General features: G+C 43.6%; 5 protein-coding genes, 1 long non-coding RNA gene, 12 other non-coding genes and 1 pseudogene across 19 annotated transcripts; 3 read left to right on the plus strand and 16 right to left on the minus strand.

Annotated features, from left to right (window-relative positions):
• Window positions 1-13,943: 13,943 nt before the first annotated feature.
• Window positions 13,944-14,026, minus strand: LOC127304976 (small nucleolar RNA SNORD96 family; annotated as a pseudogene).
• A 101-nt stretch (window positions 14,027-14,127) lies between these two features.
• Window positions 14,128-14,220, minus strand: LOC127304975 (small nucleolar RNA SNORD96 family). The gene has a single exon (XR_007853639.1). It is a non-coding gene; the product is annotated as a small nucleolar RNA SNORD96 family (small nucleolar RNA).
• Window positions 14,221-14,286: 66 nt separating this feature from the next.
• On the minus strand, window positions 14,287-14,381 carry LOC127304974 (small nucleolar RNA SNORD96 family). Its single transcript, XR_007853638.1, has one exon. It is a non-coding gene; the product is annotated as a small nucleolar RNA SNORD96 family (small nucleolar RNA).
• Window positions 14,382-14,489: 108 nt separating this feature from the next.
• LOC127304972 (small nucleolar RNA SNORD96 family) lies at window positions 14,490-14,584 on the minus strand. The gene has a single exon (XR_007853635.1). It is a non-coding gene; the product is annotated as a small nucleolar RNA SNORD96 family (small nucleolar RNA).
• A 115-nt stretch (window positions 14,585-14,699) lies between these two features.
• LOC127304973 (small nucleolar RNA SNORD96 family) lies at window positions 14,700-14,794 on the minus strand. The gene has a single exon (XR_007853637.1). It is a non-coding gene; the product is annotated as a small nucleolar RNA SNORD96 family (small nucleolar RNA).
• Window positions 14,795-15,131: 337 nt separating this feature from the next.
• On the minus strand, window positions 15,132-15,223 carry LOC127304971 (small nucleolar RNA SNORD96 family). Its single transcript, XR_007853634.1, has one exon. It is a non-coding gene; the product is annotated as a small nucleolar RNA SNORD96 family (small nucleolar RNA).
• Window positions 15,224-15,322: 99 nt separating this feature from the next.
• LOC127304959 (small nucleolar RNA SNORD14) lies at window positions 15,323-15,443 on the minus strand. Its single transcript, XR_007853621.1, has one exon. It is a non-coding gene; the product is annotated as a small nucleolar RNA SNORD14 (small nucleolar RNA).
• A 117-nt stretch (window positions 15,444-15,560) lies between these two features.
• On the minus strand, window positions 15,561-15,682 carry LOC127304964 (small nucleolar RNA SNORD14). Its single transcript, XR_007853626.1, has one exon. It is a non-coding gene; the product is annotated as a small nucleolar RNA SNORD14 (small nucleolar RNA).
• A 51-nt stretch (window positions 15,683-15,733) lies between these two features.
• LOC127304956 (small nucleolar RNA snoR2/U65) lies at window positions 15,734-15,871 on the minus strand. The gene has a single exon (XR_007853617.1). It is a non-coding gene; the product is annotated as a small nucleolar RNA snoR2/U65 (small nucleolar RNA).
• A 187-nt stretch (window positions 15,872-16,058) lies between these two features.
• LOC127304950 (small nucleolar RNA snoR77Y) lies at window positions 16,059-16,141 on the minus strand. Its single transcript, XR_007853611.1, has one exon. It is a non-coding gene; the product is annotated as a small nucleolar RNA snoR77Y (small nucleolar RNA).
• Window positions 16,142-16,252: 111 nt separating this feature from the next.
• Window positions 16,253-16,348, minus strand: LOC127304941 (small nucleolar RNA snoR31/Z110/Z27). Its single transcript, XR_007853603.1, has one exon. It is a non-coding gene; the product is annotated as a small nucleolar RNA snoR31/Z110/Z27 (small nucleolar RNA).
• A 152-nt stretch (window positions 16,349-16,500) lies between these two features.
• On the minus strand, window positions 16,501-16,598 carry LOC127304970 (small nucleolar RNA R30/Z108). The gene has a single exon (XR_007853633.1). It is a non-coding gene; the product is annotated as a small nucleolar RNA R30/Z108 (small nucleolar RNA).
• An 85-nt stretch (window positions 16,599-16,683) lies between these two features.
• On the minus strand, window positions 16,684-16,789 carry LOC127304948 (small nucleolar RNA Z107/R87). Its single transcript, XR_007853609.1, has one exon. It is a non-coding gene; the product is annotated as a small nucleolar RNA Z107/R87 (small nucleolar RNA).
• Window positions 16,790-16,949: 160 nt separating this feature from the next.
• On the minus strand, window positions 16,950-17,466 carry LOC127300186 (small ribosomal subunit protein eS30z/eS30y/eS30x). The gene is made up of 2 exons (XM_051330273.1): window positions 17,336-17,466; window positions 16,950-17,264 (listed from the first exon to the last, which is right to left on the minus strand). The coding sequence occupies exons 1-2, from the start codon at window positions 17,337-17,339 to the stop codon at window positions 17,080-17,082; spliced, it is 189 nt and encodes a 62-aa protein (XP_051186233.1). The 5' UTR covers window positions 17,340-17,466; the 3' UTR covers window positions 16,950-17,079.
• On the plus strand, window positions 17,451-20,456 carry LOC127300185 (18S rRNA (guanine-N(7))-methyltransferase RID2). Of its 2 annotated transcripts, none has more exons than XM_051330272.1 (8): window positions 17,451-17,763; window positions 17,859-17,942; window positions 18,048-18,103; window positions 18,181-18,237; window positions 18,339-18,388; window positions 18,469-18,621; window positions 18,712-18,865; window positions 20,048-20,456. In XM_051330272.1, exons 1-8 carry the CDS (start codon window positions 17,466-17,468, stop codon window positions 20,216-20,218), a joined length of 1,023 nt encoding a protein of 340 aa, XP_051186232.1. In that variant the 5' UTR covers window positions 17,451-17,465; the 3' UTR covers window positions 20,219-20,456. The 2 variants fall into 2 exon arrangements, with proteins under 2 accessions (XP_051186232.1, XP_071676130.1); XM_071820029.1 differs by lacking the exon at window positions 20,048-20,456 and adding an exon at window positions 19,203-20,001.
• Window positions 20,457-36,877: 16,421 nt separating this feature from the next.
• LOC139831624 (uncharacterized) lies at window positions 36,878-38,313 on the minus strand. The gene is made up of 2 exons (XM_071820929.1): window positions 36,985-38,313; window positions 36,878-36,892 (listed from the first exon to the last, which is right to left on the minus strand). The coding sequence occupies exons 1-2, from the start codon at window positions 38,311-38,313 to the stop codon at window positions 36,878-36,880; spliced, it is 1,344 nt and encodes a 447-aa protein (XP_071677030.1).
• A 1,940-nt stretch (window positions 38,314-40,253) lies between these two features.
• On the plus strand, window positions 40,254-43,887 carry LOC127300184 (uncharacterized). Its single transcript, XM_051330270.2, has 4 exons — window positions 40,254-43,065; window positions 43,228-43,305; window positions 43,715-43,744; window positions 43,846-43,887. Exon 1 carries the CDS (start codon window positions 40,560-40,562, stop codon window positions 42,993-42,995), a length of 2,436 nt encoding a protein of 811 aa, XP_051186230.1. The 5' UTR covers window positions 40,254-40,559; the 3' UTR covers window positions 42,996-43,065; window positions 43,228-43,305; window positions 43,715-43,744; window positions 43,846-43,887.
• Window positions 43,846-45,969, plus strand: LOC127303645 (18S rRNA (guanine-N(7))-methyltransferase RID2-like). Its single transcript, XM_051334353.2, has 4 exons — window positions 43,846-43,895; window positions 43,976-44,128; window positions 44,219-44,378; window positions 45,561-45,969. The coding sequence occupies exons 2-4, from the start codon at window positions 44,064-44,066 to the stop codon at window positions 45,729-45,731; spliced, it is 396 nt and encodes a 131-aa protein (XP_051190313.1). The 5' UTR covers window positions 43,846-43,895; window positions 43,976-44,063; the 3' UTR covers window positions 45,732-45,969.
• Window positions 45,970-51,962: 5,993 nt separating this feature from the next.
• LOC127300187 (uncharacterized) lies at window positions 51,963-55,520 on the minus strand. The gene is made up of 3 exons (XR_007850971.2): window positions 53,583-55,520; window positions 53,357-53,488; window positions 51,963-53,272 (listed from the first exon to the last, which is right to left on the minus strand). It is a non-coding gene; the product is annotated as an uncharacterized lncRNA (long non-coding RNA).
• Window positions 55,521-69,560: the final 14,040 nt, after the last annotated feature.

A 69,560-nucleotide genomic window follows, 5' to 3' on the forward strand; every position in this document is an offset into this window, starting at 1 on the left:
GTTGTAAATAAAACCAATCGCAATTTGACTTAGTCCTTGTTTATTTCGGCTCTGTTGCCAATTCGAACAATATTTTGAATGTAGTATATATGCCCGGCGCTCCCGATGGGAGTTTTATGTTAACGTTGTTCTGAACTGAAGACTGTACTGCAGATTCCTTCATCTTCTTCCCGTGCCGAGATTTTTCCAAATCCTTCGAGTAATGACGAATCAGACCTTGTTCGCTGCTTACGTGACCAAGTGTCTTCTTTAAATAAAGACATCACTGCTCTTCGTGCAATGGCAGCCTTGGTGAAGAAAAAGGGGGAAATAGCGACTGCTATCGAGCAATACGCTCTCGATGGTCTTCATGTTGCTACTGAAAGTTTGGGCTGTAAGTATTAACCCATCTTCTGATTCCTGACGTAGCTTGGATATTCTTTTAACTGATATTCGTTCCATTTCAGTTGTATCTTCAGATAAGTCTGAGGAGGACAAGAAGATCCAAGGTCGAGGCGATGACTGACGTTGCTCACCCGAAGCATGATTTATGGCTGCATCGTCCGAAGGCTGTTATCATGGCGAAGTTTGAGCACCGGGTGGAGAAGGCGCATTACTACTTTGATAAGTTCCACGCTCATCTCAAGATGGTTTGGAAGACTTTGTTTCCTCTGGACCAAGCACCCAAAACTTTATTTGCCCTGTTCACCCGATTCAAGTCTCCCGAAAGGATTCGCCAGTTGGTGCAGAAAGAACTTCTGGCTGGTGATGAGCTTGCCTTTGCTTCGGTTTTGGCATGCCATCCATCTTTAGACTTGAGAGTCGTAGCAAACACTGAGAGGAGTTTAGGCCAATATTATGATATTGCTAGAGGTCCTGCATATACTATTATTTCTCGAATGGAGTCATGCCTTGAGAGGGACCTGAGGACCCAAGGGAACCAGGGAGCCCAGTCATGAATGTAATAACCTTGTATCTGCATAAGATTGTTTTGTGTGAATTTACTGCGTGCTTTGCACGCTATGTTAGTTTGATTGGTATTTTATTGTCGAGGACGGCTGAGTGATCAGTTCAACCTGTTCTCTCGACGACTTCGTTGAATTTTTGCAATGTTATTGCGAAGTCGATATGTAAATTTTGTAAGAGCGAGACCCACCGACTTGGTCGAGGGAATTAAATGCTTGGCTTCATCACGCGGTGCACCGGTTTGAGCCTTATTTTGTGATAATGTAACCATCGACTGCAGCACCCGCGTATTTTCTCGAGGCTTGGATTGGTTGTTTTTGTGTGTCATTAATCTTAGCTCTCGTTGAGAGTATTTAATTAATGACACTGTGTGAGCGCATTTTTAGGCCAGCGCTCCTGACGGGAGTAAGAGCCAATGCTAGGGGCCCCAAACGGTATGTTCGGGTGATAAGGCCTGGAGCAAGGAAAAAGGTAGAAAACCTGATTAGAACTTTATTCATAGTGCAAAAGCAACCTTAAGGGTTGTCGAGTAATTAAAAACAATCGTATCCTATGTATAGAACCGTCGCAATTGTGCGATGTTCCATGGATTCCCGACATCTTTTCCTGAAGCCGGGTTTTTGAGTCGGTATGCTCCTCCTGGTATCACTTCAGTGACGATGTATGGTCCTTCCCATGGAGATTCAAGTTTCAAGGGTCTTTCTTGCTTCAGCTGAAGTACCATATCCCCAACATTAAAGCTTCGGCTGCGTATTCGTCGGCTGTGATAATTTCTCAACGCCTGTTGGTAATCCGTCGTTCTTGCCAAAGCGATATCTCGCGCCTCGTCAAGGAGGTCGACAACATCTTGCAGCGCGATGTTGGAAGAGGACTCCGTGTATGCTATCACCCGAGGAGCTTCAAACCGAACGTCGGCTGGTAGGACTGCTTCGGCTCCATGCACTAAGAAGAAGGGGGTGTATTGAGTCGACCTGTTGGGTGTAGTACGCAAACTCCAGAGTACAGATGGTAACTCCTCGACCCAGGCTCCAGCTGCTCTTGTAAGGCGTTTCTTAAGGCCATCTCCTATTAGACCATTGATCCTTTCCACCTAGCCGTTGGTCTGCGGGTGGGACACTGATGCAAATTTCAATTTGATTCCTCCGTCATCACAAAATTTTCTGAACTCCTTGGAATCAAAGTTAGAGCCGTTGTCTGTGACGATGCTGTGGGGCATAGCAAATCGGCAAGTTGTTCCTCTGAAAAACCGAACTGCTGTTTCGGCTTTCTGGTTTCGAACGGGTACTGCCTCGATCCACTTGGTGAATTTTTCGACTGCGACCAGTAAGTACGTGTGCCCTCCAGGCGACGACCTTGGCAGTGGTCCGACTTGGTCGAGCCCCCACTGAGCAAAGGGCCATGCCAGTGGTATTGTCATCAGATCTGTCGCAGGGGCGTGAGGTTTTGGAGAAAAGCGCTGACAAGGGTCACATATCATAACTAGATCTCGAGCATCTGACGCTGTCGTTGGCCAGTAAAATCCTGCCCTGAAGGCCATTGCCACAAGGGCCCTGCTTCCTGCATGGTGTCCGCAGGTTCCCTCGTGTATCTCGCGCAACATTGCTTTTCCATCGTCAATGGCGATGCACCTTTGGAAGATACCCGAGATGCTACGCTTGTAAAGCTCGCCATTTACCACAGTGAAGGCTTTTGACCGCCTGACAATTCGCCTTGCTTCCACAGAATCCTCCGGCAGCTCTTGCTTCGTCAGATACGCTAGGAATGGTTTGGTCCATAATGGCTCAAGGAGGAGGACTTGCTCTGCCGATGGAGATGAGGGTTTTCAACAGTTTGTTGCTGGCTTGCCTCTGATTCATCAGTCGACATTTTCAAAGGTGCCGAAGCTTTCTCTTTTATTGACCGCTGAGTAATGACTTTGTAGAACACTCCGTCTGGGATGGGGGAGCACATGGACCCGATATTCGCCAGAGTGTCAGCTTCTTCGTTGCTAGCTCTACCGATATGTTTGAGTTCACATCCTTCAAATTTGGCTTCCATATTTTGGTACAACGGTCGATAGGCGATCATATCGTCACTGACCGCGTCGCATAAGTTCATCGACTGCTGCACCACCAAGTTTGAGTCGCCATAGATTTCTAGGCGAGTTGCCCCGCACGCCTTCGCCATCTTCATTCCATGCAGCAGTGCTTCGTATTCTGCTTCATTGTTCGTCGGCAGGCCTGCATGCAACGTTGATAAGTTGCTCCTGCATTTTTCAACCCGAAGGTCATGACGTTGTAACAGAAAACGCCGTGTGGGGTGATGAACGCGGTTAGCTCCTGGTCTTCTTTCTTCAGTTTGATCTGATTATACCCGGAGTATGCATCATGGAAAGAGAGGCGATCACATCCGGCTGTGGAGTCGACTATCTGATCAATACGAGGCAGCGGGAAGTGGTCTTTTGGGCAGTGTTTATTAAGGCTGGTGTAGTCGATACACATGCGCAGAGCGGTGGTGTCCTTTTTGGGCACCATGACAGGGTTGCCACCCACTCAGCTTTCTTGAGCTCCCGAATGAATCCTGCTTTACGGAGTCAATTGATTTCTTCGCCAATTTCTCTCCTCTTTGGTTCGGAAAATTGGCGCATTGACTGCTGCACTGGTTTGGCTGTTGGGTCAACATTAAGGGCGTGCTCAGCGAGTTCCCTGGGGATACCTGGCATGTCGGATGGTTCCCATGCAAATATCTCCCAGCGCTCACGGAGGAACTCGATGAGCGCGCCTTCCTATGCGCCAGTAAGGTCAGCTGACGTATTGACCGTTTTCTTCGGGTCAGTGGGGTGCACCTGCAGCTTCTTGGCTTCCTTTGCAGCGTCAAACTCGTCGGATCTTGCGTTTCGATTGTTGGCTGGCGGTTGCGTGTGATCTGTAACGGTGTCGATCGCGTTGAGTTCTTCCTTGGCTCCAAACTTCGAGGTGATCTTCTGGAACTCCCTGTCGCAGTTGTCCGATCGAGCAAAGCTTCCATGAACGGTTATTGGGGTCCCGTTGTTGCCTGGCATCTTCAGTTTCAGGTACGCATAATGAGGTACGGCCATGAATTTGGCAAATGCGGGCCTGCCGAGGATGGCGTGGTACTGAGACTCCCAGTCGACTACTTCGAACTCGATTTTTTCTTTCCTGAAATTGTTGGGCGTGCCGAAGACTACGTCCAATGATGTTTTACCAAGACAATAAGCGGGTCGAGTCGGTATAATGCCGTGGAACCCTGTGTCAGACTCTCTTAGCATATCGTCTGTTAGACCCATTGCTCTCATTGTGCTGGCGAATAGTAGGTTCAAGCCAACTTCCTCCATCCATGAATACTTTGCTCATATTGTACCCTCCAATCTGTGCTTCAAGGACAAGGGCCGCGTGGTCGGGCCTTGGAACAGCTTTCGGATGATCCGCCTTGCTGAAGGAGATACTCTGATCTGACCAGTCGATGAAATCGGGTGTATCAACCATGGCGACTTCCACATATTTTACTTCTCGGGAGAACTTCTTGATTTCTCTTTTTGAAAAGCTGGTTTTATGGATCATGTTGACCTGCCCACATGGTTCCGGAAACACCTCGGTTGGTGCATGCTCGTCTCCTTCTGCTGGTACGTACGGTTCTGGCACATATGGTTCTGGTGGATAACTGTAGGACCCCGCTCTTCTCTCCATTGCGTGAACTCTTGACATGGCCTCGGCCCTGAGGTCATCGCAGAACTGCCGAATTTCCAGAAAGTGTCGACAGTTCCTTAACAGGTGACTGGATTTCTCCCGACTGTCCTTCGGATCAATGTAAGAGTGAAGGTAGCATGGTGCCTCGAGCTGCTCCGTAGCCGATAGATACGGTGAACGGATGCGACCCCTGATCGATGACGTGTCGCGGCATCCTTGTTCGAACTGACGAAGATGAGCTGCTGTTTGCCCTTCCTCCTCGCGGTGCGAGCCCCTTCGTCTTTTTCTCTGTCCTGCCATGACATCGAGACTTCCTCGGTTGCTCTCTTGTATGCTCCTACGTGGAACTTTTAGGGTTGCTGTTGGAGGAACACCTTCCGAAGCCGCGGCCTTCAGGTCGGATCCGCCGGCCCTAGGGAGGCGAAGAAAACCTCCGGAGTCGATGATGAAGTGGACACCACCGAAAGTAGCATCCATGTCGCGAGATGATCCCACGGGGATCGGGTGAAGTGCTTCGCGATGCGGCACGAACTCGAAGGACCCACAGCGGATTGAATCCCTTGGTTCTGCTGGCATCGGTGATTCGAGTAAGAACGCCGCGGACGTGACTGGTACTGCCGATGACCGATCTTGTGCCGACAGGGTCCCCACAGACAGCGCCAATTGTCGAGGGTACTCCTCGGCAATGCCCTCCGTTTGGGGCTTAGGGTTGACGGAATCCTGCAAGCTGACACGAGACATCGGTTCACAGACAAGCGGGGAGAGCGATTTACCCAGGTTCGGGGCCCTCGATGAGGTAAAACCCTTACGTCCTGCCTGTCTGTTCTTGATTATGAAGATATTGGGTTACAATGGGGTGCCGAATAGTTCGGCTGAGATCTCGTCGAGAGGCTAAGTGTTGCAGCGACCTAGCTCTGGACTTTTGGTGGCTAAAACTGCTAAGATTGATCGTGTCCCTCGGCAGCCCCTCTCCTGGCCTTTATATAGGAGGCCAGGTCTCAAGAGGTCTAACCGAGTACGACTAGGTTTACAGTAGTTTTAAATCTAATCTTTCCTTGTTCGGCTGCTTCTTTGTCTTGCCTGTCAAGGAATCTTCTGGTGCGCCATCCAAGTGGCCCGTCTTGCCTCCAAGCGCCTTCATGGGCCTCCAACTAGTTAATACAAGATAGGGCAATGTCAGTTACTCGAAGGGTAATGCCCACGTCAACTGACCTTGACGCCATGCTGGTGATGATAGAAATCATCTCTGTGCTTTGGAGATGGAGATCAAAAGCACAAGAAGAAAGGCCATATCATATCACACATTATGAATTGCATGTGATGTTAATCCTTTATGCATCTTATTCTGCTTAGATCACGACGGTAGCATTATAAGATGATCCCTCTCACTAAAAATCAAGATAATAAAGTGTTCATCCTTAGTATGCACCGTTGCTAAGACTTGTCGTTTTGAAGCATCACGTGATGACCGGGTGTGATAGATTCTACGTGTGCATATACAACGGGTGCAAGCCAGATTTGCACACGCGGATACTAAGGTTGCCTTGACGAGCCTAGCATGTACAGACCTGGTCTCGGAACACGGGATACTGAAAGGTAGAGCATGAGTCATATGAATGATATGATGAACATTTTGGTGTTCGCCTTTGAAGCTACATCTTTTCTCATGAAGATCGGACTTGGTGTAGTGGATTTGGTTCGTGTGACTAAGACAATGCGAGGGATGTTGTTTTGAGTGGGAGTTCACCTAGCTAATTTAAGAATTAAAATTGAACTCAATTTATCATAAACTTAGTCTAAACTCTTTGCAAATATGTTGTAGATCATGGTGGCCCCTTCCATCAGTTTTAACCAGTTCCTAGAGAAAGAAAAGCTTAAAAGCAATGGTAGCAATTTCACTGGTTCCGTCATGTGAGGATTTTCCTCACTGGTGGAAACCTGCAATATGTGCTCGATGCACCGCTAGGTCCCCCACCTGCACCTGCAGTATCCGAGGATGTAAAGAATGTTTACGAGACTCGGGTAATTCGGTACTCCCAAGTTCAGTGTGCCATCTTGTGCAGCCTAGAGGCGGAGCTCCAAAAGCGTTTTGAGCACCACGACCTTGATGAGCTGGTCAATGAGCTAAAAGCTATCTTTGAAACTCATGCGGCCGTGGAAAGCTATGAGGCCTCGAAACACTTCTTTGGTTGTATGATGGAAGAGGGTAGCTCCGTTAGTGAGCACGTGCTCGCTATGTTTGGGCATGTGAAGAAGCTCAGTGACTTGGGGATAGTGATTCCTAACCAGCTGGGTATTCATCGTGTACTCCAATCACTGCCACCTAGTTACAAGAACTTTGTGATGAACTACAACGTGCAGAACATGAACAAAGAGTTGCCTGAACTCTTCTCCATGATGAAATCTGCGGAGATGGAGATATGGAAAGAGCACCAAGTGTTGATGGTCAACAAGACCACCAATTTCAAGAAGCAGGGCAAGCCTAACAAGGGCAACTTCAAGAAGGGCGGCAAGAAAGCTGCCGCTCCTCCTGAGAAGCCTAAGGCTGGCCCTAAGCCTGATACTGTGTGCTATTAGTGCAAGGAGAAGGGGCACTGGAAGTGTAATTGCCCCAAATACTTGGCTGATCTAAAGAGCGGCCTCATCAAGAAGAAAGGTATATTTGATATAGATGTTATTGATGTCTATCTTACTGGTTCTCGTAGTAGTGCCTGGGTATTTGATACTGGTTCGGTTGCTCACATTTGTAACTCGAAATAGGAACTGCGGAATAAACGAAGTCTGGCGAGGGACGAGGTGACGATGCGCGTTGGAAATGGATCCAAGGTCGATGTGATCGCCGTCGGCACGCTCCCTCTACATCTACCTTCGGGATTAGTTTTAAACCTCAATAATTGTTATTTGGTGTCTGCATTGAGCATGAAAATTATATCTGGATCTTGTTTAATGCAAGACGGTTATTCGTTTAAGTCAGAGAATAATGTTTGTTCTATTTATATGAATAATATCTTTTATGGTCATGCGCCTGAGATGAATGGTTTATTCTTGTTAAATCTCGATAGTAGTGATACACATGTTCATAACATTGATGCTAAGCGAATTAAATTGAATGATAATTCTACTTATATGTGGCACTGTCGTCTTGGTCATATTGGAGTGAAACGCATGAAGAAACTCCATTCTGATGGACTTCTTGAGTCACTTGATAGATGTGAAGCATGTCTAATGGGAAAAATGACTAAGACTCCATTCTCTGGTACAATGGAGTGAGCTACAGACTTGTTGGAAATCATACATATGCGGACCAATGAGTGTAGCATCGCGCGGTGGTTATCGTTATGTTCTAACCTTCACGGATGATCTGAGTAGATATGGGTATATTTACTTTATGAAACATAAGTCTCAAACTTTTGAGAAGTTTAAGGAATTCCAAAGTGAAGTAGAAAATCAACGTAACAAGAAGATTAAGTTTCTGCGTTCTGATCGGGGAGGCGAATATCTGAGTTATTAGTTTGGCATGCATTTAAAGAAATACAGAATACTTTCACAGTTGACACCGCAGGGAACACCACAGCGCAATGGTGTGTCCGAACATCGTAATCGAACTCTCTTGGATATGGTTCGATCTATGATGTCTCTTACCGATTTGCCATTATCGTTTTGGGGTTATGCATTAGAGACAGCCGCATTCACTTTAAATAGGGCACCATCTAAATCCGTTGAAACGACACCGTATGAATTATGGTTTGGAAAGAAACCTAAGCTATCGTTCCTTAAAGTTTGGGGTTGCGAAGCTTATGTAAAGAAGTTACAACCTGACAAGCTAGAACCCAAAGCGGGTAAATGCGTCTTAATAGGATACCCTAAAGAAACAATTGGGTACACTTTCTATCACAGATCCGAAGGCAAAATCTTTGTTGCCAAGAACGGATCCTTTCTTGAGAAGGAGTTTCTCACTAAAGAAGTGACTGGAAGGAAAGTAGAACTTGACGAGGTTAATGAACCTTCTCTCGTAGATCAGAGTAGCGCAGTGCCGGAAGATGTTCCTGTGCAGCCAGCACCGATAGGAGAGGAAGAAAATGATGATGATCATGAAACTTCGAACGAGGAAGCTACTGAACCTCGCAGATCGACGAGGGAGTGTACCACTCCTGATTGGTATGATCCCTGTCTAAATATCATGATTGTGGACAACAATGATGAAGACCCTGCGACGTATGAAGAAGAAATGATGAGCCCAGATTCCAACAAATGGCAAGAAGCCATGAAATCCGAAATGGGATCCATGTATGATAACCAAGTATGGACTTTGGTAGACTTACCTGATAGCCGCAAGGCTGTCGAGAATAAATGGATCTTCAAAAGAAAAATAGATGCTGATGGTAATATTACTGTCTATAAAGCTCGACTTGTCGCAAAGGGTTTCCGATAAATTCAAGGAGTTGACTACGATGAGACTTTCTCACCTGTAGCGAAGCTAAAGTCTGTGAGGATTTTGTTAGCAATTGCTGCATTTTTCGATTATGAGATTTGGCAGATGGATGTCAAAACGGCGTTCCTTAATGGTGATATTGAGGAAGAGTTGTATATGGTACAACCCAAAGGTTTTGTCAATCCTAAAAATGCTGACAAGGTATGCAAACTTCAGCGCTCCATTTATGGACTGAAGCAAGCATCCCGGAGTTGGAACCGACGCTTTGATAGGGTGATCAAAGACTTCGGGTTTATACAGACTCATGGTGAGGCCTGTATTTACAAGAAAGTGAGTGGGAGCTCTGTAGCATTCCTGATATTATATGTAGATGACATATTATTGATTGGGAATGATATAGAACTACTAAGCAGTATTAAAGGTTATTTGAATAAGTGTTTTTCAATGAAAGACCTTGGTGAAGCAGCGTACATTTTAGGCATCAAGATTTATAGAGATAAATCAAGACGCCTAATAGGGCTTTCACAGAGTACATACTTGTACAAGATTCTAAAGAAGTTTAGAATGGATGAAAGTAAGAAAGGGTTCTTGCCTATGTTGCCAGGTAAGGTCTTGAGTAAAACTCAAGGTCCGGCTACGGCAGAAGAAAGAGAGAGGATGAACAAGATCCCCTATGCCTCGGCAGTATGCTATGTTATGTACTAGACCGGATATCGCACATGCTATTAGTTTGACCAGCAGATATCAGAGTGATCCAGGAATGGAACACTGGGCAGCGGTCTAGAATATCCTGAAGTACTTGAAAAGGACTAAGGATTTGTTTCTTTGTTATGGAGGTGACCAAGAGCTCGTTGTAACCAGTTACACCGATGCAAGTTGGAACATTGATCCTGATGACTCTAAGTCTCGGTCTGGGTACGTATTTATACTGAATGGTGCTGCAGTAAGCTGGATGAGTTCCAAACAGTGCACGGTGGTGAAGTCTTCAACTGAATCTGAATACATAGTGGCTTCGGAGGCTTCATCGGAAGAGGTATGGATGAAGAGGTTCATTGTTGAGCTTGGTGTGGTTCCTAGTGCATTGGACCCATTAGTCATCTATTGTGACAACATGGGTGCCATCGCCAATGCACAAGAACCAAGGTCACACAAGAAACTAAAGCATATAAAGCTGCGTTTTCATTCGATTCGCGAGTACATCAGAGATGGTGAAGTAAAGATTTGCAAAGTACACACAGATCTGAATGTGGCAGATCCGTTGACTAAAGCTCTCCCTAGAGCAAAGCATGACCAACACCAGAATGCCATGGGTGTTAGGTACCTTACAATGTAATCTAGATTATTGACTCTAGTGCAAGTGGGAGACTGTTGGAGATATGCCCAAGAGGCAATAATAATGTGGTTATTAGAATATATCTTTGTGTTTATGATAAATGTTTGCATACCATTCTATAATTGTATTAACCGAAACATTGATACATGTGTGTTATGTAAACAACAAGAAGTCCCTAGTAAGCCTCTTGTATAACTAGCTTGTTGATTAATAGATGATCATGGTTTCGTGATCATGAACATTGGATGTTATTAATAACAAGGTTATGTCATTGGATGAATGATATAATGGACACACACCCAAATAAGCGTAACATGAGATCAAGTCATTAAGTTCAACTTGCTATAAGCTTTCGATACATAGTTACCTAGTCCTTCGACCATGAGATCGTGTAAATCACTTACACCGGAAGGATGCTTTGATTACATCAAACGCCATTGCGTAAATGGGTGGTTATAAAGATGGGACTAAGTATTTGGAAAGTGTGAGTTGACGCATATGGATCAATAGTGGGATTTGTCCATCCCGATGACGAATTGATATACTCTGGGCCCTCTCGATGGAATGTCGTCTAATTAGCTTGCAAGCATGTGACTGGGTCACAAGAGATGACATACCATGGTACGAGTAAAGAGTACTTGTCGTAAACGAGGTTGAACTAGGTATGGAGATACCGATGATCGAACCTCGGACAAGTAAAGTATCGCGTGACAAAGGGAATCAGTATCGTATGTAAATGGTTCAATCGATCACTGAGTTATCGCTGAATGTGTGGGAGCCATTATGGATCTCCAGATCCCGCTATTGGTTATTGGGCGGAGAGGAGTCTCGATCATGGCTGCATAGTTCACGAACCGTAGGGTGACGCGCTTAAGGTTCGATGTCGCATAAGTTGATTCGGAATATGAGATGGAGACGAAGTTTGTTCAGAGTCTCGGATGGGATCCAGGACATCACGAGGAGGTCCGGAATGGTCCGGAGAATAAGATTCATATATGGGAAGTCACTTTCCGGGGTTCAGGAAAGTTCCGGTGTTTTGACCGGAGCTTCTAGAAGTTTCCAGAGGGTCACCAGTGGGCCCACCAGCCCAGAAGGGGCCACATAGGCGCCACATGGCATGGTGGGTCCTGCCCAGTATGACATGTAGGCCCAGGCCGGCCCACCCCTAGAGATAAGATCTATCTCTAATTTAAATGGTTTAAATCTAGAGATAAGATCTATCTCCTAATTTAAAGGGTTAAATGAAGAGATAAGGGGATAGGCTTGGAGGGAAGATATCCCCCCCAATGTGCCGGCCAAGGGAGAGGTGGGGCCAAGGGGGAAACCCTAGGCCGACCCCTCCCCCTATATAAAGAGGGGAGGGGGTGGCCGACCAAACCACCCCTCACACAAAACCCTGGCCGCCCCCCTCTCTCCTCCATACAACTGCTCCAGCTTAGGCGAAGCCCTGCAGTTATTCTCCTCCACCACCACCACCACGCCGTCGTGCTGCTGGGATTCCGTGGAGATCTACCACACCTCCGTTGCCCGCTGGAACGGGGAGAGGACGGGCTTCATCGACACCGTACGCACGACCGAGTACGGAAGTGATGTCGGATTGCAGCACGGACGATCGACTACATCAACAACGAGATGTAATCTCGTAGGCTTTGGAATCTTCGAGGGTTAGTCTCATGATCTTCTCGATGCTTCGATCTTGGTAGATTAGATCTTGCTTCTTCCTAGATTGGATCTTGGTTTTTGTTCATGTTCACGGTAGAATTTTTTTTGTTTTCCATGCAACGAACCCCATCAATCCCGTTCCCCAAAGGGATTTGGGGCGCGCCGGACGAAAAATTGTTCCGGCCGATGCCCCAAAGCCTCTTTTTATCCGGCGCGGCCCGATACGGTGTTCGGCGCCCAGCCCGTCCCCGCTACATAGGGGACGCTCCGGGCACGCCGGACACAACGAAAAGTGAGGCGGGCTCCCACCTGTCGGCAACTATTTCTATAACCGTTGGTTAGCGCCTTTTATTTCTCGTCGCGCCTTCCCTCCCGCGCCTCCGACACCTCCGCCGCCGCTGGATATGCCGGCCGTTTCGACGGCTGGCTCTCTCGCCGGCCTTTTCACCGCCGCTGTTTCGCCAGCGCGTCCCAAAATGCGGCGTAAAATCCGCCCCACCTCCGCGCACGCAAGGTGTTCAACGTGTCAAGTAGGCGCGATTGTCCGCTCTTCGTTGCCTCGTCTGCCGCGACGCAATTTTAACCATTAATTTTGCTTCAGACATGGATAACAACAACGAGATGCTTGTCCAACTGCTGGAGGACGAGGTAAGCCTTCGACGACAGCATCCGAAAGCATTTGCTGATCATCGCGTCCCTCCAGCACATGATTGACGCCAAGGTGGAGAAGCGAAAGAGGCTGCGCCGCGAAGGATCAAAGTCAGGAGAAAGAAATCGAAGCCCCGCAAAGGATGGAGGGGCATACCATGCTGCACAATTTTCGGCGCCGACATAGGATGAGCAAATGTTTGTTCATTAATATCCTCCACGGGGTTCGAGAGTTCGACCTGTACTTTAAACTCAAACACGACGATGTAGGCGTTGCCGGGTTCTCGTCGATTCAGAAGTGCGCCGTCGCCATGAGAATGCTTGCATACAGAGCACCTACTAATACACAGGACGACTACATTCACATAAGTGAATCTACAATCACCGAATGCATGTACAAGGGTGGGGTACTTGAGAGAACCAAGTGAAGAAGAGACTGCAAAAATCATGCCACAAAATGGACCACTTTTGTCAAAACAATCTCAGCTCCATCAGATCAAAAAACATGATGTCATTCATTGTTTTATTGTTTGATGTATTTTAATTTAAAAATAATGTTGGTAAATATATTTATTTGTATGCTATATTGAGGACGCAACTAGAGATGCTATAAGGGGTAAACAGCTTGATGTATTGCACAGCACTATGGTCACGTGCATTGGATGCAGTTAAGAACTCTTATTTGTGCATTAAAGGTGACAAACGCTAGTGCTTAGACAAAAAAGAGTTCATGTTTCTACACATTTTTCGAAGATCAGAAACTAGATCGATTGGTATGTACCACATAAAGATTGACATACAACTTTTTTTTAGCAAAAACAGGTTATGTAACGAAATAAATAATAGAAAATTTATAAACGTATGGATCATACACATCGCAAGTACACAAATAAGAATTTGTAATCAATTTTGTAGTGATGTAAATTATATCATCAATATACATATACAAGCTCTGTTCCTGTTTAGTCAAAACGAAACCACAGATTACAACTCTACTACCTAAGCCACCACACCAGGTCAATTAGACCAGAACTGAGGGAGTAGTAATATCACCGTTAAACTTGTAGTAATAATTATATAACCAATATACTGACAGATTAGAGCTGCAGTTGACATTGATATATAAGGTACACAATTGGTATTATTTGTGTCTATGTAGACAAAACAAGAAAACAGCAACAATAACATACCCAAAGAGAAGAAATCCAATTATCAAGGAAAGATTAAGGGTGAACAACGACCTCAGAAATTTGGTAGTGACAGCATGGCCAATACAAAGCCAATCAGTCCCGAAATCATATAGGTTATCAGCACAGGTCATTTCACCTGAAAAACAGAACTACCCAATCACAATTGCTAAAATTCACATCATATTCAATAATGATAGAAAAACCTAGTAAGCACAAAACAAATATTCAAATTGGCCTCAGAATTGCAGAATGACAGCATAGCTGCATAACAGCTGATCAGTCCCGAAAGATGGTATGATTAGAAGGTTTTTCCTCACCGGACCAATATGAACAAAACACAAATACTGGAAGTTAACATTGAAGAAAATCTGAACTAGATTCAAAATAATAGAACATCAGAATTGCAGATTAGACAGCATGGCACACGCTGTGCACCAATCAGTCCCGAAAGATGGTGTGTTTTAATCGTGCTATCATCATTGTCCAGCCATATCACTACCAAACAGAAAAATAAGCAATCCAAGACCACAGAAAGAAAAAAGCACAGAAATCTTTACTAGAACTTGTGTTTTGAGATAACAAAGGTGGGAACTGGACATCAGAATTGCAGATTAGACAGCATGGCACACATTGTGCACCAATCAGTCCCGAAAGATGGTGTGTTTTAATCGTGTTATCATCATTGTCCAGCCATATCACCAACAAACAGAAAAATAAGCAATCCAAGAAGGAAAGAAAAGAAGCACAGAAAACAGAACTAGAGAGAAAGAAATTGTGTTTTTGAGTTAAAAAAGGTGGGAAATGGACATCAGAATTGCAGATTAGACAGCATGGCACACATTGTGCACCAATCAGTCCCGAAAGATGGTGTGTTTTAATCGTGTTATCATCATTGTCCAGCCATATCACCAACAGAAAAATAAGCAATCCAAGAGCAAGGGAAGAAATGCAGCACAGAACAGTTCTAAATGATTATAAGGGTTTACAAATCAGCCATTAAAAGAAAAACAATTTATCGATAAAGAAAGAATGGCCCTCTTTAGGCATTTGGTACAAAACCAGACACAGAAAAATCAAACCAAAAGATGACAGCATGGTCACATAGCATCCTATCAGTCCCAAAGATGGTATGTTTTTTCATCACCGGACAAACATAATTAAACAAGACAATGCCAGCATTGAGACATGAACCTGAACCATAGCAAACTCGAATTTCTTAAAAGGCAGCAAAATTTGGACATCAGAATTGCAGATTTGACAGCATGGCACAGTGCACCAATCAGTCCCGAAAGATGGTGTGTTAAATTCGTGTTTTTCATCATTGTCCAGCCAAATTCCAATCCACAAAAAATTGATAAATACCAAACAATAAATGAAAACAAGACCTAAGATAATACAGAACTAATAGATCAGTATGCTCAAATATGCCCTCAGACATCCAAGGAAGGAATTAGCAGCATTAGCTCTCAAGCCTGGCTGGGCGAAAGCTCTTAGGCGGCAACTGCGAATGTTTTGAGAAACAAGCCAATAGTGCATCATCACTGGGCATTAGCATCCATTGAAGCAAAATAAAGTGGAAGAACAAAATCTCTCTCTAGCATTGCATCAGATATCCAAGAAGGATCTAGCAAAATGTATTTTAAAACACACTGGGAAAAGTACCAAGGCTCAGACATCCAAGGAAGGAATTGGCAGCATCAACTCTCAAGCCTGGCAAGGCGAAAGCTCTTAGGCGGCAACTGCGAATGTTTTGAGAAACAAGCCTTAAATTTTGTCATCATAGCCATATTTTCCAAGTAACAACTTCAAAGCAAATAAGGTATGCATTAACATGTGGGAATTCAATCACAATAATCGGCTCTGTGTCCCAATTGATGTGTGGTCACAGGTTCCTATCAATATGTGAAACTAAATCTAGGCCCAACCATAGATCCTATGGCAATGCATGTAGCTACCAGAGAAGGACTATCAGGCCGAAGTTAAAATTAACAAATAGCTAACAGAATAGTACAGGAAATATGGCCAAGCTAAATCATAAAATATGCTTCCAAGATAGACAAGGTTATGTGATTATAACATTTGCACAAGACAAGAAGTTCTTTATAGCTACTAAAACGAGATGACACAAAAAACAACTATATATTGTGTAGAACAGTGGCTGGAATCAACCTCAGAAAGCCGCATAAAATATCGTCATTTGTTAATCTGACGGTAATTCCAACATGTAGCTAATCATCATTGGATTAACTCTGGTTTCCATTATACTCCAGAGGTGTAACAAACTAAATAAAGCCGTTGTAAGAATCCCACAAAATTGGATAGATATACATGCAATGAGCAAAACAAAAACAGAAAATGTATCATCAGAATACAAATACTTCTCATTCACAGGAAAATAGCACTGTGTCAGAAGGTGTCCTAAGATTTTTTCAAGGTCTCTTCACCTGATACTAGAAAAAGACATAAAATCCGATAAACAAGTGATGTCCAAATAAGTTTTCAATAGAATACATGCTTCAGTCCGAGCAGACACAAAAGTAAAAACAGTAAAAATTAGGCAAAGAAGGCAAACAATCAGTAAGCCAAATTGTCGGAGGGCAATAGTTACACAGTGGTGGCATAAAGTTATTAGGTTCGATTCTGCCAGCGATGTCCTCAGTGCGTTCAGAAGAGGGAGCTTGTTTGTCATCATCACAACAAAGCCTACTCTAAAACAACACGGGGAACTAACAAAAATAGGAACGAAAAGAGCCATAATATAAATATAGACGACAAAGACATAAATGTGATGGCTCAGTTCAGCGGGATACTCGGCATACAGATCATTCTCAAAAGAGAATGACAAGTGATTTGGTCTGTTGAGCTTGAATATTACCAAGTCGTCACTGCCATCACCAGAAAAAAACCAATCGCAATGAAAAGTTTTCAAATAAACAAAACCTATCAGCAATCAGCAACACAGGAAAACATCTGGCCAAGAGGATACTCACTCCTAATATATCTATCTAGATAACCAAAATGATTGATGGCATCACGTAATAGTAAGCAATGCATACATAAGCATATTCCATTTCCAACATAACAGTCATACAGGTCTTAATAAGATGCGCAATCATCAGTACTGGAAAACATGCATACTGGAACGGAACAGAGCTACTAGGGAACAAAAAAAGGGCCTCAGATCTACTTCTCCGAGGAGTTGGGGCCGCGCTTCTTGCCGAAGCCGACGACGGCGGTGACGAAGCGGCGGTTGTACTGGATGCGCTTGTGGGCGCGGCCGCGCGGCTGCTTCTTCTTGTCCTGCTTGGCCACCTTGGGCGTCTGGCCCCGGACCTTCCCGGCGCGGGCCAACGATCCGTGAACCTTACCTGAGCACACCACAGCGGCGGGTAAGAAACGGAGAAGCACAAAACGAGTAGAGAGGGGGTCAGATTGTTACCCATGGCGTGGAGCGGCGGCGGTCGTACGGTCCCCGGCGACGAGGTGACGGCGAGCCTCGTGCGGCGGCGGCTAGACCGGTGGGAGAATTTATAGATGCTACTAGGGTTTCTTCATTGGGCCGTGGGTTCATGGGCCCACTGAAATGTTTTTGTATGGGTTTACGGCCCACGGCCACCCGAGAGAAACCCTCGCAGCAGCAGCAGCAGCAGCGGCGGCGCAGGAGCACACCAGCGAGCGAGCTCAGCGGCGGCGAGATGCCGCGGCCGGAGGTGCAGGCGCCGCCGGAGATATTCTACAACGAGTCGGAGGCGCGCAAGTACACCACCTCCTCCCGCATCATCGAAATCCAGGCGAGGATTTCCGAGAGGGCGCTGGAGCTGCTCGCCCTCCCCAACGATGGCGTCCCCAGGATGCTCCTCGACATCGGTCAGCTTCTGTCCTACGCTCTCTCACAGCCCAATTATATATGTTATGTTTCCTTTGGAGAATCCTTTGGTTGAACTGTGGTACGTGAATCGCAGGGTGCGGCTCTGGACTTAGCGGTGAGACCTTGACTGAACATGGCCACCACTGGATTGGCTGCGATATTTCAGAGTCCATGCTTGGTGAGGAACTCCACTCACGTTGTTTGTTGCTAGCTACTATGGGCATGTCGGTGAGTTGCTGCTTAAGTTTCTGTTCTGGAGCTTCACTTTTGTTTTCCCTTGCAGACGTTGCTCTAGAGCGGGAAGCAGAGGGTGACCTCCTACTCGCGGACATGGGCGAGGTAAATTACACGTTATGTTGTTGGCTTAGTGGAGAAATTTATGCTTACTATTATGCTTACAATAACTCATCTTCCAGGGCTTAGGCCTGCGCCCAGGAGTTATTGATGGTGCAATCAGTATTTCAGCAGTTCAGGTTAACCTTTTAAGTTGTTGTTTTGTTTCTGCAACTAACTTGCCTTGTTTATTTCATCATTTCTAATTGTTCCACTACTCTTCTTTGTCGACTGTGTACAGTGGTTGTGCAATGCTGACAAGTCATCTCATGAACCAAGATTGCGGTTAAAGTACGTGAAGTTATATTGCAGTCTATCTCTTGTGTTATCTGCAACCAGTTCTTAACCTTGACATGTGCATGCTTTTTCAGGGCTTTCTTTGGATCACTATATAGATGCCTAGCAAGGGGAGCAAGAGCCGTTCTACAATTTTATGCTGATAATGTGAAGCAAACTGAAATGCTCGTGTCTTTTGCCATGAATGCTGGTTTTGCTGGTGGAGTGGTTATTGACTGGCCTCATAGGTAAGAATTTCATTGCCTTGAAGCCATGGTGTGCGAACAGTCTTATGAATTTCATGCTGTAGACTTCTGCTGATGCCTTTCCTCTGACAGTTCGAAAGCAAAGAAATCCTACCTTGTCCTCACTTGTGGTTCACCTTCTGTTGCCACATCTCTCCCAAAGGCGAAAGGTCAAGATGGTGAGATGTGCAGCAGTGATGATGATGATGATGATGACGATGATGATGAGAGCAATGATGACCAAACAGTAAGCTCGCCCTTAACAAGACAATTTTCTGTTTTATACATTTTGAACTTATTTACTGCTCTTAATCTCTATCCTTTGTCTGCTGCTTTATTCCATGATGTTTTTCTAGTCTTAAGCTTCTTTTTACAAGCAAGGTTTTAAATAACTGTGCTATAGCATTTTGGGAAGTCTAAAATCTAACCTAAGGGACCTTTTATCGCTGTCCTAGTTACAGTTAAGGCCGCTATCTCTTTTTTTTGCGGTGTAATTTTATCAAGTTCAACTCTACACTGGAGCGAAAGAAAAAGAACCAAAACCGAGATCCCATTGTGATACTATTTTTGTTGATGTTCTTGAGGATGATGATAATGATCGACTTTGCGAAAATGCAAGAGATGAACCAATCAAGAACCAAGCAATGAATTCTGATCATGGATCCGCACATGGAACAAGCAAGAGGAAAAGGGTTACCAGGAGTAATAAGCAACCCAAAAGGACTAAGCTCAATCCAGATGAAGATGAAGAAGTGATTTCATCTTCCTCGTCAGATGAGGACACACAATTACCAATTGATCATTGAGAGCCCATAACTCTCTCTACTGACTGTGAAGAAGAATAGGTTCCAGTTTTCAAGTCATCATTGCCAGCTAGCTCCTTGTTAAGACTTAAAAGATTTTACTTTCAATCGTTTGGACATGTTGTTTACGTTACTTGATTGGTCCAGTGGTTTGTGATCTCAAAAATGGTGCCATGGACATGTATTAGTACTTCTAAATTAACATGTCTTCTTTCTTCTTTTTATTGTGATTTATTTATTTTAAATCTTTTATCGTAAATTCCCTGATAGCTGACATAGACCTTGCTGCGTAGCTTAGAAAAAACATGATTTAAAGCCTTGTTTACGAGTATCATAATGTATGTCATCTTAATCAACGAGTGTCAGATTCATTTAATCCAATTGTATGTATCGGTTATGCAACAAAATATTCCTGTGCAAACTTTCAGTTCTACCCAGTAATTCATGTATGTTCAATTACTCTTGAAACTGCTACTGCTGCTATCTTGGGCTGTGAGCTAACTGGCTGTGCTTGATCAAGAATCAACTTAGACCATACTTCTCTTTTTCTGCTCTCTAATTTGCAGGCCCTGAACAGATGATGGTCTACCTACCATTTATGATAAAATGTATTTTTTCCAATGCAGGTTGGCACATATGGACGGAACCGTTCAAACAAGAGGCGGAATGTGAACAACAACAAGAACGGTCGAGGCAGGGATTGGCTCCTGAGGAAAAAGGAGCAGATGAGAAAAAGAGGACGTGAGGTTCCCGCTGACACGAAATACACAGGGCGGAAGCGCAAGACCCGCTTCTAGTTCGGTAGCTTATGGAGTGCCTATGCGCCCAGTGCCCGTTGTTTGCCAGTCATTTAGTTGTAGCTCATCAGATGCAGTGAGGATTTTATGCTTGAGAGTTGAGAGTTTGCTGGATTGTGCTTACTTTTGTGTACCAACAATAGAGAGATGTTCTTAAGCTGCATCAGTTTTGACAGTGCTATCATGTTTGTAGTACCCTCATAACGATATATAGTGACATGGTTGTTTCATGTTTGCATGGATTTGTGCTGAGTTACGCAATCTGTATTCAGACTCCAGAGTGCACTCAAGTAATGCGTTTTCTTGAAGAAAAGAATGTGCGGGCAGTATTCAGTTCATTGTGATGCTGGGGGAGAAAGAACAAGCTTGCATGCTCTCCTGTAGTAAATATTTGTAGGTTTATTAACTCCGTACGTATCACTGCTCAAGGTATAAAAGTGAGAATCTTACTTGCAAGCACTACAATAACTGAAATTCAAGCATGAATATCTCTGGTGCATAGCATTTTAACCATTTTCAAATTCTTAAATTGAAACACAACAGTTCAAACATAGAAATGAAAGAACATAGTAATTAAATGTCATGCAAAGAGTTCATAAAAACCATAACCAAGCTCACCATTTGGCTAATGCCGGCGCCACTACCATCTCCACCACTGAAGTCACCTCCAAAGCCAGCACTACCAGTCTACCGCCATCAAATTGACCTCTGTTACTGCCACTAGTACTAGCAAACCTGCCACTGAGCAAGTTTTGTGGAAGCAATATGTGACCTCCTAGCCAGTGTTAGGATTATATCTTTCCATATATGTAAGGAAATATGCTAGGCACATCACTGAAGCTAGGATAGGGTGGGAGGACCTTATTCTGCCATCAAAGATGTACCTGCCACCTCATCATCCCGAACAAGACACTGAAAACAACCTAAAAAAGAACGAGAACCCTCCCGCCGGCGAGGGGCCGTGGTCTACCATGCCTCCAAGACCCTAAGGCCACCGGAGGCGGAGCAGACTGGCGGCATCGCCGGTGAGGGGACGGAACCATACATAGGTTTCGCAGTCGCATCTCTCTTGGGTACACGCTCTTACCGGTCTGTGTGTGAACTAAACTAAATTCATCATGTTGGTCTCTTCTTAGGATTTAAACCTATGAGATCAGGACTTGGAATATTGTTTCCAGCCATACCTTGTACTCAATCTAGCATGGCAACTTTGTTGGTTGTGGGTCTCTTCATGATTTGGGTAATGCCATGTCACTTCTGACTTCTCACAATGCTATCATGTTTGTAATACCTTTTTATTAAGGATATAGTGACATGGTGGTTTCATGTTTGCATGGATTTGTGCGAGTTCCTTCTGCTCCGTTGGTGGACACGCCTTCTGATTCTGGGGGTGGCGCTTACAGCGGAATCGAGGCTTGGTGCAGCGAGTCAAAGGAGATGGCCTGACAAGCGCATGGCAGGGCTGCGGTGTAGGTACCCAATGACGTCATGTTTCCTGTGGCAACGACATAAGGATAACTACAGCTAAACAAGGGTGTACAAATGTACACCCATTATCTGATCGAACTCCATTCTAAAACAACTAGCTCACTCGGTGTTAGCCAAACCAACAAGCAAAATCAATAGTAATTTTGCTTTACACACCCATTCCAGTAAATCTGGCTCCGTCGATGGAGAATGACATGTAGATTAGGCGTGTGACGGTGGGGCAGCCCATCTAGATACGACAATTAAGGCTCGCTTTGCATGTCAGGTCACCAGTGTGTCCTAGAATCTACGCTAGAGCACCATTGGTTGGGAGGAATGAGCGTCGGGCTCGGGACATGTCAGATGGCAGCAAGTTGCTCACTATTTTGTCGTGGATCACATATGAACTTTTTGCAATGCATGATCTGTGTGGTGTCGGTCGTTCCTTATATTTTATGTGCATTATCCCCAATTGATGGGTTTGGTGGCTCTTCTTCTACACGAGACATGTCAGTCACCGCACACTAGTGAAGAGTTCCGGCAGTGTCCACGAGTGGCTAGCTCCGGATGGCAGCAAAGATATTTCAAGCACCAACATAGGTGGCACAATTGAGATGATGATTGAAACAATGCTTTTGTCTAGGGTGAAACCAGTGATCTAGCCTTCAGTGATTGGATCCGGTAGAGACACACATGTGTCGTCTCCTTGTTGAAGGTGTTGTCTTTCTTCCGACGATGTGGCCTTGATTGGTTTGACCCGACTATAGGATGAAAATCGACGTTAGTTATTGGTTCATACAATGTCTACGTATGTAATCTCCTTCTTGGAGGCGTTGTTAAGAATGACGTTGCTCGCTCGTAGTTGTTCTTTTTGTTATCTTTACTCGCCACTTTGTGTAACATGTTTGTTCTTCGATGTTTTGGCCTATTTTCCTAACATCTTCTTTAGTAAAATTGGCGGTGGGCATGTGGGAATGCAGAGGCTAGTAGAAAATATCTTAATTTTTGGGAATAAAACTAGCTTTGCTCGGCCGCAATAAACATTTGTAGATTTACATATATTTACCACCCCTGAAGGTGTATGAAGTAGCACATATGATACAAGTACAATATAGTGACACCATATCTCCACCTTATGATCTCACGTGCAACATTATTGCAACCAATTGAATATACCCCTTGAATCATACAAACAAAATTCATTGCAATATTTTTCTGTAGGTACATAGAAAAACCATACACACTTTGCAATGTTGTGAAGAAACACCCTTCACAACATCAAAAATATCTTAATGATCACCAATCTCTGCAATCAACATTGGTGCCACTAACACATCGATCTTCATCGATTCGAGCTTGTTGGCGTGCAATCTGTAACGTCAGAGATCCACCAGAGATAGATCTGACAATCATTGACCCATTCCCTGCCGTCCTAATGTTGGTAGGGGCTCGACAAATTCAACTTCCACCTCAACATATCCATGGTGGTTGGAAGGAGCATGTGTCGAGGAATTAAAATTATTGGAAACCCATGATCTCGAGGAAGAAAAGAAAAGAAAAGTAGTGTTGGGAGTTGGTGCTCCAGGTGATAAGGGGTGAAAGGAGAAGGATGCCCGTATGATAAAAGAGGAGAGAAACACAAAAGTGCAGGAACATGACTTGACAAACCGTTTATCTTCCCCGACAATGGCTGATTTCCCCTTCCGTCGGCCGCCACATGTGAACCATTTGCCTATACTTTTTGTGTGTGTATAACAACAAGGTATGTGAAATAGATCTTAATTGTATCATGTTTTATTGAATACACCGTATTTAGTTTCATAGGGTTTATGTGTTTTGAACGAACAAAAAACAAACGGTCTTCCCTGATTTTGTGTCATTGTATGCACAAAGTAACATAGTGCATTGGTGAGAATGTTTGAAGGAGAGCCTCGATAACGAATTAACAAGTTTTTTTTGTGAACAAGTAATTAACAAGTAAAAAAGTTAAGGATTGGCTTTGAAATTTGATCGAAATGGCTTTTGCTAGGGGTTAGTTAGTTTTCCCCTTCCGCAGGTTATCGTCACTGACATAAATCACCACTACTATTAAAAGAGCCAGAAGGGGGCAGATCCATAAAATCTGAGCCAACCAACTTAGATCTAAGGGTCCAGATGTGCCCCGTCCATACCGAACAGCCGGGACGGACAACTCCCAATCGCTATTCCATCGCTAATCACAAGCGCTGAAAAACGTGTCAGTTTTTCTCTAGAAGCGCCGCCGCACAACCGACGCCCTCGCTCATCGCCCTTTTTTTCGAGGGTACGCCAAAGGTGTGCCAGATCTATAGAAGAAAGCAAGATTTTGTACAAGAACTGACGGTAGGATGCGAACATCTTAGCCGGTGACTCCACCCACACACACACACCCACTCACACCTAACCTACTCTCGCGGCATCGGTCCTCCAACTCCTCTCCTCGCCATCTTCCACAAGGCAAACTCCTCCTTGATCCTGACAACCAGCTGCTGCACATTGCATTGTTGCCTTACATTGTTGAAAACCCTAGCATTCCTTTGTTTTCCAAAGCATCCATGCGGTAAGCATGACTAGAGCGTCGAAGCCCCTTCGATCCTTCTTGTGCACCAACTGCCTCGCCGCTTCCCACCAGGCCTCCAACGTACTGTCCATCGTCGGCTCGACAATGTTTAGCCCTGCTGCTCCTAGACACTCAAACCAAGTTTGTCTCGCCCATCGCCCTTAGCCACAGCACCATCGACGATGACCATCGCCGCACCAGAGGGCGGCTTCCACACCGCACAAGCACGGACCATCGCCGCTGCACCAGAGAGGCCGCCGTTACCGCTGCCCGTCACCACCGCAGCCGTCGCCGATGCCTTGGCTGTCTCGGGGACGTCGCACCAGAGCGGACCGTCGCTGACTTCTTGACTGTCCTCGCCACTACGTGGGCTAGCTGATTCAAGGAGCGACACAGTTTGACCCGTGCTCTCGACCACCAGACACCAGGTGTGCCCGGCCGGACGCTAACGAAGACCTCCCTGATCTCTCTGGTGATATGTTGCTGCTGAAATATATGCAACGAAAAGATCCACACAAAGGGGATTCATCACAAGGTTGGTAAAATTCCCAATCAGTATCCAATTTTGTTACAAGTTTTTGAGCGTAAGAGAAATTCAAACAATACATATATTTATCTGTCTGTTCTCAACCCAGTTGTATATTCATATTTGCTATTTGTTTTACTGAAATTGGATGACCTGGTCTCTTAACTAATTGTTTATTATTACAGACAAGCATATCTGCTTTTCTTCATGTCTTTTGAAGCCAATTTTTTTACAAATTCCCAACTGTGTTATTCTTGTAAATTTTGGTATTGCCATTTTCATCATCACGTTTAAATATAGACAAGAGAGTGGACTTTTGGAGCAGGTGCTTGGTGAGCACCCGTATCCATACCGTGTATACTGCATCACGATTCGTGCAAATTCTTTTTGTTTCCCTCTCAAACAATTTCTTATTTTTGTATCTCTCACAACACACATTGTTTGAACAAAAAAAATTTGCAGATCACTTAAACATAGCAATTGAAACATGGGAAAAATATTTTGGATTTTTTATTTCATTGTGTATATATATATATATATATATATATATATATATATATATATATATATTTCAAGAATTTATTTTGAATTTTAATTATTTAAAACTAGTCATCAACCCGTGCGCATCGCACGGGCTACAGATTTATGCCTCATACTTCAATTTGTATGTTATTTCGTTCTAAAATTGGCTCGCTTAAAGGAAGTTTACCGAACAACCTTCAACTGAACTCTCAATGCCAAACCTTCGCGTGAGTTTATTCCATTTTCTGTTCAACTCTTGCTTTGTTGGAGTTTTCCTCAATAGTAAATTGTGATTCATATCTCTTTTGATTCGCTGGAGCTTCAGATAAAATTTGTAGTTACATGCGTGTATGTAGGTTCAACTTATAGTTAAACACATGATTTAATTTACTTCTTTTTGGTCCTATATGAGTTCTTTCTTTTCATGGGAGTGTCTACGTGTATAATCCCTTTAATCTCACAAAACAGGAACCCAAAGTTTATTCATGACAAAAGCACATATAATAACGTCTGGTTAAAATAATTTGGAAATCGGAATTGGCTGAAGCCATGCACGTAGTAAGAACATTGATGACAACAGAAGAAAAAATACCCTCCAGAGTTGAATACAACCGGAGAAGTCGCTGGCAAGCTTTGCGCCCAAATTCCAAATGATCATCCATTTTGTGTTTGGCATACAATAGAGAACATCAAAGTTGTATTAATCTATCCGAGAGAGCATCCAGGTTATAGCACAAAAAGGGCATCATCAAGCCTTTCACTTCCTGTTTTGCGAGAGAATCGAGCTGTATAAATAGAATGTTCAAGTAGATATAGGAAAAATGTGATGATTTTGGCCAGGGCACACCAATTTCGTTGTATTAAATAATTGTGAAAGCAGTGTGTCAGGCAAATATCATGTAGACGTTGATGTGTTAGAGCTCTTGGGTAAACTCTACGACAGTGTGGGTCACCGAGACAAACATTACATGCAGCATCCTTTTCTTACGGAAAAACATATGCAGGTTTTCTCAGCTAGAACAGCTCAACCTCATCAATACTTCTGTGAGAAGCACCCGTGATTAATGTTTCCCATGTCCTTATTGACAATAGATTTTTACATGGATTTGCCAAAAAAAAGGTATATCAAGAACATACCAATAGAAGTGGAGACTGTGTGTTATACCTGCAAGAACATTATAGAAACACTTTCAGTGTGATAAATAATTAGGCTGTTCTGCATGTTGGCAGTAGCTAAATTCATATGAACACTAAAGATGAAGATTCTAAATTCTATTTGCAATTGGACAGATAGTTAAGTTATTGCATTCATTTGCACGATATAAGGCATCAATTTACTATATTGATCAAAACAGATTTTAATTAATATTATCAACCTTTAGCAATACAGACAATTATCCGAGCCAGCAGCCCGGTTACAGCACATAAAGGACATCATCAAGCCATTAGCAATCTAGACAATTAACTACTGTAGCTTATGAAAGGCATCGAAAGAATACTTTGGACCACAGTTTAATATTCCATATTACATTTTCAATAAGCGGCCGCCTGATGCGAAATACCGGACATGCAAAGAAATGTAGAGTAATTGCATAGCTAAACTCATATGCAAAATTCATACTTTTCTTGTTTGCATCCAAACATGCAGCCATCCTAATTACTTTTAGAGTATAACACTAAATTTTAGTATACCTTTTACAGCTTATGTACATTAGTTGAACAAACCTAGTAAGATGATCTATGTTAAATGTCAAATGTACAAATTGTCCATATATATAATCTAGGCAGCATGGTTGCGCTCAACGCTGAGAAGTAAGAACAGATCTCGATTATTTTCCTTCGGCTAAAAAATGATAGAACTACAAAACTGAGCATCTTTCTTATTTGTACATGAGACATACACCAATTTATCAATTTTGTTGATGAACTCAATGACATGCAAAATAGAGCATGGAATTTAAGGGGGAGGAGTTACTTGCCTCGACAGGAGTGTAGTTCATCTACTCTGTAGCCTCACCAGTCATTAGGACATGTTCATCTGCCTCAAATTATGGTGCGTGCCGAACCCAGAATCGTATCTGCTGCATCAACCATTAACATACTGATTTATTCACAGGTCGTTCTACAAATACAGAGTACGAAATTAGCAAGCCAATACAATAGCTGCCAAGGAATCAATTTGTCAAACAAATTACCTGGAACATCCAACAACGATACATCTGCCGAGTTCTATGTCCTCGTGAAGCCTCACATCAGAGGACCTCATGTCGCTGCAATCGGTCCTGGCGGCCGTGATTACTTCGAGGTCAGTCAAGTCGTGGGCCAACGCTGCGGAAGACGTCGGAGACGATGCAAACAATGGCCGCTAGCTGCGGGGATCATGACGCATGACCTGCATGAGACGGAGAAGGCTATGTCGAGGATATGAGGGTAGAAGCGATCTCTCGCAGAGAAGGGATCGGCAGAGATTGGATTGGATCTCATCTTTGTACAGAGTTTGATAGAAGATTGGATCAAGGTTTGATGTCATGCCGCCTGTTCCTGGAGACTCGCGTGCGTGCGTGATTGAGAGGAAAAACCGACTAAGATTCTTTTGGGCAGCCAATCGTAAGAGCATCTCCACTCGTGCCCCCGTCGAGGCCCCCAGCGAGCGTTTATTCCATCCGGACGGCGTAATTCGCCCAGTCGCGCCCCCGGTTCCTCGTTTTCGTCCGGATTTGGCCCTTCATCCATCCGGCGAGCCCACGCCACCCCCGGCCCCCCGGGGAGCGCTCGGGGACTCCGGACGAGTGAAAAGCGGGGAAGGGCCCGATCTGTCGGTGACTCGACGCACGAACCCCACCGCCACGTCGCTCAAAATCTCCCCCACCCCTCGTATCTCTCTCGCCGCCGGCACCACCCCGCCGGCTTGTTGCCCAGAATCCGCCGCCCCTCCTTCCCCACCTGCCTATATTCCGCCGTCTTTGGACGACGGCCTATCTGGCTGCTCTTCCGCCGGCCTGTTTTCCGGCCTGCTTGCTCCTCGTCGCTCGCGGCTCGGGTTGCCTCGACCACGCCCGTCAGGTGTTCGTCCATTTGCGTCGCCGGCCATGGACTCGGACGAAGAGGAGGAGCAGATGTTCGTCGAGCTTATGCAAGAAGAAATGGCAGCAGCCGCCCAAGACGACGAGCACATGATGATCCTTGGTTGCTTGGCTAGCATGTACGCCGGACTGGCAACTGGTCGACGTGGTGGGTCGGCACCAGGTCGCCGGAAGTGCAAGCCGAGACAGCGAATGGAGGGCTACTGCATGTTGTACGCCGACTACTTCGCCGACAATCCATTGCACGGTGAGATTGTTTCCCGGCGTCGTTTTAGGATGAGCAGAAAACTATTTCTGCAAATTGTGTATGCCATCCGCCACTTTGATCCCTACTTCAGATGCAAGGCGGATTGCACTGGTTTGGTTGGATTTTCGTCACTGCAGAAGTGCACAGTGGCTATGAGGATGCTGGCGTATGGAGCTCCCGGTGATACTGCAGATGACTATCTTCGGATGGCGGAGTCCACCGCCCTTGATTGTTTCTACCGGTTCTGCAGGGCCGTCATAGCAGTGTTCGGGGACTATTTCTTGAGATCACCCACTGTCGAAGACACTCAGAGGATCCTTGCAACAAATGAAGATAGGGGTTTTCCAGGGATGCTTGGAAGTATTGACTGCATGCATTGGCAATGGAAGAACTGTCCGTTTGCGTGGCAGGGAATGTACAAGGGTCACAAAAAAGGCTGCACTGTGATACTTGAAGCAGTGGCTACCCATGATCTTTGGATTTGGCACTCTTTCTTTGGTATGCCTGGATCCAACAATGACATCAACGTCCTAAACTGCTCCCCGGTCTTTTCCAAGCTTGTTGAGGGTCATGCTCCTCCGGTGGACTATGTGATCAATGGTCGGCATTACAACAAAGGATACTACCTTGCAGACGGTATCTATCCAAAGTGGGCAACATTTGTGAAGACTATCTCCAACCCTGGCACCCCCAAACTTTGCGAGTTTGTCAAGAAACAAGAAGCTTGCCGAAAAGACGTCGAGCGAGCATTTGATGTCCTCCAGCAGAGATTTGCTGTCGTCCGGTTCCCCGCTATGACTTGATCCAAAGATCAGATGTGGGAGGTGATGAACTGCTGTGTGTGCCTACACAATATGATTATTGAAGATGAGCGAAAGCATCCGGTAACTCTGGCTGAGCAAGAAGCACCATATGAGAGAGAGGGTCCTCTTGCACAGCCTAATCACCAGGTGCCTCCATCATGGGCCGCCTTCTTTGCTATGCGCCAGGAGATTCGAGACTCTACAATGCATCAGCTGCTGCAAGATGATCTGGTGGAGCACATATGGAGGCTCCAAGGCAACGCCAACGTCGATGCCAACTAGTCTGTCTTAATTTGTTTGAAAAATTGTGAAATTGTGTGCTTCATTTGTTTCAGCACTTGTTAAACATTGTACTGATTATCGCCGAATTTGTTTCAGCAATTTTCGTACTCTTGTTTGCCGAACTTGTTAAATTTTATGTTGAATTTGTTTGAAATATGTCAAATGGTCGAGGTTGGGGGTTTCCTGCCGGGGGGACGGCTGGAACTTCGGCGCTCCCCACGCCAAATCTTCATCCAATCCGGACGAAAATTTCGCCGGATTTGGGCGTGGGGAGCGCCAACGAGTGGGGATGCTCTAAGGACCAGCCAAACAAACCTACGCGTGCGGGAGCGACATGGTTAGTTTATTCATCCGACGGCGGCTGATAGCCTAAGCACAGATCGGATGGACAATTAGTTGTTGTTTTCCAGGATTAACGTGGAGGTTTAATGGGAGTTTCCAATTAGTAAATATATAAGATTTGAAATTGCACAAAAAAATTCTGAACTATTTTTGTCCCATTCCATTTTTTATTTTTTAGTGACTTGCAAAAAATCAAATCAAAATATTACATAATTTGAGAGATATAAAAAAGAGAAAGTCAAAAAGTGTGATGGTGCGCAGAGGGCACCTGCTCTCTCACACTTTTCCCTATAGACAAACGCATGCAGTGCTGCTGAGATGCTCTACTCCCACTATGTTATACTGTGGTATTGCCATATTCTTGTAGATTGTCTCTGAATTTTCCCAAACTAGAGAATTAGGATTCAAGACGGCTGATGCCTATCCCTTTCACACATTTGTTTCATCGTTTGCGTGGATCAATCCTGATTACGTTCTGCTTCATCTAGCTAAACTTGATTGTTAAACCTGTAATTAGTGCAGGCGTTTGATTTTTTTTTTTTTCTAAATTCATGCAGTGTTTGACCCACCTTGAGGTCTCCTCCCCACCCCTGGCTCCTATCCTTCCCTCCAATTTTTTTTAATGGTCCCCTGTAGGCTTGTTGATTATTAGTGTTCAGGCTGGCGTAAGCCCGCCGTAGCCAGGTTAAAAAAAAGAATTTCAACTGTTCTCATGTGCTTTAAATAATTATTTTCAATGGTTTGCGTGTGTTGGCAATAGTTATTTTCAATGTTTTCTTGTAGCAGAAAAACACAGATTTTATGTCTTTCTTTTTGAACCACATCTTGAATTAACTATATGCCTTCTTAATTATTTACTTTCTATAAATACCGATGTGGTCATATAGAATTTGAGAGGGGGAGGGGGGATAGCTGGTTTAGGATTAGGATGAAGCTGACATAGAAATTTCTTTCATGAATAACCACCATGACGAATTGGCGATACACAAGTTCCAGTGACCAACCTCATCCAGAATGGATAAAAAAAATAAAATTGGCTTTATCTAGCATCCAAAAGGATGATGGAAAACCTATTTGGTTTAACTAATGCAGAAAGCCACATGGTTACAGGGTCGAATCACTACAATAGGTTATATGTTAGTTCCATTGACGAATACAGCGATTTTTTTTAAATAATACACTTTTTAATATTAATTCCAGGAATAATAGCCGTTTTCAGCAAATTTCAGAAATAATACACCGTCGGGGTGGTGGAACCCGAATATACGAAATCGGGTTTGAGGAACCCGAATTCTCAATATCGGGGTTGGGGAACCCGAAAACAAGATTCTTCTGCGCCGTGATGAAAAAAGAAAAATAACAAAGTAGTAATCGGGGTGGTTGATCCCGATTTCTAAAAATCGGGCAAGTTGAACCCGATTTCTAAAAATCGGGCAAGTTGAACCCGACTTCAATAAATCGGGTTTGTTGAACCCGATTTTTTGCCCAGCAAGAAATTTTCCCGCCTTTTCGCGTTCGCACCGCCGTGTTTCCCTCCCGCCTTTGCCGCCACCCTTCCCGCCACTTCTTCCCGCCACTCCTTCCCGCCATCATCTCCCGCCACTATCTCCCGCTAAATTTTCCCGCCACACTGTCGAATTTTTGCCTATAAAAGCAGGCATCGCTACTCTAGATTGCACAAGTTCTTGTATCTCTATTTTATCCTGTTTGCTCACCCTTAGGCATCATGAGTGTGCCTTGCTCTGACCAGGACTTTAGGCCGGCGAAGGCGAAGGCTGCAAGTTTACCCCCGGGTGTGACTGCGGAGCGGTGTTGGTGCGGCCGTCTTGCAAAGGTTATGCAGGTGGAGGATTTCTCCGACTGGTTCAGCATGAAATTTTTCATGTGTGCGAGCTATGAGCATGATCCACCCCGTAGTTCAGCTTCGTCGTCCACCAGGCCGCCGGTATGTTTGGACATAATTTTATGTTGACATTAATTTATTTATGAATGTGATTTAATGTTATTGTTTGTGTTGCAGTCTCCCCCGCCCCTATGCAAATGGTTTCACTGGATAGACACGGAGCAGCCGGATTGGGCGCGTCAGGAGGTTGAGGAGAAACACCGGCGTGCGTGGGCAACGTTCTTTGAGGAGGAGCGTTGGGAAAGGTTCGTGCTAATGAAAAAGCAGAGCGGGAGAGGCAGATACAGAAACTTAGGGCGGAACAAGCTCGTAATCGCGAGGTGAATCAGAAGAGGATGGATGATGAGGCTGCACGTAGGTTTGCAGAGGAAGAGGTGCGCAGGGAGGCTCGTGAAGCGGAGAGAAAGAGACTAAGGGAAAGAGTTGCTGAGGCGCAAGCGGCAGAAGAACGCGGCGACAAGTCTTGAAAATGGCAACGGTGGACGCAGGGAAAGTAGAGTTATGTGTCGTACTGGCAATGTATCTTAATTTCAGTTTTAGTTTGTCGTTGTATCTTAAATTCCGTTGTAGTGCTAAGCCGTATTTTAATTTCAGCTGCAATGTATCTTAATTTCAGTTGTAGTATTAATGTGAAATGAATTTGCCCCGAAAATGTTGTGTCAGAAATTTGGGCTCAATTGTTTGCCGCCACTTTTTCCCGCCCAATTTGTCCCGCTCAATGTTCCCGCCATTTATTCCCACCCAAATCTGCCGCCAATCTTTCGCGCCCATTTTTTCCCGCTCACATCTTCCCGCCGAAAGCCATCCCTTGTAGCCTATAAATACCCCCACCGTTTTCTTGTCTTTCAGTGTAGCCTCTCAACAAGATGGATCCCCCTTATAAGAATCCCCCCCCCCATCTTTTCAATGAATTCATGGCCGAATATCTTCTAGACAGTGCTCGCTATGTGATGAGGGAGAGTAAGATAGAGACATTCGAGGAGTTCATCAGTAGCGACGCCTTGCTCCGTAAGGTCGGTAGGAAATTTGAGACTTGGTCTTATGGATATCCAGTGAAGAAGATGCCTGCTCGTAGCCCACGGGAAATAAGGTGTGAGCTTATCAGGTTGAATGAGAAGTGGAAGTCACTAACATGGAAGAATGAAGAAGATAGGGAAAGGGATTTGAAATATCCAGAACGATGGGCGGCTGAGAGTGAAGCCGACAATGATATCTTCGAGCCTAGCACCAAGGGAAAGAAAGCTGCATCGTCGAAGGGCAAGAGTGGCAAGTCCTCGAAGGGCAAGAGTGCTGCACCACCAGTCGTCGATTCGGACGACGACTTCGAGCCTAGCACCAAGGCCATGAAAGCTGCATCGTCGAAGGGCAAGGGAAAGGGTGTGCTGCGTTCTTAGTGTTTTAGTTATCAGTAATCATGGATCTTGTAGTATGTTGTGGCGATGGTGTACCATTTAATATGTTAGCAGAGAGTTATGTTGTAGTAGTAAGTTGTATCTTAATTATCGCTTGAAGTTCAATATGAAATGTTTGTTAAATAGAAATAGTAGTCATACATGGTGCATACAAATAGTAGTCATACATGGTGCATACAAATAGTACTCATACTCTAGATGAAGAAAACAATAGTAGGAATAAGGCTTATCCATACAAATGAAGACGCTGAGTATCATCTCACTGACCACGGCCCCTCCCTCCACCTCGCCTCGGTGGCGGTCGAGCCTGAAAAGGTGACGGCGAGTACATACGGACAGGTGGCTGGCGATGTCGGGGAGGAAGCATGTACCCCTGCTTGTGTTGACTGTACTGCGTGGGATCTGGAGGTGGAGTTTGATGTTGACTTGAAATCCAGTCTTGATAGCTCTGCTGTGTTTCGTCCTGATCGTGAGCACTGGACCAGAAGGATCGTGATCCGGACCCCGTCGACATATGTCCCTCACCTTTGATTAGATTAAAAAAAACATTTAGTCGATCATGAGGAAATTCACACATGGTGCACAATTAATATGGATAGTGATGAATTGCTTACCCTCTGGCTCATCCATACGGGGACGCCACCCGAAGTTAGGCATGGGAAATTGCTGCTCCATGCCGAAACCGCCACGCTGCCAATACTCGTAAGTAGGCTCCTGCTGCTGCTGGTTTTGCCAACCAGAACCTCCTGCCTGGTTAGGAGATGGTGGCCTCGGGCTCGGCGGTACCTCCATACGTGGGCGCGGGGCGTGCCGCGGCTGATGCACCTGCAAAGAGGGACGAGGTGGCCGCTGTGCTGCTCGGTACTCGGCAACATCCGAAGATCGCGTGCATGTGATAGTCGCGTAGATACGACGTAGTTTGTCCTGAAGACGCTGTGCAAAGGAGGCGTGGTGCTCATACCGTCCAAGAAGTGGGCCGAAGGAGAGCGAGCGTGCATACTGGGCGGCGTCATCTTGCAGCTCCGCCGTCAACACGGCCTACAATTGTGAGCTCAAATTAGTTATGTGTTGGCCAAATGTAGAAAAAATATATTTGACTTACTGCGTGATGCCGAGTGCCTGACGTGGAGTGACGAGGGTAGGTGTCCCACTGTGTCGAGGGATCCCTCTGAACTGGGTCACACGCCTGGCTCTGCCGAAGTCGTGTCCTAGGCATGTATGCCCGCAAGTAGTGCTCAAATTCCTGAAGATCAAATGCCTCCATGGTGGCCCATGAAACTGCCGGCGCATTGGCCCAACCGGTGATGTATGGAGCTAGGAGTTGTAACCATCCAGCAACAGTCTTGTTCGCTCCTTTTCTGTTGTACTTGAAAAATGAACACGAACATGTCTTATGATAAAATTATGATTATCCAACATGATGTAATAACTTTGGATAAATTTAAATTGTACTCACGCGTGGACGCGTGGTGGTAGAGGAACTGTGGGAGGTGGTGGCTCGATCAACTGACGCTGTCCAAACTGTCTCATGACCCTCTGCTGCGACATCTCCTCCACGAAGATATCGAAGATGATCTTCGCCTTTGTCATCCAGTAGGTCCAATCTCTGGTACACATGTTCGATATACCGCCTGGGTATGCCTCATCGCGGTAGTCCTCACTGTATGGCTCCCAGGTGACATCGCTCTCTAGTAGTAGGTCAAACTGCTCTGTGAATGCTGGGTAGCAATTCCTTAGCTGATTATGCCCAAAATGTCTCTGCATATCATAACACAACTATGTTAGTGTTACATCTTATATAAAAATATAAAGAAGGAGTAAATATTGCAAATACCTTCCGCGATGTCCATAGAGAACCAAACGTCGGCATGTCGATGCGCTCTGCGTCGTACAACTCGTCTGGCGGCCAATATCCACCACTAATCTCAGGACGGCCGATGGGAAACCTCGCCCATGACCAGAGCTGCAACAGGAGTGGACAACCAACGATGCCAGAACCATGCGAGGTTAGCTGGCAACCCTTACACATACCTCGGTACGTAGTGGCTAAGACCGCAGAACCCCAGCTCCTCTGTGTGATGTGCTATGCTTCGGTGGCCTCTGCTATCTCCTGAGCTATAGGGATGTACCGCGCACTGATCGTGTTGCCGTGATTGTCCGTGAACATCGTCTTCCCGAGTAGCCACATGAGGTACGCCTCCAAGCTGCGAGTGATCTGAACCGCAGTCATCGGTACATCTGGGAATCCGAACTGCTCGATCTGTCAAGGTATATTTCAATGTTAGAACTTACATATTATGAGGTAAATAAGTTGTGATAAAAAAGATGAAACTGTTACGGACCTGGAACTCGTGTAGCCATGCCTGGCGAGGCCCGTGAGCCTCAAAAGTCATAGGCCCAATGTCTGCACGAACACCCTGGAAACGTGCATCCATGATGTGCATCCAGCCCATGGTTTCCTCCAATGGGCCTATGGGCTCACCTGCCAACGGAAGGCCCAGCAACATAGACACGTCCTGTAGAGTAGGCGCCATCTCACCCCAGCGAAAGTGGAACGTGTGGGTCTCGGGCCTCCATCGATCCACTAAGCAGGTGATCAAAGCAGCATCGTAGTTCAGGCGCGAAATGTGATCTCGGGCCTCCACTAATCTAGCGAAAGGTAGTAGTCCTGCCCACTTCAACCTGCAAAACAAATAATGCACAAGCTAAAGCAGGTCCAATGTAGTTCTTATAAATTTGAGACAAAACAATTGAACAAGTACCTGTCTTCCCATTGAGGGTGTATCATCCAGTTCTTCTTTGGAGTACGGGTCTGCAGTGGCTCCATGCTCTGCGGGTCAGCCTCCAAGTGCGATGCACGATGTTTCTGATCAATAAGTGGATCGAGCAACGATCAAGCCGCCATATCTGCATAAAGATATCACAAATTGCTGCATAGTTCATAAATATTACAAATTATAGCATAGTTCACAAATATTACAAATTACAACATAGTTCATAAATATTACAAATTGTAGCATAGTTCATAAATATTACAAATTAAAGCATACTTCATAAGTATTACAAATTGTAGCATAGTTCATAAATATTACAAATTAAAGCATACTTCATAAGTATTACAAATATTACTATCTCCCTCTATTTCTTCCCCTCCCACGCCTTCCTCGGTTGCCTCGCCCACGGTTAGCCGCCGCTGCATTTCTTTGGGTAGAAAGTGGGACATAGGGGGTCCCTGTGTCCAAATTGGTTGCACAGAAAACATTGCCTAGTTGGACCACCCGCTTCTGCTTCATCCATATCATTTCTAATGCGCCTTGTCTCCCGTCGACCTCTGTTCGTTCGCAATGATCTTGGGTCAGGGATGTACCGTCTTTCATTTGGTATCACCGTAGTAAAATTTCCCAGAACTCTGTATCCGACCATCTCGCCGGTCCAGGTGTGCAGCACAGCCTCTTTTGCGTAATATGGAGAGACGAAAGAGATTGAGTCCAGCCCTAGTTGTCTGGTAGCTGCCAAAGACATGGGAGCATGGAAGGTGAAGCAACCTCGGTTTGTTGCATGTGCAGTCACACGATGGCCATTCTTCATTTCCAATTCTGACCTCATGTGTTCTCACCGCATTCACACAACCAAACTTGTCGGTTGGTAAGCGCACCTCAAACCTCCTTTCTTGATTACCGATGGCCAGAACAGTGTATGACATACCCTTCTTCATCTTGACATCCATATATTCCATAATGGCCTTACAGTAAGGAGTGTTTGGATTTTCAAGCATATGGCTCAAAGCCAACTGCCGTCTCTCTTTGAAATAATTCATAGTGCCATATAAAATACCCTCCACAAGGGCTGTCAGCGGCAATGCCCTATTTCCCCTAAGCACGAAGTTGTATGACTCAGCTAGGTTGGTAGTCATCACACCATACCTAGCTCCATGTGTGTCATGCAGCAAAGACCACCTTTCTAATGGCTCGTGCTCTATCCACTCTGCAAAATTTTTAATCCGTCGTCCAGGCCTCCTTCTAGTATTGGGTGGGTCAAATCCAGGCAGGTCACATAGCCCAATAGGATCTGGCTCGGGGCCTACTGGAACCTGTGTATCCTGTGCCACAGCTGCTGCGTGAGCTGCTACTAATGCAGCTCGGGCGGCTAACCTGTGCCGCACATGGTCCTTTGTGAACTCATCCAGCTTGCCGCGGAGAAAAGTGTACTTGCATTCTTGATTCTGCTTGCACAACTTCTTGAACAGATTCATAAGACCCTTGCTCCTAAACTGCGAGAAGAAATTGGCCCCCAGGTGGCGCATGCACCACCTACTCTGCATATCCTGCCATGGCGTCTCTTCATCAGGTCCGGCTTGTACCAGCGTCTTGATAGCCGCAAGTATACCTGCATGCCTGTCATGTAGCACGCACACATTTTCGCGATCTTTCACTATCGATTTTTTTAACTGCCTGAAGAACCATAACCCTCCAATGCAAATGCGAGAGGCACACATCGATTGTTGCCAGCGTCTACCAGTGTTCTCGCTCTCAACAAATGCAAATGCGAGAGGCACACATCGATTGTTGCCATCCACTCCAATTGCTGTCAGAATCTGTCCCTTGTACCTCCCAGTTAGAAAAGTTCCATCTACACACATCACCGGACGACAGTGCATGAAAGCCTCGATGCATATGCTGAATGCGAAAAACACCCCGTGCGTAACCCCGACATTAGGGAACTCTGGTATCACAAAGTCTTGTATGTCCACATGGGTGCCCGGATTCCGGTCCTTCAATGTCTGCAGGAGACGGACGACACCGTCATAAGCATCATAGAAGGTCCCGAATCTGTTCTCCAGTGCCGTCTGTTTAGCCCTCCATGCCTTGCCATATTCAATTGCATACTTATATTGAAGGTGAACTCTTTTCTGGATGGCTTTAACCCCCATTGCTGTATTCTCTACAATCTCCTTGTAGAACAGGCGAGCAATAAGAGTGGATGTAAGGTTTCAGTGATCCTTCAACATACTCTTAAGGACACATGTGTGCGGCACGAAGTCGCTCACCACCCATGTTGTGTCATACTTGATAAAGACCCATGCACCCTTGATGGACATCTAGCATCGCTGCGGACCACTGTCAAGAATTTCTGACTTGAAACGGTGGTTCTGAATACCCTTTGCGTGTTCATTGCCCACTGAGTGATTGCTTCCTGCAGATGTCTCTTGTCAGCATATCTAGCACCAACTGAGATGGTGTTCATGCTGTACTCCCAGGCAGAATCGTGCTGATCATCGACTATCATTGCCTCCGACAAATCATGGTTCTAAGAAGAGGGGATCGGATCCGCCTCTTCATTATCATCTGAAGTATCGGATCCACCGGATTCATCTGAGTCAACCTCATTGTCCACTCCGTCCTCGTCTTCCTCATCCATCATGTTCTGCATCTGGTCTTCTTCTTCGTCCTCGCTTTCAAGCTCAACAGTACCATCATGACCACCTGCTGCATGGCTACTCTGCCCGGATTGGAAACTGCTGCCGCCAGCATCAGAACTTTGACTGCTCTGGCCTGGATGGAATGCACCCTCGCCTTCTTGGGAATTCACCACCTTCGCCTCGGGAAGCATTAAGGCGATGGGGTGAGTTCCCCTGCGCTCGCACGCTTCCAACCAGTGCACCCACTGAGAGGTCCGCTCAATCGGCTTCAACCGCCAGAAAATCTGGGTACTGGAGCTGCTCCACAAAGCATGCACACCAACAGTGTATGCTTCGGGATTAAGCCCGAAATTCACGGTCAACCACTCCTTCAACTTACTAACTCGCCATGTTTTTTGGGTTTGTCAGATGCAACTCCTCGTACTGAAACTCGCTCAGATCAGCTCCCATCGGAGTTGTTCGGACCGTGCCATGACCGAAGTAAACAACGAATTTTAATCTATCTGACATATCTGCTCACCTATAAAAATTACAGACTCGTCAAAAAAATCTAGCACCTACACTCTAAAATAAATAAAAATCTAGCACCTGCAGTCCTAAATAAATACTATCTACCGGTACATATTTCAGTAACTAATGTGCGCAGCTAACGAACGCAACATGCATTATGAGTACACCATCTAATACCAGGAATTAGGGTTTACCCTTGAAGCGTGCCAAACACCTCTCTGCCAGCCTCGGCTCCTCCACCACGCAAAGAACCGCACCACCACGCAAAGAAGAAAGAACAACACCACCACCAGCTCCTCCACCACCACCACCACCACCACCACCAACAGCACCAACAGCACCTCCACCAAAACGCCTCAAAAACTAACCCATGTATAGATCAGGTGATTCTACAACTTTTGGTGGTCAAACTACAACAAATGGCTGGACAAATCGCTCAGAAATGAGACATTTAGCTGCTGGACTGAGAGCAAATGAGAGAGAGAGAGCTGAGATGAACTGAGCGAGCTGTGCTGCAGGAGGAAGAAGAGCTGGGCGAGCTGCACCGTGTGTCGGCCGGCATTTATTGCCCTGCAATTTCGGGCGCAGCTTCCCCGAATCGCCCGCTTCGGGTTGGCCCTCCCCGACACGGCCTACTCCTGGCCAGGAGACAGCCCGACAGCGGCAGCGCGTGGCCGACAAAAGCGTCTCGGGCGCGCTGAGCCCGACAAAGGTGAATCAGGCGTGCTGAGCCCGAAATTAGCTTTGTCCGCGTGGCCGGCAGGAGATTCCCTGCACTTCGGGTTTGCTGACCCCGATTTTCAAATTTCGGGTTCACGGGCCCCGACGGTGTATTATTTCTGAAAATTGCTGAAAACGGCTATTATTTCTGGAATTAATATTAAAAAGTGTATTATTTAAAAAAAATTCGCTTATTAACATGAGTTGAAACGTGTGTCTTTTCTAAGCCCTAGCCCACCACCGTCCCCCGCCGCCGCCGTGCCGTACTTCTGCCGCCGCCGCCGCCGCTCAATCCCCCGGACCGCCCCTCCCACGGAAACACTCTGCCATTCTCACGCGCGCCTCCGCCCCCACCGTCCCCGTTCTTCCCTCCGCGGGGACGTCGCGCGCGCGTGTCCCTGCCGTCTCCTCTCCACCCCGCCCGCAGCTCCGGCGGCCATCGAGTTCAGAGGTATGGGCTAGGCTGTTCAGCGATTAGCGAAATCCCAGCAACCATCTACACCCCGCCCCTGCGAATCGCGCCTCCCATGCTCCTGCGGCGGCTGCAGCACCGCAAATGCGTCGCCGAATGCTGCAGGCACGTCAGGGCTCCACCCGCCCGCCGCCGCTTCTCCGTGCTCGCTGCTGCCGACTACACCTCCAGCAGCGACGACGCCGACGAGAGGCCTAGCTGCGCTCCCGCTGAAACCGTGCAGAGAAGCAGAGGCCGCCGCGGTCTGAGCTCTGCCAGAGTCGTCCAGAACCTCCGGCTCCTCAAGAGGAGGCCCGATGTCGCCTTGGCCTACTTCAAGGACACCGAGAGCGTCGTCGGCTTCAGCCACGACCTGTCCACCTACGCGGAGATCGTCGACATCCTGTCCAGCTCGGGCCAGTCCAGGATGCTCTTCTCCCTATTCCGCGACATCATCTCGCACGGCGGCGGCGGCGGTCCCGAAATCCTGCCGCTCATGGATCATCTTAGAAGAACAGGCGCCGCTTCGGATTCGCTCGTGTCCGCGACCAATTGCTTGGTCACGGCGTACATCACTTGCTATGATGCGCAGGATACGATTGGGTTGTTTGGTGAGCTCTGCAGGCGTGGAGTTGTGCCGTCGGTTTGGGCTTGCAACGTGCTTCTCAAGTTTGCAGCGCACAGTGGTGGCTCGGAGGTTGTTTTATCGGCTTATGATCAGATGAAGCTCCTTCGGCTGACTTTGGATGCTCATGCGTTGGGCATTATCACTAGGTCTCTTTTTCAAGAGAAGAAGGCAGACAAGGCGTATGAAGTGTGGGTCGAGATGATTGGATCGGGAGCGAAGCCGGATATAGGTGGATACTCGTCGTTTTTAACTGGTCTGTGTGATTGCGGAAAGGTTGATTTGGCTTATGCTATTCTGCAAGAGATCATCAGGGAGGGCATTCAAGTTGACGCCATGGCCTATAACAAGGTAATGGATGGGCTATGCAACGAGATGAGACTGGAGGAGGCTGAAAAGCTCTTGGAGAGCAAGATCAGACTAGGATTCAATCCTGATATATATGGCTATAGCTATCTCATCCGGAGTTACTGCAAAAAGGGAGACATACTTAAGGTGCTGGATCATTATCAAGCAATGGAATCCCATGGTCTCGGAACAAACTGCCACATTGTGAGTTATCTTCTACAATGCTTTACAAAGGTAGGCATGGCATCTCAAGTTACGGAGTATTTCCAGAAATTTAGGGATTCAGGAGTCCATCTTGATGGGGTTCTGTATAACATTGCTATGGAAGCCTATTGCAAGCTCGGGAACGTGGATGACGCGGTTAAGCTACTGGCAGAAATGAAGACTGACGGCCTGGCTCCTGACAGAATCCACTATACATGCCTGATCAAGGGTTATTGTTCGAAGGGAGATATACCAAATGCACAGCAAGTGTTTGAAGAGATGCTGAAGGACAATGTAAAGCCAGATGTGGTTACATATAACATTCTGGCCAGTGGATTTTGCAGGAGTGGTCTTGTTACGGAGGTGTTTGACCTTCTAGACCATATGCAGGATCAAGGGTTAGAGCCTAATTCACTTACTTATGGTGTAGCAATTGATGGATTTTGTAGAAGAGGCAACCTTAGTGAAGCGGAGGTGTTATTTAATATAGTAGAAGAGAGAGGAATTGATCACATTGAAGTACTGTACAGTTCGATGGTTTGTGGCTATTTAAATTCAGGATGGACTGATCATGCTTACGTGCTCTTTCTTAGGGTTGCTAATCAAGGAAAACTTGTGGATCATTTCTCATGTTCTAAGTTGATAAATGACCTTTGTAGGGATGGAAATGCCCAGGGAGCTTCAAATGTATGTAGCACCATGTTAGAAAAGAATGCTGTTCCTGATCTAATTTCATATAGCAAGCTCATAGCAGCCTATTGTCAGACAGGAGATATGCACAATGCTCGTTTATGGTTCCATGATATGATTCAGCGAGGCCTTTCTGCGGATGTTATTGTATACACTGTACTAATGAATGGTTACTGCAAGGTTGGTCGGATGCAAGAAGCTTGCACATTATTTGTTCAGATGACAAGTTTAGGTATTAAGCCTGACGTAGTTGCATATACAGTGCTACTCGATGGTAACCTAAAAGAGTACCTGCAGAAATGCTGGCAGGGCATTAGTAAGGAGACAAGGAGCGTTCTTCTTAGAGCAAAGCAGAACCAGTTGCTCAGCTCTATGAAAGAATTGGAAATTGAACCTGATGTACCCTGTTACACTGTATTGATTCATGGGCAGTGCAAAGCAGATTATTTAGAGGGAGCACGGGGACTATTTGATGAAATGTTGCAGAAAGGACTTGCTCCTGATCTTCATGCATACACGGCTCTTATAAATGGATATTGCAGCCAGGGAGAAATAGCGAAGGCGGAAGATCTTTTTCAAGAAATGGTAGATAGGGGAATAAAGCCAGATGTACTGACCTTTTCTGTCTTGAATCAGAAGTCCTGAGTCATAGGCGGGATCAGCCATATGTATGATTTTCCTGCAGTTATGTCAACTGAAATCCGTCAATAGCAAGGTAATGTATATTTTAAGTCGTGAATTTACTGGAAGTCTGGAATTAAGATTTATTTTGTTACTTCCACTTGATTGATGAAAATATGATTATCTTATCTATTCATGTTCTTTTTGCTTAATGTTTTGGTCTGTAATGCTCTTACCATGCATATACGCTTTGCAGGCAGTTCTAGGGTCGATCTTATTGAACTGCAAAATCCAGCACATAACGAACAATGACAAGCTTGTGTTGATGTGAAAGGTCTGTTACTTGACTGTCTAAGCTGCATTTCTTTGGCTAAATAATGAAAAGATGAAAAATTGGTGTATATTGTGGACTATGCTTTCGAGGAGCTAGGCGAAGGGCTCTTGTCCCAGGAGACGAAGTAGATTAGCCATTCTTCAGTTTTCTTGGTTGATTAATTCCTCAGAGTGCCCTCTTTATATATAGGCCTAACAGTCGAATCTACGTAGCAAATTGTAGATCTTATCTAAAACTGGCGTAAGACCAACATTTTCCTTAGGCTCATATATCTTGGGATGGAACCTAAGCTTACATATGTTTTTATCTTGAAGTTAGCATGGCAAGTTTGACTTCCTTTTGTAGATTTTGACTTATTTTGTTCAGTAATTATGGCTTCATCGTCTGATTTTTTTTTTTTTTTTAGTAGCCTGGCGCAATCAGTATTTCAGCAGTTCAGGTTAACCTTTTAAGTTGTTGTTTTGTTTCTGCAACTAACTTGCCTTGTTTATTTCATCATTTCTAATTGTTCCACTACTCTTCTTTGTCGACTGTGTACAGTGGTTGTGCAATGCTGACAAGTCATCTCATGAACCAAGATTGCGGTTAAAGTACGTGAAGTTATATTGCAGTCTATCTCTTGTGTTATCTGCAACCAGTTCTTAACCTTGACATGTGCATGCTTTTTCAGGGCTTTCTTTGGATCACTATATAGATGCCTAGCAAGGGGAGCAAGAGCCGTTCTACAATTTTATGCTGATAATGTGAAGCAAACTGAAATGCTCGTGGCTTTTGCCATGAATGCTGGTTTTGCTGGTGGAGTGGTTATTGACTGGCCTCATAGGTAAGAATTTCATTGCCTTGAAGCCATGGTGTGCGAACAGTCTTATGAATTTCATGCTGTAGACTTCTGCTGATGCCTTTCCTCTGACAGTTCGAAAGCAAAGAAATCCTACCTTGTCCTCACTTGTGGTTCACCTTCTGTTGCCACATCTCTCCCAAAGGCGAAAGGTCAAGATGGTGAGATGTGCAGCAGTGATGATGATGATGATGATGATGATGACGATGATGATGAGAGCAATGATGACCAAACAGTAAGCTCGCCCTTAACAAGACAATTTTCTGTTTTATACATTTTGAACTTATTTACTGCTCTTAATCTCTATCCTTTGTCTGCTGCTTTATTCCATGATGTTTTTCTAGTCTTAAGCTTCTTTTTACAAGCAAGGTTTTAAATAACTGTGCTGTAGCATTTTGGGAAGTCTAAAATCTAACCTAAGGGACCTTTTATCGCTGTCCTAGTTACAGTTAAGGCCGCTATCTCTTTTTTTTGCGGTGTAATTTTATCAAGTTCAACTCTACACTGGAGCGAAAGAAAAAGAACCAAAACCGAGATCCCATTGTGATACTATTTTTGTTGATGTTCTTGAGGATGATGATAATGATCGACTTTGCGAAAATGCAAGAGATGAACCAATCAAGAACCAAGCAATGAATTCTGATCATGGATCCGCACATGGAACAAGCAAGAGGAAAAGGGTTACCAGGAGTAATAAGCAACCCAAAAGGACTAAGCTCAATCCAGATGAAGATGAAGAAGTGATTTCATCTTCCTCGTCAGATGAGGACACACAATTACCAATTGATCATTGAGAGCCCATAACTCTCTCTACTGACTGTGAAGAAGAATAGGTTCCAGTTTTCAAGTCATCATTGCCAGCTAGCTCCTTGTTAAGACTTGAAAGATTTTACTTTCAATCGTTTGGACATGTTGTTTACGTTACTTGATTGGTCCAGTGGTTTGTGATCTCAAAAATGGTGCCATGGACATGTATTAGTACTTCTAAATTAACATGTCTTCTTTCTTCTCTTTATTGTGATTTATTTATTTTAAATCTTTTATCGTAAATTCCCTGATAGCTGACATAGACCTTGCTGCGTAGCTTAGAAAAAACATGATTTAAAGTCTTGTTTACGAGTATCATAATGTATGTCATCTTAATCAACGAATGTCAGATTCATTTAATCCAATTGTATGTATCGGTTATGCAACAAAATATTCCTGTGCAAACTTTCAGTTCTACCCAGTAATTCATGTATGTTCAATTACTCTTGAAACTGCTACTGCTGCTATCTTGGGCTGTGAGCTAACTGGCTGTGCTTGATCAAGAATCAACTTAGACCATACTTCTCTTTTTCTGCTCTCTAATTTGCAGGCCCTGAACAGATGATGGTCTACCTACCATTTATGATAAAATGTATTTTTTCCAATGCAGGTTGGCACATATGGACGGAACCGTTCAAACAAGAGGCGGAAGGTGAACAACAACAAGAACGGTCGAGGCAGGGATTGGCTCCTGAGGAAAAAGGAGCAGATGAGAAAAAGAGGACGTGAGGTTCCCGCTGACACGAAATACACAGGGCGGAAGCGCAAGACCCGCTTCTAGTTCGGTAGCTTATGGAGTGCCTATGCGCCCAGTGCCCGTTGTTTGCCAGTCATTTAGTTGTAGCTCATCAGATGCAGTGAGGATTTTATGCTTGAGAGTTGAGAGTTTGCTGGATTGTGCTTACTTTTGTGTACCAACAATAGAGAGATGTTCTTAAGCTGCATCAGTTTTGACAGTGCTATCATGTTTGTAGTACCCTCATAACGATATATAGTGACATGGTTGTTTCATGTTTGCATGGATTTGTGCTGAGTTACGCAATCTGTATTCAGACTCCAGAGTGCACTCAAGTAATGCGTTTTCTTGAAGAAAAGAATGTGCGGGCAGTATTCAGTTCATTGTGATGCTGGGGGAGAAAGAACAAGCTTGCATGCTCTCCTGTAGTAAATATTTGTAGGTTTATTAACTCCGTAGGTATCACTGCTCAAGGTATAAAAGTGAGAATCTTACTTGCAAGCACTACAATAACTGAAATTCAAGCATGAATATCTGTGGTGCATAGCATTTTAACCATTTTCAAATTCTTAAATTGAAACACAACAGTTCAAACATAGAAATGAAAGAACATAGTAATTAAATGTCATGCAAAGAGTTCATAAAAACCATAACCAAGCTCACCATTTGGCTAATGCCGGCGCCACTACCATCTCCACCACCGAAGTCACCTCCAAAGCCAGCACTACCAGTCTACCGCCATCAAATTGACCTCTGTTACTGCCACTAGTACTAGCAAACCTGCCACTGAGCAAGTTTTGTGGAAGCAATATGTGACCTCCTAGCCAGTGTTAGGATTATATCTTTCCATATATGTAAGGAAATATGCTAGGCACATCACTGAAGCTAGGATAGGGTGGGAGGACCTTATTCTGCCATCAAAGATGTACCTGCCACCTCATCATCCCGAACAAGACACTGAAAACAACCTAAAAAGAACGAGAACCCTCCCGCCGGCGAGGGGCCGTGGTCTACCACGCCTCCAAGGCCCTAAGGCCACCGGAGGCGGAGCAGACTGGCGGCATCGCCGGTGAGGGGACGGAACCATACATAGGTTTCGCAGTCGCATCTCTCTTGGGTACACGCTCTTACCGGTCTGTGTGTGAACTAAACTAAATTCATCATGTTGGTCTCTTCTTAGGATTTAAACCTATGAGATCAGGACTTGGAATATTGTTTCCAGCCATACCTTGTACTCAATCTGGCATGGCAACTTTGTTGGTTGTGGGTCTCTTCATGATTTGGGTAATGCCATGTCACTTCTGACTTCTCACAATGCTATCATGTTTGTAATACCTTTTTATTAAGGATATAGTGACATGGTGGTTTCATGTTTGCATGGATTTGTGCGAGTTCCTTCTGCTCCGTTGGTGGACACGCCTTCTGATTCTGGGGGTGGCGCTTACAGCGGAATCGAGGCTTGGTGCAGCGAGTCAAAGGAGATGGCCTGACAAGCGCATGGCAGGGCTGCGGTGTAGGTACCCAATGACGGCATGTTTCCTGTGGCAACGACATAAGGATAACTACAGCTAAACAAGGGTGCACAAATGTACACCCATTATCTGATCGAACTCCATTCTAAAACAACTAGCTCACTCGGTGTTAGCCAAACCAACAAGCAAAATCAATAGTAATTTTGCTTTACACACCCATTCCAGTAAATCTGGCTCCGTCGATGGAGAATGGCATGTAGATTAGGCGTGTGACGGTGGGGCAGCCCATCTAGATACGACAATTAAGGCTCGCTTTGCATGTCAGGTCACCAGTGTGTCCTAGAATCTACGCTAGAGCACCATTGGTTGGGAGGAATGAGCGTCGGGCTCGGGACATGTCAGATGGCAGCAAGTTGCTCACTATTTTGTCGTGGATCACATATAAACTTTTTGCAATGCATGATCTGTGTGGTGTCGGTCGTTCCTTATATTTTATGTGCATTATCCCCAATTGATGGGTTTGGTGGCTCTTCTTCTACACGAGACATGTCAGTCACCGCACACTAGTGAAGAGTTCCGGCGGTGTCCACGAGTGGCTAGCTCCGGATGGCAGCAAAGATATTTCAAGCACCGACATAGGTGGCACAATTGAGATGATGATTGAAACAATGCTTTTGTCTAGGGTGAAACCAGTGATCTAGCCTTCAGTGATTGGATCCGGTAGAGACACACATGTGTCGTCTCCTTGTTGAAGGTGTTGTCTTTCTTCCGACGATGTGGCCTTGATTGCTTTGACCCGACTATAGGATGAAAATCGACGTTAGTTATTGGTTCATACAATGTCTACGTATGTAATCTCCTTCTTGGAGGCGTTGTTAAGAATGACGTTGCTCGCTCGTAGTTGTTCTTTTTGTTATCTTTACTCGCCACTTTGTGTAACATGTTTGTTCTTCGATGTTTTGGCCTATTTTCCTAACATCTTATTTAGTAAAATTGGCGGTGGGCATGTGGGAATGCAGAGGCTAGTAGAAAATATCTTAATTTTTGGGAATAAAACTAGCTTTGCTCGGCCGCAATAAACATTTGTAGATTTACATATATTTACCACCCCTGAAGGTGTATGAAGTAGCACATATGATACAAGTACAAAATAGTGACACCATATCTCCACCTTATGATCTCACGTGCAACATTATTGCAACCAATTGAATATACCCCTTGAATCATACAAACAAAATTCATTGCAATATTTTTCTGTAGGTACATAGAAAAACCATACACACTTTGCAGTGTTGTGAAGAAACACCCTTCACAACATCAAAAATATCTTAACGATCACCAATCTCTGCAATCAACATTGGTGCCACTAACACATCGATCTTCATCGATTCGAGCTTGTTGGCGTGCAATCTGTAACGTCAGAGATCCACCAGAGATAGATCTGACAATCATTGACCCATTCCCTGCCGTCCTAATGTTGGTAGGGGCTCGACAAATTCAACTTCCACCTCAACATATCCATGGTGGTTGGAAGGAGCATGTGTCGAGGAATTAAAATTATTGGAAACCGATGATCTCGAGAGGAAGAAAAGAAAAGAAAAGTAGTGTTGGGAGTTGGTGCTCCAGGTGATAAGGGGTGAAAGGAGAAGGATGCCCGTATGATAAAAGAGGAGAGAAACACAAAAGTGCAGGAACATGACTTGACAAATCGTTTATCTTCCCCGACAATGGCTGATTTCCCCTTCCATCGGCCGCCACATGTGAACCATTTGCCTATACTGTTTGTGTATGTATAATAACAAGGTATGTGAAATAGATCTTAATTGTATCATGTTTTATTGAATACACCGTATTTAGTTTCATATGGTTTATGTGTTTTGAACGAACAAAAAAAAACGGTCTTCCCTGATTTGTGTCATTGTATGCACAAAGTAACATAGTGCATTGGTGAGAATGTTTGAAGGAGAGCCTCGATAACGAATTAACAAGTTTTTTTTTGTGAACAAGTAATTAACAAGTAAAAAAGTTAAGGATTGGCTTTGAAATTTGATCGAAATGACTTTTGCTAGGGGTTAGTTAGTTTTCCCCTTCCGCAGGTTATCGTCACTGACATAAATCACCACTACTATTAAAAGAGCCAGAAGGGGGCAGATCCATAAAATCTGAGCCAACCAACTTAGATCTAAGGGTCCAGATGTTCCCCGTCCATACCGAACAGCCGGGACAGACAACTCCCAATCGCTATTCCATCGCTAATCACAAGCGCTGAAAAACGTGTCAGTTTTTCTCTAGAAGCGCCGCCGCACAACCGACGCCCTCGCTCATCGCCCTTTTTTTTCCGAGGGTACGCCAAAGGTGTGCCAGATCTTTATAGAAGAAAGCAAGATTTTGTACAAGAACTGACGGTAGGATGCGAACATCTTAGCCGGTGACTCCACCCACACACACACCCACTCACACCTAGCCTACTCTCGCGGCATCGGTCCTCCAACTCCTCTCCTCGCCATCTTCCACAAGGCAAACTCCTCCTTGATCCTGACAACCAGCTGCTGCACATTGCATTGTTGCCTTACATTGTTGAAAACCCTAGCATTCCTTTGTTTCCAAAGCATCCATGCGGTAAGCATGACTAGAGCGTCGAAGCCCCTTCGATCCTTCTTGTGCACCAACTGCCTCGCCGCTTCCCACCAGGCCTCCAACGTACTGTCCATCGTCGGCTCGACAATGTTTAGCCCTGCTGCTCCTAGACACTCAAACCAAGTTTGTCTCGCCCATCGCCCTTAGCCACATCACCATCGACGATGACCATCGCCGCACCAGAGGGCGGCTTCCACACCGCACAAGCACGGACCATCACCGCTGCACCAGAGAGGCCGCCGTTACCGCTGCCCATCACCACCGCAGCCGTCGCCGATGCCTTGGCTGTCTCGGGGACGTCGCACCAGAGCGGACCGTCGCTGACTTCTTGACTGTCCTCGCCACTACGTGGGCTAGCTGATTCAAGGAGCGACACAGTTTGACCCGTGCTCTCGACCACCAGACACCAGGTGTGCCCGGCCGGACGCTAACGAAGACCTCCCTGATCTCTCTGGTGATATGTTGCTGCTGAAATATATGTAACGAAAAGATCCACACAAAGGGGATTCATCACAAGGTTGGTAAAATTCCCAATCAGTATCCAATTTTGTTACAAGTTTTTGAGCATAAGAGAAATTCAAACAATACATATATTTATCTGCGTGTTCTCAACCCAGTTGTATATTCATATTTGCTATTTGTTTTACTGAAATTGGATGACCTGCTCTCTTAACTAATTGTTTATTATTACAGACAATCATATCTGCTTTTCTTCATGTCTTTTGAAGCCAATTTTTTACAAATTCCCAACTGTATTATTCTTGTAAATTTTGGTATTGCCATTTTCATCATCACGTTTAAATATAGACAAGAGAGTGGACTTTTGGAGCAGGTGCTTGGTGAGCACCCGTATCCATACCGTGTATACTGCATCACGATTCGTGCAAATTCTTTTTGTTTCCCTCTCAAACAATTTCTCATTTTTGTATCTCTCACAACACACATTGTTTGAACAAAAAAATTTGCAGATCACTTAAACATAGCAATTGAAACATGGGAAAGATATTTTGGATTTTTTATTTCATTGTGTATATATATATATTTCAATAATTTATTTTGAATTTTAATTATTTCAAATTTGAAATTGCACAAAAAAATTCTGAACTATTTTTGTCCCATTCCATTTTTTATTTTTTAGTGACTTGCAAAAAAACAAATCAAAATATTACATAATTTGAGAGATATAAAAAAGAGAAAGTCAAAAAGTGTGATGGTGCGCAGAGCGCACCTGCTCTCTCACACTTTTCCCTATAGACAAACGCATCCGTGTCCTTTCACTCGGCGATTAAATACCGCGTGGATGCTAAGCGTCCGCGGCGAGCTGAGATGCTCTACTTCCGGCCAACTTCCTGCCAAAAAACGGCTTCACGAAAACTTGAATAACTTTTGTATCCGGACTCCGATTTTGATGATCTTGGGCTCGTTTCAAAGCTAGTAACAAGCTCTACAAGATCATGCAGGGAACCATCATAGTCCAGTAAGGTAGGATAGAAATAAATGATGAAAGGTTTGACCTATCTAAAAAAGACATGCCGGTAAAACCTCCAACCTCGAAAATGCAACAACTTGAGTTAGGAAACTCGGATTTGGGTGAAACCAATTTTGTTGTAAAGAAGATGACAAGAGCTACCCCACAAAGAGTGAAAAGCTTAAGAACAAGTGGGGTAGGTTTTTCTATGTATTTTAGAGTGAAACCTCTCAATACGAGAAACCGAGAAAAACTCCAATATCGAAAACGCCAAAAGTATTCATGCGGAATCCGTTTTCGATGAACTAGAGCTTGTCATGAGAATAAGCACAAGCTCTAAAACACCATATGGATAAGATACAAATAACAACCAAGAAATATGATGCAATGATGCAAATGTTTGAGCTCTCCGAAGGATACGATCGAGTTACTCACTCGAGAGCCCTCTTGATAGTACGGCAACTAAACTATAAACCGGTCTCCAACTACACTATGAGACCGGTGAGAAAGAAACCCTATCAAGAGCAAACCTTATACTTACGCATTCCACTTGAGCTCGATGATGACGATCTTGACCGCAACAAGATGGAACGCCTTTCTTGCTTGTGTTTGCTTGACGAAGTCTTGTAGATTGCTCCCCCATAAACCACCATGGGAGAGCTTATTCTTCGGCGCAACTTCACATATCCATGATCACCCTATGGATGGCAAGAGTCAATCAAAGGATCTCTTCAAGATGGCTCATCTTGAACTAGCACTTCATTTCTCCATGGCAAGCTTCAAGCTTACGATCTCTTCGAGTTGGCTCATCTTGAATTTGCACTTCATTTCTTCATTCTTCATCATGTTGATGTCTTGAAGTAACTTGAGGGCTCACTTCATCTTCATCTTCAAGACATACTTGACACTTGATATCCTTCATCAATTTCTTCTTATTGCAACCTAATACAAACATGTTGATGTCTTGAAGTAACTTGATGGCTCACTTCATCTTCAAGACATACTTGACACTTGATATCCTTCATCAAATTCTTCTTATTGCAACCTTGAAGCTAACATATGGTTCAAAAATTGCCTATGGACAACTCCTACAAATATAACTCAATGCAAACATTAGTCCATAGGGATTGTCATTAATTACCAAAACCACACATGGGGGCTCCATACACTTTCAATCTCCCCCATTTTGGTAATTGATGACAATCTCTTTGAGAAGGTTTATATAAGGAATTGAAGTAACAAACAAGTTGAATATATAGAGCAAACTCCCCCATAATATATGCATGTGTGAATGATCTTGACTTTCATTGCATATATTGGCATTCAAAGCCTAGTGGAGTTTCCTCTAACTACTAGATCATGATGGCGCGCGTTGCCACGCCCGTGTATTTTTACAATGTAAATAAATAAATTGATATTCAACATAATAAAGTCAAATTTCAAACTAAAATGATTAAGAATCTCGTATGAACCCCATCTTCCAAAGTAGCTAGTTCGGATATTGCTTTAGCTATGCGGAATCTCATCAGATCTCGATCGAACAAATTGACCACATAATGAATGTTTGGCATAAACAAGAGGATAGTGATGTAGAAATTCTTGCATCCAGAGAACAATTTTAAGACTGAGGAGAACGCAATACTTTCTAAGTGATTTGCTCAGATGGCATGCTTTACAATGTTACTAAAAAAATAACTTCTTGAACAACATCCTGTGGTGGGTATAGTATATAATTCTGCAACTGGAGTTTGGGAAAAAGTAGCAATATATTTTCTTAACAAATGGATTGTTCTATTTCAAGACACTTCCCAAAACATAAAAATTCCAATTCAAGGTCGTTGACCAGAAATAAAATACTAACTACTTTGACTCCAGATGCAACTGATTGGCATAAAGGAAAAAAAAAATAACTTCTACTGGCATAGTTTAAGAACACTGAACTAAACTTGTTTGAACCACTTCTCTGAACATTCAAACCCCGAACTTTGGAAAAATTGGAAGCGCCAGTCCTGACACATGTGGGCATCTGCAGTTAGAATATTTCTCCTCAAGTTGAACTCAAACCAAGAGGAAGGAAGAGAAGTGAATTGTACCTGAATAATAATGTTTGATAGGTGGTGAAGTCTCTTTTGTTTTCGCCTTGATCAGTTAGGATCTGAACCCTAGCTGACATCTCTGTTACTCTGGCTTTTGCGTGACAGGAGAACAAGAACAACGTCGATGCTCTAGACGGTGATAGGAGCTATTCATGTAAGTTAAAATAGATATATAGCAACCTTGTAAGAAACATAAAATTTGAGAAAAGGTATATCTAGCAACCTGGCATTAATCTTTGCAGTACTGACATCTGACACTATCATTTTTTGATTACACATGGAACTGTGAAACTCACTGCAAACTTTGTACCCCCACAACCTACATGCTACAAAGGATAATTAGTTGAATCATGATCAATTATAGAAGATCTGAGATCTGGATAGCACTAACACTATCTAATATGATAATATCCCAGTAGGCTATTTCATTTTGAACTCTCCAAGCATGAATGCAGTATTACTGAAAGTCATTATGTTTGGGTTAGCTCTTCAAACTTTCAGCCAGAGGTAAGCTCTTCAAAACAGTTAGAAAACACCATATTTACATTACCAGAAAGTTATGTTGGCATGAGTTAAGTAAGGGGCAGGGTCACAACAGAACTATGACATGTTAACTAATAACATGACGACTGCTACACAAAATATGTATAAATCTCCGTTTCTTCAACCAGAATTACCATATTTGAACTGCAAATTTTATCTGTTTTCAATACAACAATAATTTAACAGACTACTGCCAAGGCGGAAGTAAATAGCTTACCGCCGGTGCACCAAACTGGTACCCTAGCGGTAACATCATATATCGCCGGAGCAGCCCTGTGGTACGCTGGCGGTATTCTTTTCCAGAAAACAAGAAAGGGCTTGTAAAAGAACCCTGAGAAGAAAAGGAAAACGCAATTGAGCCTTCTAGGTCTTTCTCCACCGATGTAGATCTAGATGGAGACCTCGACAGCTATGAGCTCGCTGCCCCTGCAGCGCGCCACGGCCTCCTCCTCCTAGTGGCGTTGACAAGAAGCTCCAGAACAGGGTTGTTGAAACGGTTGCGGGCTCGAGTGATAGGATAGGGTTTGAACCTCTGCAAGGGCATAGAGAGGCAGAGTAACATCAAGACGGTTGCAAACCGCAATGTCCAAATCATGTGCCCATACTCTTGGGTGGGAGCAGCGATGAGCAGAAACGGTAGCGCCATGGGGGTGAGAGAGAACATGAGGGAACACCACATCACTCAAATTCACCCAAGAATCTAAGCCAAATAGCAGATGTTGCACAAAGCATACAACCTTTATAGGTCGCCCCAACAAGTGATGGAAATATGAAGAAAAACTTGAAAGGAAATAAGGAACGGAGAGATTAACTGAAAGATGGTGATTTCCCCTCAAGAAAGATAGGCTTGTTGCCACAGCGTTAGAGTTTGAGACATTGCCGTCGCCTTCTCGGCAGCCCGGCCGCTGTTCTCGCTGCAGGTCGTAGCTAGCCAGCCAGTGCAGCGGCAAACTAATGAGGGCTGAAGAATGATAATGAATGGGTCGAAATTACCAATTTACCACCATGAATCCATCATTAAGTCGCCAGGAAATACAGTTAAGTCGTCGGGAAGGAGAAGCGTTTGTTCTGCTCTGATCTGCTAACGTGAAGGAGGGCCGTTAGTCGCATTCAGTACATGGGCCTCCGATTTCGATCGACCACGTTTAAGGAGTCCAGCTGACGGCCTGCAACGATCACAAATTTTGCCGCCGACAGAGCACGAAAAGAGAGGAGACTGGTAAACTGTGCTGTACAAATACGCTGATCTGTAAACAGAGTGATCTCCTAATAAAATGAGTTCAAATTGAGATACAGTACAAAAATAATCTGTCAAATTGTTATGCTCACCTCGCTGTCCAGCCGTGGGCGGGATTTCCCGGCGCTGGCGGACGAAGTTGCTGTACATCCGTGGGCAGGAGTTGCCAATGCTGGCGGACGAAACATGGCGCTCCTCTCCGCCATGGGGAAGGTTGCAGGTCGTGGGGGAGAAGGTTTTGATGTGCCAGTGGGAGAAATAATGGGGCCGCGGGCGACCAGAAACAGAGGCGGACGGGGGACGCTGGAGCCGAGCGGAGATCGCTCCCGTCGGCGGCGTAGGTGCTCCGAGGAGGACGAAGGAGACTGCGGGCAAATGGTTGGAAGCCCAGAACAGGTTGGCCCGTTCAGTGTCTCCTGAGCCCAATCAACGTGGTGACGCCCAGAACAACCCTGGGAGTAGAAGCCCTACTACGAAGATGGGCCTTTAGAAGACGTGAATTTGGGTAGTCTGGCCGATTCGGGAAGGAAACAGATGCGGACCATTCAATCGTTCGATCCAACGGCTCAGGACGTCCGAGCGCTGTGGTGAGCTCCTGGTGGTTCCATTATACTGTTAACTAATTCAACTATGCAAAGCAACAAGATGCAATGCAACAAAGGCACATGCTTAAGCACAAAGCAAAGACATAACCAAATTCCCTTAAACCCTACAAACTTCTCCCCCATTGGCACCAATTGCCGAAATGGGTGAAAATTTTAGAAGGCCAATATAGTGAGAGTTCCTCCATAGCGTGTGCATTTCTCATAATTTGAGTGGAATCAAATGCACGTATCCAATGACGAATATTCGGAAGGAATCACACTATAGAAAGGATCAAAGATTGCAAAAAAAAGATAACAAAGTCAAGAAGCTTCAACAAATGAAGCAAGCAACCAAATGGACCACAAAGAAGATACCAAAAGAAAGATAGATATTATGATAAGATCAAGAAGATTGCTCTAAATAATATGAGGAAGCTCCCCAAGGTTTGTGCACAAAACTAGACAATTTGCATTGGAGAAGTGCACAAACATGAAATCATCACTCCCATAATATCATTCAAAAACAAAAGATACCAAGTGAATCAAACTCTAATGATCACCACAAAATAGTGCCTTAAATAAAATGAGGAAGCTCCCCAAGGTACATGTATAAATTAAAATGTTGCATTTGAATACAATATGCATAACATGGAATCCTCACTCCCTTATTACCATTTAAAACACAAACATTTGCAATAGATCATAGATAGAAAATTAAGCTTAACACTTGCAACAAACAAATGGTTGAGCAACAAGTAAGAGGCACCATAAAAAAAGGCTCAACCAAGAGGATATGTGAAAGGCATGACAAAGCATATTATAGGACTATTACAAGGATGAGAAAATAGCATCATCATAGTATTCAATGAATTATATTGATTAGCATGACCAATCAACATGCAACAAATAAATAAGATATCAAATGGAGATGTATCATCTCTTATGTGTATAAGTTTCTCTAAGTGGACAAAATCACTAAGATATTTATCCACAAAGAAACATGCACACACAAAATAGACACATAAGACATATAGCATGATATCCAAGACGAAGTCATGCAATATACCAATAAGAATTTTTGCTTAATAGCATGGCCAAAGGCTCAATTTTATCTTATTGTACATTCATGAACTTCAACCACAAACAACTAAAATACATCACAAATATCAACAAGGGATAGAAGATAGTTGGGATGCATTTGAGAAAGGCAACAAGTATCACAAACGAGGATACCAAAAGAAATAACTAAATTTGCACTTTCATCTATATTGCACACGCGAGAGCCTTGAGGATTGATATGCAATAAAATTGCTAGATAGGCATAGTTGGGATGGATGAATCATGAGCATGATTTAAAATACTTCCCAACAAATGCACCCATCTCAAATTACTCACATTCACAATAAAGAGGTTTCATAAAAACTCTTTCAAGAAGCACAATATTTGCAAATCAAGAGATTCATGCCAATATGCAACCATAAGGTTGGATACAAGAAAAGTATGCATGAGAAGACACTTGTTACCAAAATAGCATTGGTGTGGATGTAGTAGATATGTGTTCGTTGACCATCCTAGCTTTCCTCAAGTTACCATTGAGTCACCACTTCTTTCCAAGAGTGAGACAAGCATGCAATGCATATCCATTGTACCTAACACAAAGGTAAGTACAAAATGGTCCCCAAACTAATTGGGTCCGAAGTAGTTAGACACACTACAACATATAGGACAAACTCCACAATTTTATGTGCATATAGATATGAAATTGAATTTCATACACATCTTAGCCAAATTAGGATTTGATGGAGTTTACCCTATATACTGGATCAAAGAAAGTAACACATGCTATAAGATATACATATATTAAATATGCATGCACAATACTTTCAAGAACCAAAGGAAGATACAATTTGGACAATAAATCAAGAGATCGACAATGGTTGCCCAAATTATATCAAAGAATCAAATCAACACAAGATTGACTCCAAAGACTTATCTCATTATAAGAAGCTAATTAAGCCTAAGCACAAATGAATGAGATAACCAACTCCCAAGAGAGCAAGGTTCCACCAAATAAACCAAACCCTCGACACTTCTTATGATGGGACAAAGTACAAAAAATAAAAATTTATATCTCCCAAAACCAAATTTTTGATAATGATCAAGAGATGTTAAGCATTCTAACAAATATATAAGAGCTCCCCCAAGATTAGTGCATTATCTAGGATTTTTCATATGAATACAAAATGCACAAAACTAGGATCATCACGCTACCTATATCTACTAAAATGCTAAGAAAGTTTGAATAGACAACTTAGATCCATAAGTTGCAAGGAAGACACATGGGAGTCAAAGCACAACAAATTCATGGCAATAAATAAGGCAATTTAAACACAAGAGCCAATGTAGATATGATCAATAAATATCTACCTCATAATTGATTACCAATTGTCCTAGGACAAGAGGTATTAGGAAATATTTCCCGGTGGTAGTTTTTAAGTATACATAAGATCATATTTACAACGAACAAAGCATATGGTAAAAGATAAGAGTTAACCATTATGCAAAGAAAGTTTCTTGATAGCTTCATTTAGTCATACCAACATGCAAGGCAATTAATAGTATTCATACCAACATGCAAAGCAATTAATAGTATTCATACCAACATGCAAAGCAATTAATAGTATGACTTGAAGCACATGGTTTTCCAAAAATGTATTGAGGGACACATTGTGAAAAACCATGCCAAGAAAAACTTTCACAAATAAGATCCACAAAGATATTAGCAATGAAGCTATTTAAGCAAATTGGAGCTTGTTTGAGCAAACATGCCACATAGGAGAGAGATAATTTACGATATCAATTCTGTGTGACACAACCTCAAATGTTCACATTTTCTAGGCTTGTAATATGCACAAAGCTTATTACTCCCCCATAATGTGATAAGGAATTTATTTTCACAAGAGGCAAATAAGATCAAACTAGAGATATTAATGGACAATAGAATTTGAATTTCTCATGAATATGACATACCACATAGAGACTAGATAATCTTGCAATATCAATTCTAAGTGATATTCCTCATGTACACACATTGTTAGGATCATGAAATTCCCAAAGGAATATCACTTCCCCAAAATGGGATAGTCCATTAATTGCTCATAAGAGCCATATAAGATACAACAAGATGCAAAGAGGCTCCAACACAAACACAAATACATGGTGTGCAACCCAACATGCATAGACTTGATTTCTCAAGAAAAGCAAGTAGGAAGCACAACATATACAAACACATGTTAGGAACAAAACTAACACATGCAAAGGGGCGAGTAACTTTCAATATAAATGAGTTGAGCACATGTTACCGCAAGGAGGAACATTGAATATATGATAGAAGCAAGATAACCAAGACTTGGCTTGAGATAATATAAATGATGAAGATCCCTTAATTCTCCATGATGTAGCCAAGTCTCCAATGCCCTCCAAAAAGCACCTATTGATCAAGTTTTGGATTGTTGGTCCCCAACTAAGTTGGGTCCTAAGAGGTTAGTCACAATAGGCTTGGCAACCCAAATGGTTCTTTTCTTGACACCACTTTGAGCACCAAAAAATTTGGCAAACACATTGCCACCCTCATCCTTACGAAGAGAATAAACATCATCAATGGTGATAGAGTTGGATGAGGTACCAATAGTGCAAAAGGAGGAGATGTGGCCCTTCTCACGGCATATGTAGCAAGTTCTTTTCTTCTCCTTCTTCTCACTAGATTTCTCCACAATGGGAGCATTGGCTTGAATCTTCTTGGGAAGTGGCATTTCTTCAACTTGAGGTTGAATATGAGTTTGAGCTTGAGGCCGCTTCCCTTTTTTCTTCTCCTTCAAAGGGCAAGATCTAACATGATGCCCTTCAATTTTACACTTGAAGCAAACAATCTTGGCCGGGTCTTTGACTTGTAATTGGCCCTTCTTAATCTTGTTGTTCTTGGACTTGTTCTTGTTGTTGGAGTTGAATCCAAGTCCACTCTTGTCATTGGGGGATTGTTGCACACTTAACATCTTGTCAAGTTTGCATTTCCCTTCATGACCCTTTACCAAGTCGTTCTTCAAAGAAGAGACTTGGGCCTTGAGCTCTTTGATTTCCTCATGGTTAGTAACAACACAAGTACTAGAGGAAGTTGAACCTTCATTGTTAGAGCAACAAGGCAGGGAAGATAATTCATCACAAGATTTAGCAATATTATGAGTGGATGAATTACTAGGACTAGCACATGGCAATATAACATTTTGAGTAGTAGTGCTAGTACCCACATGAGGCTCACAAGGTGTTGCCTTAGAGAGACTGATACGTCTCCGACGTATCGATAATTTCTTATGTTCCATGCCACATTATTGATGATATATACATGTTTTATGCACACTTTATGTCATATTCGTGCATTTTCTGGAACTAACCTATTAACAAGATGCCGAAGTGCCGATTCTTTGTTTTCTGCTGTTTTTGGTTTCAGAAATCCTAGTAAGGAAATATTCTCGGAATTGGACGAAATCAACGCCCAGGGTCCTATTTTGCCACGAAGCTTCCAGAAGACCGAAGAGGAGACGAAGTGGGGCCACGAGGTGGCCAAACCATAGGGCGGCGCGGCCCAGGTCCTGGCCGCGCCGACCTAGGGTGTGGGCCCCTCGTGACGCCCCTCGACCTGCCCTTCCGCCTACAAATAGCCTTCGTCGCGAAACCCCCAGTACCGAGAGCCACGATACGGAAAACCTTCTAGAGACGCCGCCGCCGCCAATCCCATCTCGGGGGATTCAGGAGATCGCCTCCGGCACCCTGCCGGAGAGGGGAATCATCTCCCGGAGGACTCTACGCCGCCATGGTCGCCTCCAGAGTGATGAGTGAGTAGTCTACCCCTGGACTATGGGTCCATAGCAGTAGCTAGATGGTTGTCTTCTCCTCATTGTGCTTAATTGTCAGGTCTTGTGAGCTGCCGAACATGATCAAGATCATCTATCTGTAATTCTATATGTTGTGTTTGTTGGGATCCGATGAATAGAGAATACTATGTTATGTTGATTATCAATTTATATCTATGTGTTGTTTATGATCTTGCATGCTCTCCGTTACTAGTAGATGCTCTGGCCAAGTAGATGCTTGTAACTCCAAGAGGGGGTATTTATGCTCGATAGTGGGTTCATGTCTCCGTGAATCTGGGGAAGTGACAGAAATCTCTAAGATTATGGATGTGTTGTTGCCACTAGGGATAAAACATTGGTGCTATGTTCGAGGATGTAGTTACTGATTACATTACGCGCAATACTTAATGCAATTGTCTCGTTGTTAGCAACTTAATACCGGAGGGGGTTCGGATGATAACTTTGAAGGTGGACTTTTTAGGCATAGATGCATGCTGGATAGCGGTCTATGTACTTTGTCGTAATGCCCAATTAAATCTCACAATACTCATCATAATATGTATGTGCATGGTCATGCCCTCTCTATTTGTCAATTGCCCAACTGTAATTTGTTCACCCAACATGCTGTTTATCTTATGGGAGAGACACCTCTAGTGAACTGTGGACCCCGGTCCAATTCTCTATACTGAAATACAATCTACTGCAATACTTGTTCTACTGTTTTCTGCAAACAATCATCTTCCACACTATACATCTAATCCTTTGTTACAGCAAGCCGGTGAGATTGACAACCTCGCTGTTTCGTTGGGGCAAAGTACTTGGTTTGTGTTGTGCAGGTTCCACGTTGGCGCCGGAATCCCTGGTGTTGCGCCGCACTACATCTCGCCGCCATCAACCTTCAATGTGCTTCTTGACTCCTACTGGTTCGATAAACCTTGGTTTCATACTGAGGGAAAACTTGCCACTGTACGCATCACACCTTCCTCTTGGGGTTCCCAACGGACGTGTGCTACACGCCATCAAGCAATTTTTCTGGCGCCGTTGCCGGGGAGATCAAGACACGCTGCAAGGGGAGTCTCCACATCGCAATCTCTTTACTTTGTTTTTGTCTTGCTTTATTTTATTTACTACTTTGTTTGCTGCACTATATCAAAATACAAAAAAATTAGTTGCTAGTTTTACTTTATTTGCTATCTTGTTTGCTATATCAAAAACACAAAAAAATTAGTTACTTGCATTTACTTTATCTAGTTTGCTTTATTTACTGTTGCTAAAATGGGTACTCCTGAAAATACTAAGTTGTGTGACTTCACAACCACAAATAATAATGATTTCTTATGCACACCCATTGCTCCACCTGTTACTACAGCAGAATTCTTTGAAATTAAACCTGCTTTACTGAATCTTGTTATGCGAGAGCAATTTTCTGGTGTTAGTTCTGATGATGCTGCTGCCCATCTCAATAATTTTGTTGAATTGTGTGAAATGAAAAAATATAAAGATGTAGATGGTGACATTATAAAATTAAAATTGTTCCCTTTCTCATTAAGAGGAAGAGCTAAAGATTGGTTGCTATCTCTGCCTAAGAATAGTATTGATTCATGGACTAAATGCAAGGATGCTTTTATTGGTAGATATTATCCCCCTGCTAAAATTATATCTTTGAGGAGTAGCATAATGAATTTTAAACAATTAGATACTGAACATGTTGCACAAGCATGGGAAAGAATGAAATCTTTGGTTAAAAATTGCCCAACCCATGGACTGACTACTTGGATGATCATCCAAACCTTTTATGCAGGACTGAATTTTTCTTCGCGGAATCTATTGGATTCAGCTGCTGGAGGTACCTTTATGTCCATCACTCTTGGTGAAGCAACAAAGCTTCTTGATAATATGATGATCAACTACTCTGAATGGCACACGGAAAGAGCTCCACAAGGTAAGAAGGTAAATTCTGTCGAAGAAACCTCTTCCTTGAGTGATAAGATTGATGCTATTATGTCTATGCTTGTGAATGATAGGAATAATGTTGATCCTAATAATGTTCCGTTAGCTTCATGGTTGCCCAAGAAGAACACGTTGATGTAAACTTCATTAAAAATAATAATTTCAACAATAATGCTTACCGGAACAATTCTAGTAACAACTATAGGCCATATCCTTATAATAATGGCAACGGCTATGGTAATTCTTATGGGAATTCTTACAATAATAATAGGAACACACCCCCTGGACTTGAAGCCATGCTTAAAGAATTTATTAGTACACAAACTGCTTTTAACAAATCTGTTGAAGAAAAGCTTGGGAAAATTGATATACTTGCTTCTAAAGTCGATAGTCTTGCTGCTGATGTTGATCTTTTAAAATCGAAAGTTATGCCTAGTGAAAATCATCATAATAAAATTGTTACTACAGCAAATGCCATCCAAGTTAGAATTAATGAGAATATAAGATTGATGGCCGAATTGCGTGCTAGGTGGGAAAGAGAAGAAAATGAAAAAGAAGATAATATAGCTAAAGTTTGGACTATAACCACCACTAGTAATGCTAATGCTACACAAGTTGCTGCACCTCCTACTACTAATAATAAAAGAATTGGTGTTAGCAATGTTTCCACTTCTGATGCAAAGCGCGAGAAACTTTCGAAAGCTCGAAATCGCTCGTGATAAAACTGCTGAAATTTTTTCCAACATTGGGGATGATGATCCCATTGCTTTGGATTATAATGGTTTGAATTTTGATGATTGCAACATCTCTGAAGTTATAAAGTTCTTACAAAAACTTGCTAAAAGTCCTAATGCTAGTGCTATAAATTTGGCTTTCACGCAACATATTACAAATGCTCTCATAAAAGCTAGAGAGGAGAAATTAGAGTGCGAAGCTTCTATTCCTAGAAAGCTAGAGGATGGTTGGGAGCCCATCATTAAGATGAAGGTCAATGACTTTGATTGTAATGCTTTATGTGATCTTGGTGCAAGTATTTCTGTTATGCCTAAGAAAATTTATGATATGCTTGACTTGCCACCGCTGAAAAATTGTTATTTGGATGTTAATCTTGTTGATCATTCTACAAAGAAACCTTTGGGGAAAGTTGATAATGTTCGCATTACCGTTAACAATAACCTTGTCCCCGTTGATTTTGTTGTCTTGGATATTGAATGCAATGCATCTTATCCCATTATATTGGGAAGACCTTTTCTTCGAACTGTTGGTGCTATCATTGATATGAAGGAAGGTAATATTAAATATCAATTTCCTCTCAAGAAAGGTATGGAACACTTCCCTAGAAAGAGAATGAAGTTACCTTTTGATTCTATTATTAGAACAAATTATGATGTTGACACTTCGTCTCTTGATAATACTTGATACACACTTTCTGCGCCTAGCTGAAAGGCGTTAAAGAAAAGCGCTTATGGGAGACAACCCATGTTTTTACTACAGCACTTTGTTTTTATTCTGTGTCTTGGAAGTTGTTTACTACTGTAGCAACCTCTCCATATCTTAGTTTAGTGTTTTGTTGTGCCAAGTAAAGTCGTTGATAGTAAAGTTCATACTAGATTTGGATTACTGCGCAGAAACAGATTTCTTTGCTGTCACGAATCTGGGCAAAATTCTCTGTAGGTAACTCAGAAAATTATGCCAATTTACGTGAGTGATCCTCAGATATGTACACAACTTTCATTCAATTTGAGCATTTTCATTTGAGCAAGTCTGGTGCCTCAATAAAATTCGTCAATAGGAACTGTTCTGTTTTGACAGATTCTGCCTTTTATTTCGCATTGCCTGTTTCGTTATGTTCGATGGATATTTTGATTCCATTGACTTTCAGTAGCTTTGTGAAATATCCAGAAGTGTTAAGAATGATTATGTCACCTCTGAACATGTATATTTTGATTGTGCACTAACCCTCTAATGAGTTGTTCTAAGTTTGGTGTGGAGGAAGTTTTCAAGGATCAAGAGAGGGAGATGATACAACATGATCAAGGAGAGTGAAAGCTCTAAGCTTGGGGATGCCCCGGTGGTTCACCCCTGCATATATCAAGAAGACTCAAGCGTCTAAGCTTGGGGATGCCCAAGGCATCCCCTTCTTCATCGATAATATTATCAGGTTCCTCCCCTGAAACTATATTTTTATTCCATCACAGCTTATGTGCTTTACTTGGAGCATCTGTGTGTTTTTGTTTTTGTTTTGTTTGAATAAAATGGATCCTAGCATTCCTTGTGTGGGAGAGAGACACGCTCCGCTGTTGCATATGGACAAGTATGTCCTTAGGCTTTACTCATAGTATTCATGGCGAAGTTTCTTCTTCGTTAATTTGTTATATGGTTGAAATTGGAAAATGATACATGTAGTAATTGCTAAAATGTATTGGATAATGTGATACTTGGCAATTGTTGTGCTCATGTTTAAGCTCTTGCATCATATGCTTTGCACCTATTAATGAAGAAATACATAGAGCATGCTAAAATTTGGTTTGCATATTTGGTTTCTCTAAAGTCTAGATAATTTCTAGTATTGAGTTTGAACAACAGGGAAGACGGTGTAGAATCTTATAATGTTTTCAATATGTCTTTTATGTGAGTTTTGCTGCACCGGTTCATCCTTGTGTTTGTTTCAAATAGCCTTGCTAGCCTAAACCTTGTATCGAGAGGGAATACTTCTCATGCATCCAAAATACTTGAGCCAACCACTATGCCATTTGTGTCCACCATACCTACCTACTACATGGTATTTCTCTGCCATTCCAAAGTAAATTGCTTGAGTGCTACCTTTAAATTTCCATTCTTCACCTTTACAATATATAGCTCATGGGACAAATAGCTTAAAAACTATCGTGGTATTGAATATGTACTTATGCACTTTATCTCTTATTAAGTTACTCGTTGTGCGATAACCATGTTCCTGGGGACGCCATCAACTACTCTTTGTTGAATATCATGTGAGTTGCTATGCATGTTCGTCTTGTCTGAAGTAAGGGCGATCTACCACCTTATGGTTAGAGCGTGCATATTGTTAGAGAAGAACATTGGGCCGCTAACTAAAGCCATGATCCATGGTGGAAGTTTCAGTTTTGGACATATATCCTCAATCTCATATGAGAAAAATAATTGTTGCTACATGCTTATGCATAAAAGAGGAGTCCATTATCTGTTGTCTATGTTGTCCCGGTATGGATGTCTAAGTTGAGAATAATCAATAGCGAGAAATCCAATGCGAGCTTTCTCCTTAGACCTTTGTACAGGCGGCATAGAGGTACCCCTTTGTGACACTTGGTTGAAACATGTGCATTGCGATAATCCCGGTAGTCCAAGCTAATTAGGACAAGGTGCGGGCACTATTAGTATACTATGCATGAGGCTTGCAACTTGTAAGATATAATTTACATGATACATATGCTTTATTACTACCGTTGACAAAATTGTTTCTTGTTTTCAAAATCAAAGCTCTAGCACAAATATAGCAATCGATGCTTTCCTCTTTGAAGGACCTTTCTTTTACTTTTATGTTGAGTCAGTTCACCTATTTCTCTCCACCTCAAGAAGCAAAAACTTGTGTGAACTGTGCATTGATTCCTACATATTTGCATATTGCACTTATTATATTACTCTATGTTGACAATATCCATGAGATATACATGTTACAAGTTGAAAGCAACCGCTGAAACTTAATCTTCTTTTGTGTTGCTTCAATGCTTCTACTATGAATTATTGCTTTATGAGTTAACTCTTATGCAAGACTTATTGATGCTTGTCTTGAAGTACTATTCATGAAAAGTCTTTGCTATATGATTCATTTGTTTACTCATGTCATTTACATTGTTTTGATCGCTGCATTCACTACATATGCTTTACAAATAGTATGATCAAGGTTATGATGGCATGTCACTCCAAAAATTATCTTTGTTTATCGTTTACCTGCTCGGGATGAGCAGGAACTAAGCTTGGGGATGCTGATACGTCTCCGATGTATCGATAATTTCTTATGTTCCATGCCACATTATTGATGATATCTACATGTTTTATGCACACTTTATGTCATATTCGTGCATTTTCTGGAACTAACCTATTAACAAGATGCCGAAGTGCCAGTTGCTGTTTTCTGCTGTTTTTTGTTTCAGAAATCCTAGTAAGGAAATATTCTCGGAATTGGACGAAATCAACGCCCAGGGTCCTATTTTGCCACGAAGCTTCCAGAAGACCGAAGAGGAGACGAAGTGGGGCCACAAGGTGGCCAAACCATAGGGCGGTGCGGCCCAGGTCCTGGCCGCGCCGACCTAGGGTGTGGGCCCCTCGTGATGCCCCTCGACCTGCCCTTCCGCCTACAAATAGCCTTCGTCGCGAAACCCCTAGTACCGAGAGCCACGATACGGAAAACCTTCCAGAGACGCCGCCGCCGCCAATCCCATCTCGGGGGATTCAGGAGATCGCCTCTGGCACCCTGCCGGAGAGGGGAATCATCTCCCGGAGGACTCTACGCCGCCATGGTCGCCTCCAGAGTGATGAGTGAGTAGTCTACCCCTGGACTATGGGTCCATAGCAGTAGCTAGATGGTTGTCTTCTCCTCATTGTGCTTAATTGTCGGGTCTTGTGAGCTGCCGAACATGATCAAGATCATCTATCTGTAATTCTATATGTTGTGTTTGTTGGGATCCGATGAATAGAGAATACTATGTTATGTTGATTATCAATTTATATCTATGTGTTGTTTATGATCTTGCATGCTCTCCGTTACTAGTAGATGCTCTGGCCAAGTAGATGCTTGTAACTCCAAGAGGGGGTATTTATGCTCGATAGTGGGTTCATGTCTCCGTGAATCTGGGGAAGTGACAGAAATCTCTAAGATTATGGATGTGCTGTTGCCACTAGGGATAAAACATTGGTGCTATGTTCGAGGATGTAGTTACTGATTACATTACGCGCAATACTTAATGCAATTGTCTGTTGTTAGCAACTTAATACTGGAGGGGGTTCGGATGATAACCTGAAGGTGGACTTTTTAGGCATAGATGCATGCTGGATAGCGGTCTATGTACTTTGTCGTAATGCCCAATTAAATCTCACAATACTCATCATAATATGTATGTGCATGGTCATGCCCTCTCTATTTGTCAATTGCCCAACTGTAATTTGTTCACCCAACATGCTGTTTATCTTATGGGAGAGACACCTCTAGTGAACTGTGGACCCCGGTCCAATTCTCTATACTGAAATACAATCTACTGCAATACTTGTTCTACTGTTTTCTGCAAACAATCATCTTCCACACTATACATCTAATCCTTTGTTACAGCAAGCCGGTGAGATTGACAACCTCGCTATTTCGTTGGGGCAAAGTACTTGGTTTGTGTTGTGCAGGTTCCACGTTGGCGCCGGAATCCCTGGTGTTGCGCCGCACTACATCTCGCCGCCATCAACCTTCAACGTGCTTCTTGACTCCTACTGGTTCGATAAACCTTGGTTTCATACTGAGGGAAAACTTGCCGCTGTACGCATCACACCTTCCTCTTGGGGTTCCCAACGGACGTGTGCTACACGCCATCAGAGACCAATCATGCAAACCAAATTTTAGCAAGCTCTATGTATTTCTTCACTAATAGGTGCAAAGTATATGATGCAAGAGCTTAATCATGAGCACAACAATTGCCAAGTATCACATTGTTCAAGACATTACACCAATTACCACATATAGCATTTCCCGTTTCCAACCATATAACAATTAACGAAGCAGTTTCAACCTTCGCCATGAAAATTAAAAGCTAAGAACACATGTGTTCATATGAACCAGAGGAGCGTGTCTCTCCCCCACACAAGCATGAATTTATTCAAACAAAACAAAAATAAAAAACAAACAGACGCTCCAAGTAAAGTACATAAGATGTGACAGAATAAAAATATAGTTTCACTAGAGGAACCTGATAATGTTGTCGATGAAGAAGGGGATGCCTTGGGCATCCCCAAGCTTAGATGCTTGAGTCTTCTTGAAATATGCTGGGATGAACCACCGGGGCAACCCCAAGCTTAGAGCTTTCACTCTCCTTGATCATATTGTATCATCCTCCTCTCTTGATCCTTGAAAACTTCCTCCACATCAAACTCAAAACAACTCATTAGAGGGTTAGTGCATAATCAAAAATTCACATGTTCAGAGGTGACACAATCATTCTTAACACTTCTGGACATTGCACAAAGCTAATGGAAGTCAATGGAACAAAGAAATCCATTCAACACAGCAAAAGAGGCGATGCGAAATAAAAGGCAGAATCTGTCAAAACAGATCAGTCCGTAAAGACGAATTTCTAAGAGGCACCAGACTTGCTCAAATGAAAATGCTCAAATTGAATGAAAGTTGCGCACATATCTGAGGATCACTCACGTAAATTGGCAGAATTTTCTGAGTTACCTACAGAGAATTCAACCCAGATTCGTGACAGCAAGAAATCTGTTTCTGCGCAGTAATCCAAATCTAGTATGAACCTTACTATCAAAGACTTTACTTGGCACAACAATGTAACAAAATTAAGATAAGGAGAGGTTGCTACAGTAGTAACAACTTCCAAAATACAAATATAAAACAAAATTGCTGTAGTAAAATAAACACATGGGTTATCTTCCAAGAAGTGCTTTCTTTATAGCCATTAAGATGGGCTCAGCAAATTAAATGATGCACTCACAAAAAATAGTATTTGAAGCAAAAGAGAGCATCAAGTGGCAAAATCAAAACAAATTTAAGCCTAACATGCTTCCTATGAAAATGAATCTTGTAAATAAACAAGTTCATGAAGAGCAAAGTAACAAGCATAGGAAGGTAGAACAAGTGTAGCTTCAAAAATTTCAGCACATAGAGAGGTGTTTTAGTAACATGAAAATTTCTACAACCATATTTTCCTCTCTCATAATAACTTTCAGTAGCATCATGAGCAAACTCA

The sequence above is a fragment of the Lolium perenne genome, chromosome 5, assembly GCF_019359855.2.
Source record: "Lolium perenne isolate Kyuss_39 chromosome 5, Kyuss_2.0, whole genome shotgun sequence".
NCBI lineage: Eukaryota > Viridiplantae > Streptophyta > Magnoliopsida > Poales > Poaceae > Lolium > Lolium perenne.

What these genes read in the sequence shown, in the direction of transcription:
- LOC127300185 (XM_071820029.1), top strand. Translation starts at nt 17,466, where the DNA reads ATGGGCCCACTGAAATGTTTTTGTATGGGTTTACGGCCCACGGCCACC. An exon ending in GTTATTGACTGGCCTCATAG is followed by an intron (nt 18,622 to 18,711) that starts GTAAGAATTTCA and finishes TTCCTCTGACAG; the next exon opens with TTCGAAAGCAAAGAAATCCT. An exon ending in AGAGCAATGATGACCAAACA is followed by an intron (nt 18,866 to 19,202) that starts GTAAGCTCGCCC and finishes GATGTTCTTGAG; the next exon opens with GATGATGATAATGATCGACT.
- LOC139831624 (XM_071820929.1), bottom strand. Translation starts at nt 38,313, where the DNA reads ATGGGGGTTAAAGCCATCCAGAAAAGAGTTCACCTTCAATATAAGTAT.
- LOC127300184 (XM_051330270.2), top strand. Translation starts at nt 40,560, where the DNA reads ATGCTCCTGCGGCGGCTGCAGCACCGCAAATGCGTCGCCGAATGCTGC.
- LOC127303645 (XM_051334353.2), top strand. Translation starts at nt 44,064, where the DNA reads ATGCTCGTGGCTTTTGCCATGAATGCTGGTTTTGCTGGTGGAGTGGTT. An exon ending in GTTATTGACTGGCCTCATAG is followed by an intron (nt 44,129 to 44,218) that starts GTAAGAATTTCA and finishes TTCCTCTGACAG; the next exon opens with TTCGAAAGCAAAGAAATCCT. An exon ending in AGAGCAATGATGACCAAACA is followed by an intron (nt 44,379 to 45,560) that starts GTAAGCTCGCCC and finishes TTTCCAATGCAG; the next exon opens with GTTGGCACATATGGACGGAA.